The sequence below is a fragment of the Corvus cornix genome, chromosome 5, assembly GCF_000738735.6.
Source record: "Corvus cornix cornix isolate S_Up_H32 chromosome 5, ASM73873v5, whole genome shotgun sequence".
Classification (NCBI taxonomy): Eukaryota; Metazoa; Chordata; class Aves; order Passeriformes; family Corvidae; genus Corvus; species Corvus cornix.
This window is the reverse complement of record NC_046335.1, coordinates 41,716,248-41,787,571: the sequence shown is the minus strand read 5'-3', so window position 1 is coordinate 41,787,571 and position 71,324 is coordinate 41,716,248. Positions and strand designations below refer to the sequence as shown.

General features: G+C 39.8%; 2 protein-coding genes across 2 annotated transcripts in view; both read left to right on the top strand.

The window, feature by feature from the left end:
* Positions 1-11,510, top strand: part of API5 (apoptosis inhibitor 5) — a 17,177-nt gene extending 5,667 nt beyond the window's left edge. The window contains exons 4-14 of the mRNA XM_039552641.1: positions 57-122; positions 486-637; positions 1,964-2,170; positions 2,708-2,812; positions 3,498-3,587; positions 4,172-4,353; positions 5,525-5,618; positions 6,126-6,182; positions 7,230-7,306; positions 7,652-7,788; positions 9,366-11,510. Coding sequence (XP_039408575.1) covers positions 57-122; positions 486-637; positions 1,964-2,170; positions 2,708-2,812; positions 3,498-3,587; positions 4,172-4,353; positions 5,525-5,618; positions 6,126-6,182; positions 7,230-7,306; positions 7,652-7,788; positions 9,366-9,445 — 1,247 coding nt within the window. The 3' untranslated portion in view covers positions 9,446-11,510. The remainder of the gene's footprint in view (positions 1-56; positions 123-485; positions 638-1,963; positions 2,171-2,707; positions 2,813-3,497; positions 3,588-4,171; positions 4,354-5,524; positions 5,619-6,125; positions 6,183-7,229; positions 7,307-7,651; positions 7,789-9,365) is intronic.
* Positions 11,511-13,219: 1,709 nt separating this feature from the next.
* On the top strand, positions 13,220-69,816 carry TTC17 (tetratricopeptide repeat domain 17). Its single transcript, XM_039552462.1, has 25 exons — positions 13,220-13,437; positions 26,462-26,551; positions 27,871-28,040; positions 29,700-29,811; positions 30,917-31,048; positions 31,741-31,850; positions 32,144-32,288; positions 32,657-32,796; positions 33,023-33,183; positions 33,496-33,608; positions 34,555-34,695; positions 35,116-35,231; positions 36,351-36,525; positions 37,046-37,123; positions 39,266-39,490; positions 41,628-41,814; positions 58,513-58,683; positions 59,067-59,317; positions 59,843-60,008; positions 62,325-62,445; positions 62,766-62,925; positions 63,395-63,478; positions 64,975-65,094; positions 67,294-67,437; positions 68,756-69,816. Exons 1-25 carry the CDS (start codon positions 13,222-13,224, stop codon positions 68,885-68,887), a joined length of 3,660 nt encoding a protein of 1,219 aa, XP_039408396.1. The 5' UTR covers positions 13,220-13,221; the 3' UTR covers positions 68,888-69,816.
* The last annotated feature ends 1,508 nt before the right edge of the window (positions 69,817-71,324 follow it).

The following is a 71,324-nucleotide window of genomic DNA, read 5'->3' as shown; positions in this document are numbered from 1 at the left end:
TTCTCTTACCTTTGCATTTTGAGGGTATGTATATTAATTTTTTTTTCTCTCTCCAGATGATTCTGCAGAATTCAATTTGGTTAACAATGCCTTGCTCAGTATATTTAAGATGGATGCTAAAGGTAAAGGACACATTTTTCTGTACATGGCTTTCATTAATACTTCCCAGTCTGTAGTAGGATGAGTAAAGGACCCAATTTTGTGTCTTCTTAGTACAGTGCAAAAGTGAGACCCACACTAATTGTTTGGTTTTGCAAACAATACTGAGCTTAGTAATTGTGGATCTGAATTATACAGACTAATAAAAGAGTGTGGATTTTTATGTCAAGATACATGAAAATTGTATTTATTCTTAAAAGTTAGTACAGCAGTTATTTCAAAATGTGTCATGGAATCTTAAAAGAGGAAACTTCTTTCTTCTGCATAAAAGGTCCAGGTCATAACTTCGAAAATAATTTGTGTTACCCGATTTATTCTCCATTCAGGGACTTTGGGAGGTTTATTCAGTCAAATTCTTCAGGGAGAGGATATTGTGAGAGAGAGAGCCATTAAGTTCCTTTCTACAAAACTGAAAACCTTACCTGAGGAAGTGATGACAAAGGAGGTGGAAGAGTTCATATTGACTGAATCAAAGAAGGTTAGTGTCTGATTTCAGTTCAAACTCAAGTATTGTTAAACCATCTCTTATCATTGGTGTTGCTTTGGAGGGCTGTTTGAGCATTGTACAAACGCAATCTTGTACTAACCTCTTCTGATACACTCCAAAGTTTGCAGCATGTTTTGTGGTATTGCTAAAGTCATGGCTCTTCTAATTTTGTAGGAATGACTTTGATTAGAATTGGACCCAATCATTCACATTGGGAAGGGTCTTTGAGAGATTGATCAACTCAGTGAATCATGCTCAGCTGAATTCTGATCAGACTTCTTGGTGCTTTTTCCAGTTGGGTTTTGAAAACCTCTAAGGAAGAAGAGTTCCTATATACTCTGGGCAACCAGCTTCAACGTTTAATTGTCCTCAACAGAATTGGTTCTTCCTCTATCCAGTTGAAACCTCCCATTTTAGTTTTGTGTCGTTGTTTCATTCTGGCCATGTCCACCTCATCAAAGAACCTGGCTGCTATGCTTGGTGACTTGTTCTTAAGTGTTAGAAGATTAGTGTTAGTTTGCCACACCCACATACAGCTCTCTGCCTTTAGGCTGGAAAAGCCTGATTGCTTTAGGTTCTCCTCACAGGTGGTGTGCTGTAGACACAGATCAGCTTGTTGATTCGGCTTCCTAAAGCTTATCAACAACTTCTTCATACAGGAGAGCCCAACACTCGTGCAGTATTCCAGATTTGGTCAGATGAGGGTACAGCCAAGGACAGTCATCTGTCCCTTTGTTTCCCATAGTCTCTGCTCTTGTCACAGCCCGGAACACTGCTCATCACCCAAGGAATGCTGCTGTCACTTGTATTTAGCCTGCTGTCCCCAGAACCCTCAGTCTTCTCAGCAGAGCAGTTCCCCAGCCAGTCAGTCCCCTACATGTGCTGATGCAGGGAAATTAGTTTATCCCAGGTGCAGAACTTTGCATTTGTCTTTGTGGAATTTCATGAGATTTCCATGCATTCCCTAAACTGGGAAAGATGCAAAAAGTTTTTAAAAAAAAATAAGGAGTAGATATTTGTTTAACATTTATTTTGACTGAAGCATCTGATTTTTGTTAGATAGAAGTTTGTTCTTAAATTTAAAGTTACAAAAAACTGTTTCCCTTGTACAACTTGACGACAATTGCTTTAATTTGTAGGTACATTCAATTATACTGAATGTTTTCATGTGTTCCTTCAAACTTGTGTTTTTAAATAACTAAATTCTAAATTTAAGTGCTAAATATTTGCATACTTTACCTTTTCAAATCCAGTAGGATTGACTTGGAAGTTTTCAAACCAGCACCACAGAAATATGTTTTCTGTTTTTCTCTTAAGGTTCTGGAAGATGTGACAGGCGAGGAATTTGTTCTGTTCATGAAAATATTGTCTGGATTAAAAAGCTTACAGACAGTCAGTGGGAGGCAGCAACTGGTGGAGCTGGTAGCCGAACAGGCTGACCTGGAACAAACATTCAACCCATCAGATACGGACTGTGTGGACAGACTTCTGCAGTGCACTCGGCAGGCAGTGCCATTGTTCTCAGTACGTATTTATTTGCTTTGCTTGAGGAGTATTCAGGAAAGTTAATGGCTGGAGCTTGGCTTTGGTGTTCCCAGTGATTATGTTTGTACCACCACAAATCAGTACTTCTCCACCTTTAATCTCTAATGTATCCAAACGTTAGAAAAACATTCTTAAAGCCTCCAAATGTAAAGATAGCTTGTGGTTTTCTCTTTTCAAACTGAAGATGTTACAATGAATTATGACAAGATTCTCACATTATCTTGTATGAATTTGATTATTTCAAGTCTAGTGCCAGGCAATTGCAGCATTTAAAAGGCCTATTCTTGGGTTGCAAGCAATCTTTCAGCTGCTGTTGCAGACAGCCTCTGAATTTAGGCTACTTGCAAGAGAGTGTGTGTCTTAGGAGAAAGAGGGAAGTTTAATAAAGCTCTAAGGTACAGCTGTGAGGCAGGCATTTATAAGGGTGGCAGGGTGATGGGAGAAGGACATTTAGCTCTTTCAGACTCAAGAGTAACATGAATAATGTGTGACGGTTTGTTTGTGGTTTTTTTTCAGAAAAATGTTCATTCCACAAAATTTGTTACTTACTTCTGTGAGCATGTTCTGCCAAACCTCAGCTCTTTGACTACTCTAGTGGAGGGTCTTGATATCCAGTTAGAGGTAAGCCAAAGCTAAAGTATCTTTCAGATAGTGAAAAATAACTATCCTAGATAAACCCAGCTATTTTTAAAATTGCAAGCTCTTTCCTTAAGTAGTTTTCATTTCTTGGCTTGTAGGAAAAGTAGCTGCACTAAAAGAAGTGTTTCATCTGTTGAGGCATGACTGAGCATTGCCTTTTAAAGCATGTGTTGTCTGTCCCAAGCTTTTGAAGTAAGGTAGAATAAGTAGATCAATGTAATCATTTTTATATTACTCTCAATTTTTTTAAGCACATAGCATTTACTGAAATGATGGTTGCATAGTTTTTGCTAATTTAGCCTCCTAAGGGAGTGGCTTAATGGCTGTAATTTTGTTTACATTAATCAGTGCTGCAGTTTCAGTTAGATATCTGTGGCTCTCACTTGAAGGTGAGCAGTGCAGCAGATGTGGGAGATGAAGTTTTGTTTACTTGTTGACTAATGCTTGTTGGGATTAGACACACAAACCTGTGTTTCTCTTTACAGACAGGAAAAACAAATTAGGCATGTTCTTCCTTGTATTCCTTCCTGATGTTTGGGAGGTGTTTAGTTGTAATAGCTGTCCTCTACTGTGCCAGTCATAGTGATGTGATAATGGATTTTAGGTTGAATGTTAAGTTTGTGTACTTCCAGATAGCACACAAAAACCTGGCTGTCCTTATGTGTAGGTTTTGAAGCTTCTTGCTGAAATGAGTTCATTTTGTGGTGATATGGAAAAGCTTGAATCAAATTTGAAGAAGCTATTTGATAAATTACTGGTAAGACTAATTCAATTTTTATTCATGTAAAACACTAAGAAATTAAGTTTTCATCAAAACTAGTTATTTTTATATATTCATCTCTTTATCCTTTTTCTAAAATGGCTGTTTCAGAGATAGTCCTATCCACTGATAGAAGTTTGAACATAATTTTGCAATTTAAAGCCTTTGTAGATAGAGAGCTGTTACCTGAATGTTTTTAATCCAGTAAACTCATGTGTGTTTCTTCTTTTTAAATTTCATAATCATGAGAGACTCATGTTGATCTCATTAAATGCTGTACCTGCACTGACAGTTCTAAGCAAATTCAGCACTATTTCAGAAGCATTGGTGCAGTACACTGTTGCTTCCTGTGGTAGTACTGCCACCATAGGATTTCCTCTGAGTCAGAGGCCTCAAGTCACAGAAGGATAGGCAAACCACCTGCACCAGGACATTATTCAGTAGTTCATCACATTCATACAGAGATGGGGGATACTTTTCAAACTGTCAGCACAGATAAACCGTCCAGTTCAAACACTGCAAATGAGCAGTCAATCAACATAAATGTGTCTCATGCATTTGTTTTCCTTTCTGTTCTTCAGGAGTATATGCCCCTTCCTCCAGAGGAAGCAGAAAATGGGGAAAATGCTGGCAATGAAGAGCCCAAGTTGCAATTCAGTTATGTGGAGTGTTTACTGTATAGCTTCCATCAGCTGGGTCGCAAACTTCCAGACTTCCTCACAGCCAAGCTGAATGCAGAGAAATTGAAAGACTTTAAAATCAGGTAATGATTTAGAGGCAAGTGTTAATGTTCTGTTACAAAGTGTTAGTGGAGTTCCCCAGGGCTCAGTACTGGGGCCTGTCCTGTTTAACATCTTTATCAATGGTTTGAATGATGAGATTCGGCTGCATCCCCAGTAAGTTTGTGGGCAACGCCAAGTTATGTGGGAGTGTTGATCAGCTGAAGGGTATGAAGGCTCTGCAGAGGGGTTTGGACAGGCTGAATCCATGGGCTGAGCTCAACTGCATGAAATTTAATAAGGTGGAGTGCTGGGTCCTGCAGCTGGGTCACAGCAACCCGCAGCCTTGGAGCGGAGTGGCTTGAGAGCATATCAGCAGAAAGAGGCTTGGGGGTGCTGGTTGACTGCCAGCTGGGTATGAACCAGCAGTGTGCCCAGGTGGCCAAGAAGGCCAATGGCATCCAGGCCTGTATCAAGAATAATGTGGCCAGCAGGACCAGGACAGTGATTGTCCCCCTGTACTCAGCACTGGTGAGGCCTCACATCGAGTGCTGTGTCCGGTTTTGGGACCTTCACTTCAGAAGGGACACTGAGGTGCTGGAGTGTGTCCAGAGAAGGGCAGTGGAGCTGGGGAAGGAGTCTGTAGCCCAAGTCTGATGAGGAGTGGCTGAGGGAGTAGGGGGCATTTAGTCTGGTGAAAAGGAGGCTGAGGGGGGACCTCATTGCCCTCTACAACTGCCTGACTGAAGATTGTAGTGAGGTGGGGATCAGTCTCTTCTGCCATGTCTCAAGTGAAAGGACGAGGAAATGACCTTAAGTTGCACCAGGAAAGGGTCACATTAGATACTAGAAAAAAAACAATTTACTGAAAGAGTGGTTGGGCACTGGAATTAAGTTGCCCCAGGGAGGTAGTGGAATCACTGTCTCAGGAAGTATTCAACAGGCGTCTGGTGTGGCACTTGGGGGTGTGGTTTAGGTGTGACAGTTGGACTAGATGATCCTGAAGGTGTCTTCTAACCTTTATGATTCTCTGACTCTATGAAAGTGTGAATTATTGTCTGGATGCTAAAGAAGTACAAATCAGATTGATGGAAGGCTTATTTTGAGCATTTTTCCTAAAGGGGAAGAAACAGGATTACACCTTTCCTTTGCTTATGCTTTTATTTCTACAGGACTATGTAAATGTTACTAAGAGATTGCTTTTAAATGTTTTAGGCTACAGTATTTTGCTCGAGGGTTGCAGGTGTATATTCGACAGCTTCGTCTGGCACTTCAAGGGAAAACAGGAGAAGCTTTGAAAACAGAGGAGGTAAGAATTGTTTGGGAATCCTGATTTTTCTAATTGAGCTTACTGAAAGAACCATTGACACATTAATAGGCTGCAGTCAGTTTTAAGCATGCAAATAGATTAAGGGAATAATACTACTAACATTATTGCAAGGGCACATTACCTTATGCTACATTTTGCAAGTGAAGATGAGCTTCTAGTTTCGACTGTTAGCTGCTCTCTGCAGCCACACGTATTTGGTTTAATTGTGCTCTGTGCTTTGTTTTGAAGGGGAAATTGTCATGTGTTGAGCAAAAAAGAAAAAACCCAGTGGGGGCTACACTGGAATATTAAAAGCAACTAGTTAGTGTAAAACTGCAAGAACCTTAAAAGCAGCTGTGATGAAAACTCAGAACTGTACACTCCTTTCACTATCACTGTTATTATAGCAATTCACTAGGAAGGGCAGTCAGTTTAATGTTATGACTTCATGAAATGAGGTTAGCATAAAGCTACTAGATGCTCAGCAGTGTGTATTGTTTTTTACAGAACAAGATTAAAGTGGTTGCCTTGAAAATAACCAATAACATTAATGTTTTAATCAAGGTAAGTCCGCACATTATGAAGGAGTAAATTCCCACAGCAGAGTTAACCTCTGCCAAAGAAAGGAATAGATTTGAACCAAGTTGTATTGTGTTAGTTGGTGGCAGCCAGCCCAAGAGTTGGTGCTGCTTTACTGTTCCTGAAGAAAGGTGGACCTTGCTGATCCTGCAAGCAGCTCAGCTTTTGCTGCTACTGCTCTTGAGATAAGGTGTGGACACCCTTTCTTGCAGCACTGGTTGCCCCCAGGAAAAGACCACCTTGCTTCTTTAGGGGTCTCTGGATTTCCTTGTCATTTCCCTTTCCTGCAGTGTCAGTGAGGAATAAGGAATAGTTCAAAGAAGTGCAAAGAGATGTAAAGGAGGGAGGAGGCAAAGCAAGCTTCTATGCAGAACCTGTTTCTCCAAAAAGTGTAGAAGAGATGGGCTGCAAGAAAGAGACTTTCATCTGGAACCCATGAAACCATTCTGATTTCTTCTAGCCCCCTTTTCCTCTCTTTCTTCACTCTTACTTTCACTCACCACAATAAACCAAAAACTTGGCCCACCATATTGAGAAGCCTATCTTGTACCATCATAGGGATATCAGATGTCTTCCTGCAGGAGCCACTGTAGTTCATTGTAATAAGCTTGATGTGCACAGGGAAGGAGACAGCCTGTCCTTTCTCTGTAGATGCCCCATTCCTTGAAACATTCAAGGCTGGATTGGATGGGAGTCTGAGCAACATGATCTAGTGGAAGATGTCCCTGCTTATTGCAGGGTCATTGAAGTAGATGGTATTTAAACATCTCTTCCAAACCAAACTAGTCTATGATTCTGTATTTGGTCAGTGTAAGACTATTCTGCTAATATAAATTTTACTTGAATTTCCTAGTAAAGGCAGCTGGATAAGGCAGTAAGCTACTGCCTTCTCTCTCTGCCATGGGACTAAAGGATTTAAAATTACTGGAAAGCAGTGGTTATTCTGGAGTCTCCATAAGCAGCTAAAATTTTAAAACAGGAAATCAACAGGAATTTAACTGTAGAATAAACTGCCCAATTTTGCCTCCATAGGATCTCTTCCACATTCCTCCTTCTTACAAAAGTACAGTTACACTGTCCTGGAAACCAGTACAGAAGGCAGATGCAAGGTAAGAGTTCTTCTTGAAAAGAAAATAGCGGGGTTTATTTTGTAAACGGTAAAAACTAGCCTTCCAAGCTGTATCTGTACAATACAGACAGCACGTGAGCTAAAAGTTCCACATGAAAAATAACACCCATCCTGCGGCTGTAGAGAGATGATCTTAGTCTTGCTTTAGGGATATTAAAGACTGAATCAACTGGAGACTCGCTTACTTCTCTTTTGAGGTATTATTATTCAGGGCATCATCACTGGCTGCTGCTGGCTTCCAGTGGTTAATCTTTGTGGCTGAACTATTATTACTGTACTTGTCACCACAGGGGTGTAATGGTATGTTTTTGTTTTCTTCTGTCAGTCAAAAAAGAGCAAGTGAAGATACAACCTCAAGTTCACCCCCAAAGAAAGCTTCAGCAGGACCAAAAAGGGATGCCAGGCAAATATATAATCCTCCCAGTGGAAAATACAGCAGTAACCTGGGTAGTTTTTCTTACGGTAAGTTAGGCAGCTTGGAAAAACTTTGTCTAGTGACAGTTGTGTCTTGGGGTGGGGCAAATAAATACCGTGTTCTTGGAAGATCAAATTGTACTGTCATGAATTTTTTCTTGTGATGGTCTCTTCCTAGCTGTTAATCTATTGCAGTGTTTGAGTGTTACCAGACTATGACTTAATGTCATTTGCAAGTTAGTTTTAGTAGTGTTTTAATACCTAGAGTGAGTAATTGAACTATTGTGTTCTCTGTTATGACACACAGTGCACCAATTTCCCATTGGACAGGCCAGTTGCAGCAAGTGGCAGAGCTGGGTCATCTCCTGTCATACGACTGGACCTGTGCTGCATTCCTATTACAGCCACTGCTGATGTTGCAGACCTGATCCAGAAGTTCTGGGAATTGGCCAGGTTCACTGTGCATGTCCTCGTGCTCCCAGTCACACTGAATCTGCTTTTCTGCGTCATATTTTTGGGTGAAGCACAAGAGCAGTTGCAGACTGGATGAGTAGCAATGGCAGCAGCCCATTCCTGTCTTCCCTGTAGGCCCATTGGTCCTACCTCTGGCAAGTAGAGTCTGCTATGACAAATTGTCACCCACACCCACGGGTTGAAAAACTAATAGAAAGCATTGGCAGATATATAAAGCAAAGAGAAAACATCACCTGCAAATTTCTTATTCTAGACTTTGGGTGATGTACCTGTGTCGTTTAAGATAAGCTTGTAATCCTGCAGGTCTAAAGATTGGGAAGCTTTCAACCAGATGTTTTATTGCTTGCTACTGTTTCTTGTTAGTGAGATGCTTCAGCCTTGTCAGTCAACTTCTGATTTCTGCAGCCTTTAAAACAAGCATGCAGTTCTCTCTGTAGATTAGTATAACCTGTATTTTAAGACTGTACATGAAGAGAAATCATGAAAGGAGAATGAGGGTTTGGTACGTTTTCAAACAATCCAAGGAAAGTATATAAACTATCAGGATTTGTGTTGTTGGGGATTTGTTTGGTGTGACCAGATTTGTTCTTAACAAAGAGAAAGGAAAAACTTTCTACAGTATACAAATAGTTTGTGTGGTAGCTAAGATTTGTAATTGAATGGAGTGAAGGTATCAGCCCCAGAAAAAAGAGTAATATGCTGGTGATAACTTAAGGTTAAGGATAGAAAAGGACAAATAGAATGGCAAAGTTGTGATTTTCCATCAGTTTATAAAATCACTAGTAGCAAGTCAGACTGACACCTCAAGATTAATAGTGTTATTGAACAGAAGGAAGAGGAAGGCAGCCAGTTTTCAATTCTGTGATGATGGATTGGCCCAAATATAGTCCTGAATTACAGGTACAGTTATGTATCACAGTATTAGTATGCAGAAAGACTGCACTTAATTTAGACAGGCTCATTCTCCTGACCTCCTTTTACAATTAGTGGGGTCCATTTTCCATCAAAACATAACTCAGCAATCTCATGGTCCATAAGCAGGCATAGCCTCAGAGACTGAAGTTACCCTGCAATACTTTCAGATCCTGCTATTCAGTTTGGATCTGTATACAGCATAAAACCTGCCTGAAAAATTGCAATTCCTTTTTCAGAGCAAAGAGGCGGTTTCCGGGGTGGACGAGGAAGAGGCTGGGGAGGACGTGGCAATCGTAGCCGAGGAAGAATCTACTGAGAAGACTGCTAAATCTTCCATGCCCATGAAGGGCTAAAGTGAAAGTGCTACTCAGCAAGTTTGCTTGGAGCATTGTTTTCTTCAAGGACTGCCTTCCACTGAGACTGACTTAAATGTTCTTTATACCTTTGTATGTATGATCTACTTTTCTAACGGACTACAACTTGTCCATAGTGAAACTACAACTGTATTTTTGGATGCTTACAGTCAGCAGTTTTGGGTTCTTACTTATGAAGTGTCTTCAGGATTCAAAATTGGAAAAGAGCATAGATGTTTCATCAAAAGCTGCATCTTGACAGTTTGTATATTAACCTAAAAGTCAGCTACTGCATAACTGAAACTATATAATTGAGTTTATGTATTAAGTAATGGACAGGAAAGGCATGACAACAGAGATATGTGTTAGATAAGCTTAGCAGCTGAAGTAATCCTTTCCTCATCTGTAACCATATTTTGCAATATGTGGAGAAGAGTACCATTGTTAAATTTGCTTTGATTTACTTTCTTTAATTGAATTGAATGAAATACATGCTGGTTTTTTTAAAGTTTGCAACATGGCTGGAAATCTGTTTTGCTTGTAGCATGAAGCAATCTTCTTACTTAGAGATGTGGAGAATGTGGCGTTTTTTGGTTTGCACATCTTACTCTTCTCTGTGCATTGTAATACAAAAGTGATGTTTTGAAAATTAATTTTTAATGTTTAATATTAATATGTGCATATAGTTATGCCGTGAAATCTCAGTAAATGAATAGCATAAAAAACCAAAACAATAAATGATTAATTATTTCAGGAATGGGTAAAGACTGATGCAGTGATTTAGCTTCATAAGCTGGAGCTCAACCATAGGAGTTTCTGGCTCTTTTCTGTTTTTTGCAGATTTCTGGATTAGTTGGCACTTGAGGGTGGGTTGGTTGGTTGGTTTTCCTTGTTTTGTGATTTTTTTTGTGTGTGTGTTTTGGTTCTTTTTTTAACCAATAATTGCATTTAGAAGTATATAAATAAAGTTGTATTTTGGGTAACATTGAAAAATTCCAGCTATGTAGTTTGATTCAGGTGGAAAAGTCAACAATTCCATGCTATTTTTTTCCATAGCAACTTGAAATTTTTATTTACTGGTGTGCACCCAGAAAATACAATGTAAGAGCACAATGCTTTTTTTTATTCTCATCACTCAAAATTTTAACTTCTCAGGTCATTCAACATTGTAAAGGAATTAGCATATAATAAAAAGAAGTCAAGACAGGAAAAGAATTTTAATTAAGTGTTCCAGAGCATGTTGATGTAAAATACCTTAGGCTTTAGAAGAGTGAATGATACTTCTTATCCTCCTTTTTTTTTGTCCAGCAATAGCCACAGAAGGTGATGTCTCCCCATCCTAGTTCCATTTGTATTTGCTTGTGAATCTGACTCAGGTGTTTTCATTAACACTCTTTGATATTTATCACTACAATCAGAAGGCCAGAATACCAAAATTATGTCAACGTTAGAAACATTGTTGATGATGCTAAATTCAAAGTCTGGTTTTGCCTAACTCTGGAACAGTAGGTAGGAAACTTTGGACATTCCAGGACATGTGAGCTGACCTTGTATTTCTCACTACATGCCAGCTGCTATACTCTGATTTGGCGTTAAAACCATTGAACTTGGCTAAAAGCTTTGAAGGAGAAATTTGTGAGGTCAAAATAGGCACTAGATATGTAGTAAGCTTCTATTGGGAGGAAAAAGAAAGGAAAAAGAAGAGACATTTTGCACTTGCAGCTATAATTGGTATTTTGAGGGGATTTAATAATGTAATCCCAAAGCCTAAACATAGCTTGTATTTAGACTAGGAGCTAGGTACTAGCAGCTTATTTTCTCACTGAATTTTGAGTGAGTTTTCTTTGTGTGACTCCTGTATTTCAGAGGTGATGTGCAAAGTTCTTGTGGCCTCAGAAGTAGTTAGATTATTTTCCCCCAGTTTCCTAATTTTAACACAGTGAGTTCTTGTGGAAACACCTGTTTACCATCTTGTTGAATTGTAAATGTTCCCTTACAGCTTTGGAATAAATTCATTTTGTAATTTTGTTTGGCTCATTGTTTCACAGTTTCTCTGCAGCATTGTGTCACCTTAGTAAAAGAGGTTCTGTGGTACCTTTTTGTTGTAGTTGACTTACTCTTTAGATTGCTGTAGATACAGAAAGCTGTTTGCCACTAAGTAATGGGTCATAGTTAATGCAGTCTTATTATTTCAAGTTTAAGTAATTCAAGTGCAGTCATTTAAAATGCAGAATTTTGAGGGGGAATTTAAATATTCAGCAAAAGCTGCATGTTTCACATCTTACTTGGGACTTCAGTGAAAAGGAGTCAGTCATTGTCTTACTCAACCTCCTCGATGTTGACAGTGTGATACAGCTTGTTAGTACCTTATGAGAGGAAAGCTCGTGTGTTTACAAACAATTTGATGGGAGAAGGTGTGGGTGTTAAGGTCTTTGAAATGGGTCTTAATGTCTCTACTAACTCTGGGTAGCTGGTTTGTTGCAGAGCCCAGACAGCTTGGCTCCTGAAACACACGGGTCGGCCCAAGCCTGAACTTCTGAGCTTTGGGGTAAAATAGTAGATTCAAGGGGGGAATATGGGGGTAGGCGGTTCGGGAAGGCTGTACCTTCCTAGTACCTCAGCCAGTGGGGAAAGGAAGAGGGCAACATGCGGCCGGGAGTTTGGGATAAAAGGAGGCTGCGCCCTCCCAAACCTCCAAAGAGAAAAGCCCGCGGGTGGACTCTCCCTTTGTTCGAATAAAGCTGCAGGACTCCTCTGTCTCGGACATAAACCTCTGGCGTTTGTGGGTTTTCCTGACACTTACGTTAGAGCAAGAGCTACTTGGAAGGGCAGCCTGGGTTTTTTTGTGGAATCTGTAATATGCCTGATTTGAAAACTCTGTAAGTAAGTAAGGCACTATCATACTTGTGCGGGTATTTTCTCTAGGCTGATAGAAACCAAATCCCTTGAACCACTGACACATCATTTGTACACTTGTTTCTACTTAATGAGTTTGAGTTGCGGGCGAATGTTGCTGTTAAATAGGCTCTGGGAAGTCTGGTGTTCCGAAGAAGCAGGACTGCAGAAAGAGCGAACAGAACAAAATTTAAACGTGGCAGTTTTTAGATTTCTCTCGGGACTGGGGAAACAGGCTCTCGCTGCTGGGTTGGTATTTACTGTTAACTAGAACAGGAAAGAGAAAGTTCAGGTTTTGCTGTGTAACTGAAGAGCATTAGAAGGCAAAAGGCGCGATGTGTCCTTCGGAGCCCTCTTCGCCCAGCTCCTGGGAGGGCTGGCATTAACTGTATGCATGGCTGCAGGTACGGCTTGGTTTGCGCCGGGTGCAAAGTCATTCTCTCGAGCTGTCGTGGCAAATGTTCTAGTATGCCCTAGACAAAAATTACCTCTTATACCGAAGCGTTCAGCGTGTCGCCACACGGCGCTTGGTGGCATTTAACGCCGGTTTTGTGCTCGGGGCGGCGGCTCCGCCGTTACCGGCGGCCGCCACAGGTGCGGGAAGGCGCCGATGGCCGGATCCGGCTCCCCGCGCGGGGCAGTCTGTGCCGGTGCTGTAACGGTGCTCCAGGCCCGCACCCCTGCTGCTGTGCGGCCCCTCGGCCCGGGGCTGCTACGGGACTGAGAGCGCTCCAGCCGGGGCTCCCGGCACCGCCTCAGGCACCGACCCAGGCCCGCCCCCGCCCCGCCCCGCCGCCCGGAGCGGCCGTACCGGCCCGAGCGCGCGGCGCCGCCCGCTCCCAAAATGGCGGTGGCGGCCGTTCCGCTTCCGGGGGGTGCGAGCAGGCCGGGATTGGGGAAGATGGCGGCGGCTGGAGCGTCCGGGCGGGCCGGACTGGGGCGGGCATGGGTCTTGTCCGGCTGGGCTCTGGGCCTGTGCTCGCTGCTGGCCTCGGGGACGCGGCCCGCCGCTGCTACCACCCACTGGGTGGTCACCGAGGACGGGAAGATCCAGCAGCAGGTGAGCGGCCAGGGGGACTTGGGGCGCTGCCCACCCGGCTGCGGGGGCACGGAGAGCCCCTGTCCGCGCCGCCGCTCACCCGTAGCCCCGGTGTGCCCCGAGCTGTGCGGCGCGGGGCACGGGGCTCCTCGGCCCGGTGCGAAGCCCTGCCCATTCCCGCAGCCGGGCGGCGGTGCCGGTTGCTCCCGCGGCCCCGGCACACGGGGGTCTCCCGCGGCGAGCTGGCGTCGGTCGTGAGACGTGGCTTGAATCCGCTGGAGCCCCGGGGCGAGGCAACGGGGAGGGGCGGTCGGTGGGCCGGGGTAATCTGAGGATGGATTTCGGCTGGAACCGTTTTCGGAGCAGCGGCGGTTCCCTGCCTAGGGGCCCCCCCGGGGAACCTCCGGCACGAGGCCGGATCCCGTTTTGGTGGCGAAAGCAGCGGCACCGCGACCCCGGGCCGCTGCCGTGACCTCCCGCGCCGCCGGCCCCGGGCACCCCCGGGCTCCTCGCCGGGGGGACGAGTTGTCAGTGAGTTTGCGATTTTTCACATCCAGCCGCACCCGACCCGGCCGCTTTTCCTTCCTGCTGGAAGTAGGAAAGAGAAACGGTGGCGTGTGTGCTCGGTGCAGGATCACACGCACGCCCTGTGCGGCAGTAATCTCGTGGGTTTAGTCAAAATGTCTTACTTTGATAGTGGGCTGTGCCTCACGTTCACTAAGCCGCTTGAAAGAGTCGATCCATATTTCATGTTTAGGCTTTTTCTTAGTTGCTTGCCTTCCTCTTTGTTGTAAAGCACTAGAGCTTCACTAGCTAGTGAAGCTAGTGCAAGCAGCACTAGAAATTCACTTTAGTGTCAGATCTGATCGTTTCCCTCTGGAGTGGAAGAGTGGATCAGTGTAGCAAACAATGTGGCCTTCCCTCTGTACACAAGAGTGGAGACATGAATGTCCATCATCATCTTCCATTTGTGAGGATTTTTAGTTGGGTTTTCCTGTCAAAATGCATTGAGGTCCTTAGACAGGCGGAACAGACTTTTGTCTGCAGGAAACTCCTGCTGTCTTTATGGTTCTCGGGCACTTTGGCTGTCTGGGTGGATCCAGGCACTCTAACGCCCTCATTAATAATAAATTATTGAATGACAACACTTCCAGTGCTATCTCATCTCCTTTCCCTGCTTAACGTAATGGGGAAGTGGTGCAAGTATATGACAGTGGTCTGGAAGCATCTGTGTGTGTATACTGATTGTATATTTTAAAATTTGGGTGAGGTGTTGATTTTGATTATTGCATGGAAACCAGCTGTGACTTGGAAAAATCCAATTAGATAAGATGGCTTGAAAATCTTATTAGCTAAATTCATTACTGATTTTAAGGAATGGCATTTCATGATGTCAGCTAACTGATGGTGCAGGTAGAAGCTTCCACTGTACCATTGCTGTGCAGTAGGCTTTTCTATTACCGTTCCAAATGCTTTGTAAGCAGGGGCATTCCCATGTTCCCTCTGTCAAGTTCTCAAAGCCTGTAGGTGAGGTGATAAAACAGTATCTGTGGAATAACTTCTCTTATTTGCATGGTCTAAGTTAATTCACCCATTTCCAGCAAGGAAATTCCAGTTATAAATATGTTATTACTTGGAACTTGAGGAGCTAGATTCATCAGTACCTGGAACATAGTGCTGCGAATTGTCCAGTGAGTTTTTTGTAATTAGATGCATTTTGGTGTCTGTTACTGTCATCTCCCTGGCTCTCATGAAAATGATACTTAAATTTGTGGTTATTGCCATTGCCAACTCTGCATGGCACCTCTGAGTTTCATTTTTTCCATTTACTTGTGTTTTGGGGAATCAGGGGACAAGTTCTTTTGTGAACTTCAATGTTGTTTTAAGTGCCAGAATGTAGTAGTGGTTCAGTAGTTAACAGCAAAAGTAACAGACAATCTTCACCTGTCCAGCAACAGGCTGGAATTGTTGTTGTCCCGCTCTGCACTGCACTGGTGCAGTCACACCTTGAGTACTACGTGCAGTTTTGGGTGCCTCAGGACAAGGGCATGGAACTGTTAGACTGTGTGCCCTCCCAGAGGAGACCAGCCAAGAGGATGGAAGCTCTCAAGGGTAAGACTTACGAGAAGCAGCTGAGGTCACTCAGCTCATTCAGCTTAGTTCTGAGGCGACCTCATCCAAGCCTACAACTTCCTCAAGTGAAGCAGTGGCAGGGCAGGTGCTGATCTCCTCTCTCTGGTGACTAGTGAGAGGACATGAGGAAATGGAATGAAGCTGTGCCAGGGAAAGTTCAGACTGGACATTAGGAAAAGGTTCTTCACAGAGAGGGTGGTCAGTCACTGGAACAGGCTCCCCAGTGAAGTGATCACAGCACCAAACGTGTCAGAGTTCAAGCAGCACCTGGGCAGCACTTGGAGGATTTACGAGTGATTTATCAGTTCATTGGTAGAACCACAATATTTAAGCTCTCCTCCTCTTAAGACCGAGAACTTATTACCAGGACAAAAGCCTCAAACTTCCCTGCAGAGCATCCCTTTGCTTTAATTTTTCAGAATATTCTTCATTAAGTTGTTACATATCATGAGAACTCATGGGTCCATTCCAACTTGAGATACTCTGTGATTCATTGGCAATGGGAACCTCTGCATATTATGTGCTCCAGGGCCCTCACCACCTCAAATGGACTTTGCTGGCCCTCAAAGTGAGGACAGAAACCTGAAGCAGGTGCCTTCACATGGGTGCCTGGTGGAGGGGCATGATCAAGCCCCTTGCCGGGTTGGCTCCAGCCTTGCTGCTGCAGCCTAGGGTGCAGCTGGCTGCCTCAGCTGCAAGGGCACACTGCTGCCTCACCACCAACTTTCTCCCCACCAGAGCCCAAACACTATTTCTGGAAGTTGTTTTTCATTCAGTCCCTGCCTTTGCTGCTGCATGGGGCTCTTTCATCCTATGGGCTTGTGGTTGCTGTTGTTGACTTGACGAGATAGGTCCCTGTCTGCCCAATTCTCCATCACCTTGCCTTGCTGCAGCCCTGCAATGGCCACCCCACCCCACATTTGCAGAGGACACCAAGCTTGTGGTTCTTTTTTATCGCTGTCAGTACTAAGGAGCCATGTTAGTAACAATTGGTATTGATCCCTGAGGGATGTTGCTGGTGGTCAGCCATTGCTGGACCTTGCACTGCTTGTTGCAAAGCTTCCAGCACAGCAGTCTCTGACTGGAAGTGGCTGCTGGTGGCAAAGAGTGGTGATATTAATTAGCATTTGTATTATTTAATTTTGGAAATATTAGCATTCTTAACCTCTGAAACACGTCTTCAAAGATTACCAGCTTTTTAGAGAGGTACAGGCTTGGTCTTCACTTGGACTACCTCAGTTTATCTGAATGAAGCCTGTATAATTAAGATGTAGGCAAAACTTATTGACAGTAAGACCCAGACATTCCCACTGCTAAATGAGCCACTATCTGTGGATATGCAGATGAGCACTGGTGACAGCTGAGTTCTTGTAGCTTTGAGTTTGTTACTGTGAGCTTTGTTTTCCTTGTTACCAAAGTACACTGTGGATGAGGAGCTGACAGCAGGAGTCACAGGTCCTGACCTAAATACAAAATATAGTTGCTGGAGTGTGTTTGAGGGAAGAAAGGTGAGATTATTTTATGTTATTGACCTAAAATCTCTCTTAGCTGTTTCTCCTTACAGTGCAGCAAGGGTGTAAGTATTTAATAGGAGACTACATTCAAGTGAGGTTGACTTTTCTGTGACATAAGACCACAGGTATACCCTGGCTCGGACTTGAGTTCCTAGTGGTGCAACACCCTGGCAGCAGTGGCAAAATTAACACAGTCTGAACAATTTTCCGTGTATCAGCAAGATCTCATCTGGTAAACAGGAGTACTTGCCAAGTAGGCACTGTTGTTCAAGTTTCTAGTGAGCATTTCTAAATGACAAAACAAATTACTAGCAGGGCATATAATACTTCAAAGTCTCAGCCATCAAGAAAAAAGCCATCAAGCTGTATCTGTTGCTCTAGTAGCTGGTTTTCAGATCAAAGACATTGTTCTCTGGATCAGTTCATGTTCTTCTTTTAGTCTCAGTCTGCCTTTAAATGCGTGCTCTTGCAAGGCCAGGGACTGAGTAATTGTCTCTCTTTAATGAGATTATATCTGCTCAGTGCACATGTTTATAAGCCTTTTCATTTCACAATTCACAGTATAAAGTTCAGGCTAATATATAACTGATTTTAGACAGTGCTTGTCTGCCAGTGGGGAAGCTAGTTACTCTACAGAAATACTGGTGTACTTCTAGAGAAGAGAGAAACTTGGCATAAAGAGAGGACAGACAATTGTCAGATTAAGTGCAATGCAGGATACAGTCTCAGTAGTCATTCATGGCTTTAATGGTGGGGAGCAACTGCTACCATGGCTCAGAGACCTGACATACCAGAGCTGAGGTAGGGTGTTTCTAGAGATCCCGTGATGGAGGTGATTAAAGCTGAGCAAGCTGGTGGGGACTCAAAGGACTGCCTTTATGTGGACTGCTATAAACACTGAAAAAGTTAAGTCAGAGTAAGTAAGCCTAAAGAAGCACAAAAACTTTCCAAGCAGATGGTCCAAAGCAGGATTGGGAAACTGTTGTCAGGAGCAAAGAGCCTCTGGCAAGGAATCTGAGTTGGCAAAAAGTTACTTTGGTTTTAATGTGTTGTCATGTGTTTTGAAGTTCATGAAAGATGATCTGGAGAGTGGGAGAGCAATGCTGGCTAGCTTGTTTGGGACTAAGACAACCAGCTGCTCAATGAATGTGACATCTGAATTTCCTGCAGTGCTGAGGTGTGCTTAATTCTGGCTTAGTGCAGTCGAGAGGGGAGACAGTACCTGCCAGTTGTTCATTTGGTTGCAGATTTGAGGTGTGAGTGTACCTCAAGCAGCAGCAAGGCAAGTTGATTCATGGATGGCTTTAGAGTTAGTTAATGCATTACTCTGTCACCTGAGTGCACATTTTATGGTGACAGGTTGAGATGAGAGCAGTGGTCCATACGCTCAAGAATACAGGAAAGGCAGCCATCCAAACCCAAGGAAAGCTGAGATTCTAATGCAGCCAAATAAAAAACTATTTGCTGCTTGCAAAAGCATCTTCTGTGATACATTAAGCAATCACTCAGTCCTGTCTTGAAAATGGCAGGTGGATGTTTGCATTGCTCTTACTCTAAAGATTAGTTTGCTTGGTTGTATGAACCCTTTCTTGACTGAATTTCTTATCCTTCCAAGTCTATTGTGTGCTAAACAAAACAGAACAAAAAAAACCCCAAGGAAACAAAAAAAAACCACACAAAAAAAATTGTTCATTTTTACTGAAGTGTGTAAGGTGGTAGCATGCCTTCCCCAAAACAGTTGTCAGTGCCTCTTTATGAGGGTGTGCAAAGACGCCTGGATTGGTTGGTTTGAGTGTTCTGTAGTTCATTAGATGTTATCCAACCCTACGGTGATGAGCTGAAGCAGGGTGGTTCTAAGGCAGAGGTCAGCTTTTCCTCAAGAAAAGGAGAACTTACTCTGGTTTAGAACTTCTCTCTTGATCACCAGAGGACCATAGGCGTTCATGTGGTATGAAAAATCATAGTTTTAAAAAAAAAGTCTAAATTTTCTGCCTTTACATAAGTGTACAAGAAATTTTTGAATCTGAACGTTTTGTATAGTGAGTGCTGAGTTGCTTTAACATCCTCGTCACAGGTGGGGATTTAGAATTGCACTTCACCAGCACTGCCTGCTCCCAGGGGAGCACAGCCTGTGTATTTCTGTGTCTCTGTGAACATCATGACTGTATCCGAATTGATAAAAATCGACCTTGTGGTAGCCTGTATGTGGCATCAGAAATGCAAATGTTTCATTCAGTGGAGCAGTGGTGGAGAAGTAACTTCCACTGTTCTCAACTCAGCAGTCAGAGATTTGCATCTGAGGTGAAGGAGCTAAGAGGCAGATTCAAAGGGCTGCTGAGATGCAGCTGTGGGTGGCCATGCCCTCACACCTGCCACAGTCCAGCAGGTAATCTTATGCCAGGTTTTGACTGCTGACAGAAAAGTTTTAGTGCAAAGGTGTCTGGATTTAGCTGAGCATGGTAATACACGCTGAGGTGGTTCAGAATGTAAGTCCAGAATGCTCAGACCACGTGTAGGCATGTCCTGCTCATTCCTCAGTTCCTGGTGTTTTCATACAGCCTTTGTCTTCTGGACACAGTGTGTTCCCAGGTCCCATTTCTCTTAGGATCCTCACACTTCGATTTCCTGGCCTCTCATCCTGTTTCTGTCACCTTTCAAATAAGGGTTGGACAACCTGAAAAGATGATACAAATCAACTGTTCAAAACTGGTTATTCTGTGGTGAAAGCTATGCTTGGTGCCTGGAATGCCTTCCCTGCCTTCCCTTTGAGCTTCACAGCTGAAGGGTAGCCTTGGAAGTGGCTCAAGCACACCCTTGCATGAAGACCCCACCAAAGCCCAAAAGAGCAAAGTCAGCAAGGCTCTGAAACACGCTGTTATTTCATGCCTGTTTTTAAAATACACCACTGGATAAAGTAATTTCCCTCAAAGTTTAACAGAAAAAAAATAAGGGGTTTTCTGTTGTTCATTTGCTGAAGAAATTACTGCTCAGGGTTAATCTTTTTTAGATATCTTGTAAGTCTAGTTATTAGTCTTCCTGTCTGCATTTTCAATATTAGAACACTTGAAATTTTTAGGATTTGGCAATGAGCAGACATCAAGAACCAGTCTGCCTTTATGAAGAAAGTACTTGTTCATTACAGGTGTATATCTGAATGATCTCTCCATCTCTTGTTTTGATTCAACTGAGAGTATGGCTACTGAAGAATATAAACCTTACCTAGAATATACAGGTTGGAAATTTATACCCTTAAGTATGACCAGCAACACACTGGACACATGGTGTTCCAAGTAAAGTCTTGTTTTCCTTTGATGTATTTAGATCTGTTATCTACAATATTCATAACTCGTGTGATCTCTGTTGAGCATAGCTATTCAGTAATACTGCAACTTTGTTGGGTTTTATTTCTGAAGTGCTACAAGTGTTTAAAATTTGTTTTCACTGTAGCACAGCTAGTAGTAATAATAGCAAAATATCTAGTGCTGTTTGCTAACAGCAGGTTCTGCAGTAGTAAGCTTTTAAATGGCTCAATACTTAAAAAAACCTCATTTCAACATCATTTTTCTGCCTGAATTTTTCAGTGACATCGCTTGAAACAAGTATCTTCTGACGCTGCCTACTCATCATTTGGATGAGTCAAAGAATTTATTTTTCAGTTTTGTAGCTTGTCTTGCACTGAAACCTGTGCAGATTTTTTTGCAGCTTCCTCAGAAATGCCATGTAGTGTCATGTTGGAGTGTAAAGTATTTCAAAACAGCGAGAATATACAAAAAGACAAGCACCAGTTTTCAGATCCTTGGCTCCCCCTCAAGACTGCAAGAGGTTCCAGCCTGTTGGAGGGGGAATTGCCTTTATTTTGTACAGTGACAAAACATCCACTGCCTATAAAACAAATATGGAGAGCCCATTTTTCTGTATGCCGTCATTTGAGACAGCATGTTTTCCAGCTTCTTTCTCTAATAATCTGCCTTCTGCATGTAGTATAATGCTTCTAGGATGTGCAGAGGCACTAGCAGCTGCTCCAATTTTGATGTGCCTGTGCCTCAGTTAACAGTGGGGTGTCCCCAGTACTTTAAAGAAAGCCTTATTTAAAAATAGTTGACTGAGGCATTCATCAACCCTCATTTAAAAAATTTACTTCCTGGTGCAGTGTAACTGGATTGTTGGGAAAAATACACTGGAAGGTTTGGCAAAACTTCCAAGTCTGATTGCTGAGAGACTTTGATATATGCAGGTAACATAGGAGACTCTCAAACTTCAGGGTTTGATTCAACTCAATGTCTTTTTTAGTTACACAAATTCTCTGTGTTTCTTGCTGAATCAGGTTCTTGGTGTACTTTGTGACAGTGAATAAATTTGAACTGTGCTTTATAAAGAAACTTTCACCTTTGGGCAAAGTTGAACAGAGAACACTTATTTTAAAAGTGTTTTACTGGCAGGCTTTCTGCAGTGTAACTACAGTAGCTGTCAAATGTTCAAAGAAAGCTTTTCAGCACTACTCTTTTTTCCCTGTTTACTGTGTTGGAATTGAAGTCAAATTCTTGCATTTCAAGCGCTTCATCTTGAATGTCCCAGTTTCAGCACTTTGGAGGAAGAGTAAATGAATGTGGTGCTTTGCCATCAGCCAAACACTTTGAGTGTAAAAATGAGTAAGTTGGACAAAGCATCTGTTCTGGTGCAGGAGTCTCTACTTTCCGCACCATGAGGCTGTGTTTACTCTGTAGGTTGACCTCTGTTCTGTTTCATCCCAGAGGAGCCTTGTGGAAAGTTGCTTACATTTTGGAAAAGGTTATCTAAGTCAAAATATCTGTGTATATTTCACTCATCTGACTCCTAAATCAGGTGATGAGGCACAACAGACTTTGAGTGAAGGGGTGAAGGCAGCAAGTGTTTGTAAGACCACAAGCATAACATGAGACTGAGTGAAACCAGTATCCTCTGAAATCTGCCTAGAGTCTTGTTGTGGGAAGGAAGGGGCGTAATCCAGAGCAGTCTCTGGGTTTCCGTCATATATCTTTCATTTGGACTGTATTTCTGACTAAAGAATTATTTGACAGGGGAGTGAAGCTCTGAGGGCTTTTCCAAATCTTTGGGGTATTTTACCATCTCTTTGAATTTTAATAAGGAGCAGCTCACAAGAAAGTTCTGGTATATTTTAGGTTTTTATTCAGGGCATAATTTTCCTCATTTGGGGATGTGGCTGCACAGGAAAGCAGGAAGATGCTAGGTGGAACTTGAACACGAGCAGCACGAGGGAAGTGTGAGCATCCATGTGGCAAGCCCTGCAGGGCTTCAAGTGTGTCTTCCTGATTTCAGCACATCCTGCTTCCCACTTATCTTTACCACTGCTGCTGCTCATATCTGTGCAGTGCAGGTTATGCAGATGCAAACTTTTGTTTGCAGCTGAGTCACTGTATTCTTCATGAGGTGTCATTACTGCCCTCAGTGGCAAACACAGTACTGGTGCTCTTCACAACTGGGTACATCAGCCTTGTCTTTTTCCAGCTGTAGAAATGGCTGGCACTGTGAAGAAAATGTGTTTGATCTAGGGAGGGATGTTTTAAAAAGCTGGATAATGAACTGTAAGTCTTGACAGTATTGCTGACTGGATCTGAGATGAATACGTTTCAGTTCGAAAGCCATCTGTCTGTCACTACAGAAAAGGGGGTAATGAAGGGCTTACCAGGTGTCCACCAAAGCTGCTTTATCACTCCTCTCCTCAGCTGCTTGGGGAGAGAAATATAAGAGAAAGCTCAAGAGTTTGGGTAAGGACAGGAAGAGATCACTCACCAGTTACCACCACAGGCAGAACAGGCTCGACTTGAGGAAATTAGTTTATTTATTACAAATTAAATCAGAATAGGGTAGTGAGAAATACAAGTGAATCTTTAAAATACCTTCCTCCCAACCCATCCTTTTCTTCCTGGACGTAACTTTATTCCTGATTCCCTACGACCTCCCCCCAGGTGGTACAGGAGGATGGGGAATGGGGGCTGTGGTCAGTTCATCACACAGTGGTTTTACCACAGCTTCCTCCAAGGAAGAACTCCTTCCCTTGCTCCAGAGTCATGTCCCTTCTACAGGAGACAATCCTCCAAAAACTTCTCTAGTGTGGTTCCTTCCCATGGGTTGTTACAAACTGCTCCAGCTTGGAGTCCCTCGCACAAGATGCCATCCTTCAGGAACAGGCTGCTCCAGTGTGGGTCACCTGGAGAGCCACAGGTCCTGCAAAAATCCTGCTCCAGCGTGGGCTTTTGCAGGTTCACAACCTCCTTTGGGTATCCTCCTGCTCTGGTGTGAGTGAGGTCCTCCCTAGGCTGCACGTGGATCTCTGCTCTCTGATGGGCTGCAGGGGACAGCCTGCCTCATCGTGCTATTCACAGCAGGCTGCAGGGACATCTCTGCTCTGACACCTGGAGCTCCTTCTCCACTGACCTTGGTATCTACAGAGCTGTTTCTCTTGCATATTCTCAATTCTCTCTTTTCTGGCTCCAGTAACTTCTTTTCCCTTCTTAAGTGTGTTATTACTGCAGCACTACCACAGTCACTGATGAGCTCAGCCTTGACCAGCAGTGAGTCCATCTTGGATCTGGCTGGAATCGCCTCTGTTGGACGTAGGGGAAACTTCTCGCAGCTTGTCACAGAAGTCACCCCTTGCCATGCAAACCCAATACAACTACTAAAGTTCTGTGTAAGGAGCTTTGTATTTACACACTGGTAAGGTTAACATTCCACTAGGCTGAAGGATTCTGCTGTTATTAAAACGTACTTATTTGTTTGTGACAAGGTGAGGCAGATGTGGAAGTGAAAATCTGAAGACTAAAGAAAAATATCCTTAGCTGGGATGATTTCCTGGTGGATCAACATAACTGTGAATTAATGCAGTGATACTGCTGTTTGATTGCTGTTGCCACTTTGATTTCTGCTGCCAGATAATAGTTGATGGGACTGCATCATACTTAGTGCGTTGCCTTTCTGTCAACTCATGCACAATGGTTTGGTAACATACCACTCCAAATTCTCAAATACTAAATTCAGACCTAACTCTCATGTGACTGTCTTACCAAAAGTTAAAAACAGAAGCCAACCCTGAATATCATTCTGTTACTGAATGAATGATAAGCCAAGATCCTTCATCTTTCAGAATAAGGTTTTCTAATTGGTGATGCCTGCAAAATTTACTGCAAAAAATCGCTGCCCAGATGCTGTTTGCCACTGAAAGTGGAGCTGATGGTTGACTTTGCCCTCAGTGACTGTGTAGTATCATGCAAGCAGCCTTTAGATGTCAGATCAACAGTGCTATTTTGGAAGGGGTGATGAAGTGCTTAACCACAGTGAAACTTTCTCTTATTTACTTTGCAAATTCATCTCTCATTCATTTGCACATACCACAGTAGTTTCTCTAGCAAATGAGCCATAAACAACTGCTGCATTCTGTGCATATCTCTGGCTTTGTGTGCAACCAATTCAAAGTGAGGGGCCCATAGGAAGAAATAGGAAATACGACTATAAATAAAATGCTGTGCACTTTAATGCTACAACTAACAAAATCATTAGATTTTTTTTAAGTGGTATTTTTTTGTGCTTGTCTGCATTGTGGTGGATACTTGTTCATTCTTTATTTGCAACAGTTGAATCCATAAGCTCCCAATTCACAGTGTAAAAATGGACTAATGTCAGTAGCACCCATTAGTTTCTATTCGTCTGTCAATAAAAGAGAATTAATTTGCTAAGGGAGAAACTGTTTGGACTGTACAGGTAGCCACCCATCAAAATGTCTCCACACTAAAAGAAGCACTGCTGCTTTTGTTTTGGAAAGGAATACTTAGCCAAATTTAGCCAAAACCATGCTTAGGGTTTAGCAAAAGGAACAAGTGTTTATATCTCAGAGGACAAGGTCCTTACTCAGTCAAGAATCTTACAACAAATGTAGACTTAACAGTCAGTAGTCCAAAGAAGGTAGATTTGAGCTTGTTATCTGACTCACAGCCAAGAGAATATGGCCCAAGGCTTAATCTGTTGACAGGACACATCAGGGATGACCAGAAAATACACTGGAGATGCATTTCTCTGCAGTGAGACAGTGTCACAGAAATGTGTCCAAGCTGTCTGGAAAGGTGACAAAAAAGGAAGAGCTGGAGCTCAGGAGATTCCCCTGCACGTGTATATATGGCAGACTTTTCCATGAAATTGTACTATCACCAAGTTTGCACAGATGTCATGGGGGTGGACAGCCCATTTAGAGGTATCAGTGCTAACATACAGGTAAGTGCTCACATCTGCATGCAGCAGCTAGTTCTGTATCCTGAAAGCTTGAACGGAAGCTGAGCAGAGCCAGGAAAAACACCTTGATGTAGACCGTCCAACAGTCATGTTAAAAATGTGAGATCTTGCTGTCCTTGTCACCTTGTCTTTTCATCCTGTCATCACATAACTGTTTCTTTGTTTCTGTTCTCATGCTCATGGAATCCTTTATTAAATAATTTAGTTTACTAGTGGGAATTATGTTCTGTTCAGCTCCTAAGTTTGGGTTAGCTTCCAAGAGGTCCTGGTGGTCGCCTCAGCTGGTGTGCAGCCAGTGTACTGCTACCACACTGACGTGGGAGGAAACAGGGCTGCAAGCCTCCAAGTGAGCCTTTGCATCAGCTCAGCTGCTGCTACACCACCACCTCAACTGTAGGGACTTTCCCCCGCCCAGTGAGATAGCAGAATTTGGCATGAGAACAGGGCTGGGGTTTCAGCCATGGGGTGAAGTGCCATGGTTTACTGAGCCCAGCTAGGGGCTGCTATGTAAGTGCTCTGTGACTTGCCTCTAATGTCCTTCTTCATGGAGCTGTGAACTCCTGTGCATAGCTATGGAAGCTGTAACATGGGCTTCTGTAACAGTTTTCAGTCTCCACCTGCTTCCCTCTTGATTTTGTTCCTTTACTTATTAATCCTGAAGGCAGTAGATGTTAATGGTAGGCCAGTGTGTTAAATTAGTTGCAGAGAGGAGTTGGAGCTGAACTACTTTATGCCTTTTGAGGGACGTGGTGGACGAATTTTAAAGTTATAAAACAAAATAAGTTTTTGTGACTGCACTGTAAGGTATCTAATATTTCAGCAGTAGGTACTCTTAGTAATATTTGTTGTGGAAATTTACTTGCCTCTTATGCTTAGAACTTGTGTGCCTAATTAAATTAAAATAGGTTTAAAATTAAAGCATGGTTTGAATTGGATTCCCAAATGACAGTGTTGTTTGAAGTATGGATTTTCATAATGGATGTACTATGAATGTGGACTGGACAGAAAACCTCTGAACAGACAAACTGTAATTGAATGAACATAACTGCCTTCCTTTTAAGATCACTGTAATTAGGAGAATGTCTTACATGATGGACTGTTAAAATGTCTTGCAGGTGGATTCACCAATGAACTTGAGAAACCCACATGATTTGGTAATACTAATGAGACAAGAAACAACAGTTAACTACCTCAAAGAACTGGAGGTAAAGCATAACATTTAAGTTCTAACTAATTTCTGAAAATACAGATTTTTTTCCATAGACCTTATACTGTTAGTTTTAGGTGGGGAAAATAACTTATTATTGCTAAAGTTCCCCTTCAATGAAGGGATGAAAAATTTTATAGATCTCAAGAACTTTTTGCCTCAAGTCTGCCTAACTGGTCTCCAGTTGTATCATTCCCTGTTATTAGTCATAAATACTAACATTTTTACCTAAAGTCACTGGATTCTGTTGTACTGTGTTTCAGAAGAACACAGGAGATGTCACCTCTGTTTTTCTTCAAGCCCATTTATTGTTGAGAGGGGGTCTGAGACCTTTTGAAAAGGGCTTCAATGAACTTTGAACTGATAAACTGAAGTTTAAATATAATAGGGGTTAGGTAAGCAAACAGCTCACAGCCCTTCTGGCCATGCACTCCTTTCTAGTGCCAGCTTTGGTTTTATCCGATTAGGATAACTAACTAAGTGGAAAGCTAGATGAGCACCAGAGATAGCTTTAGGTGAATGGGAGAAAGGAAAATAAGCTGTACTGCCCCTTGTGTGACTATATTCAGCCAGTCTTTCTCAGAAGGGTACACTCTTTTTTTGTGGCAATGGACATTTTAGCTGTGGATTGAATAATACTTGCAAGCTTTTTTGGGGCATGGGTTGTGGGTGTGGAAGTTACTAATGTCCAACTTGTGGTATAGAAATGACTTTCAGCAGAAGTTAGCTATTGTAAGTTCTTGCACAAGTTGCTACTGGTGGATATATCTGTATTGTTTCATAGTAGCATGTAATCAAATGTGTATGGCTTTAATTAAAAATGCAGGTTTTCTTATTTCACATGTACTCATGTACTTTTCACATGTACTAAAGTTCAGTTGTACTTAGCACACTGAGTGGTTAAGATGATGATGATTCATTTGCAATGTCTCTTATTATTTCCACAAGGTCTTACAGTGGAAAAACAAGGGGCCAAATGTGAAAAATATGATGTACTTTTAGCAACCATTTCTTCTTTTCGTAAATGGCCTACCATGGATCTGGAATGTTACTAGCCCACTTCTTAGGCACAACAGTAGATATAAGGGCTCATTTGAGTTGTATTATCTCTAATGAAATTTTATATGCCATCCAAATCCAAAAATGTCCTACAGATGTTACAAAATATAGGAAAATATCCGCAAAATTTTATGAGAATTTTTTAGATTGTTTTCAAATGAACTTTGTTTTAAGGAAAAAGTTGGACTGTTGAATCCAGCAACTAGAGAGTTTGCTTTCATTGGTATATATGCTTCTGTTTCCTTTTTTTTCCTACAGAAACAGTTAGTTGCTCAAAAGATTCATATAGAGGAAAACGAGGACAGAGACACAGGGCTGGAACAAAGGCATAATAAAGAAGATCCAGACTGCATTAAAGCAAAGGTGCCCCTGGGGGACCTAGATCTGTATGATGGCACATACATCACCTTAGAGAGCAAAGATATCCGGTAAACAGATGCTTTATGTTCTAAGGTTTTGACTGAATTTAAAAAAATGAACAGTACCTCTAAATACAAGTAAAAGATTACTAGCACTGACTTTTTTTAGATGACAGTTGTTTTATTTTGTGTTACTGTGGAATTAAATTGAAACAACATCTGTCACTAGTTGTGAATGGGTACAACACACATGCTGTTTCCTCTGAACTGTCTATGCTAGCCCTGACCTGAAACTTTTCCTTTCTGTTCCCAGTTCTGTCACTGTTACTCTGTACTGATATGACCAGATATGTGAATTAAAGTGAAATATATCATGTAGAAGGGGTTGAATTTGCTTGAGTGTGCTTTCAGTGTTTTGAGCTAGATATTTATTTTAGTTGAAACTGTCTCGACTTAAATTTGAACGAAATTCCATTGATGACCAATCTGTTGAACTTTCTGGTCATATTTTGTCCCCTGTGTTTAGAAAGTGAAGGATGAGCAGACAGTGTACTTGACATTCAGCTTCATTGGTAATTCATCTTCAGGAATGACTGTTTCGTTTTAGCAATTTTATTTTTTTATCATAATCACATGAGTGCTTGAAGTGGGAAAAGATCAATTTTATCCTCATATACCTTCATTTGGACTTCTCATCACCCATATTTGGGATTGGTTTGTTTGTTTCAGTTGAAGAGTCTGCATGCATTGCCATTTGCCTGGCAGATAGACCATTAATCATAGTAGTGATACACTAGGTTGACACTGATACATTTTGGAAGCTATCCAAATGCTAAAGCAGACAAATTTATTTACTTTGTCGTATAGTCATGACATCCTGATACAACTCAAATCTGGGAAGACAGCAGAAATGGTCTAATGTGCCCAAACAGAGGACTTCTGTAATGATTAAATCAGAGTACTCTTTCTATCAGCTACCACACTGTCTCTTACGAACTTCAGCAGTATTTAAATCTGTAGTCTACTGTTGAGTTTTTGACGGGGTGCCCTTCCTTTTCGGACGAGGGTGAAAGAGCAGAGGAGGCTGCTGTCCTGCTAAGTTCTTTATTTCATGGTCTCTTAGCTTTCTGAAGTCAGAGTTCGAAGGGGTTACATGATAAGGCCAAGGCAGTAAAAGCAGCAGCAGCAGGCAAACAGCAAGTAGTAAACAGCTGCTTCTTCTTCTCTAAACTTACAGAAGTGTGGATTATATTTGTTAATTGACCAAGGAAATTAACACACGATTCTAGTTTTTCTTTTCTTAACCTGTCCTGGTCTAATTCTAACAGTCGTAAGCCTTACACAAGTGTTACATAGGTATTACATAGATTTGTATATAGTTTCTAGCAGCTCTTATTGTTTATGTGAATACTATCTAAAAAAATGTGAACAGTATAGTTCCATCTATGTTTTGTCTGAAGTAAAGAAATTCTGTGAAAAGGTAACACTGCTGCAGTAAGAACTGTGTTTAAGATTTTTTTGCTGCAGCTTTTCAACGTTTAAAGCACTTAGTATATATTTCACTAAAAGTTAAAAATCTATATTTTTGTTTCAATTTGGTGTGACTTCATGTATCTCAGCTTATCCAAAGGTTTTAATTCAACCCCTGTTCTTTGGCTTCCCTCTGGGCCTGGGTCCAGAGGAGCTTTCACTCCAACAGTCTACTATGTTATGTTATTATGTCCTCAGCCCTGAAGACTATATCGACACAAAGTCCCCGGTGCCTCCAGACCTGCAGCAGCCAGACTGTACGAAAGTTCTAGATCTTCCATACAGTATTCATGCTTTTCAGCACTTACGGGTAAGTGAGCAAATGCAAGTAAGTCTTTTTCCATAATAGGAAGAGGAATAGAAAACTCCTACTGGCAATTCTCACTCAAGGTTGAAAGGTACTGTAATCTTTCAAGAATGTTTCATACTATTTTAAAACTACAGTTGGGCCCTGATTAAATTACATGCATATACCTTTTCCATCAGGTGTACAGTTGCTCTTTTGTTGTGTTTTTGCCTTATTTTAGAGGGCATTTTTAGAAAAATAGAGTCTTTTGTTTTCATAACACGTTTCATTAGCAAATTGGTAGCTTTCATTGAAACTACTACTAGCTTGTGAATTGTCTTAGTTGAAATTTGGAGAGTGCTGAACAGGGTTGTTAAAATGCATGAAGATTCAAGATCAGAAAATCGTTTGCAGGTTTGTTGGTAGCTCCTAACATACCTGACTGTCTGTTTGGTATCTGAATGCCAGGCCCTAACCCAGAGGAGGAGGTAATTGTTCCCTACTAGTACAAAGTTCAGCTGCTTTAGAAAAGTTACAGTGGAAGAGTGGTAGGAAAATTGGTTTTGTCAACAGCATTATATGAGCAAATATTCTAATGTAGGTGCAGCTTAAGTGCTTACATCTTGATATTTATTTTATTGCAAGCCTTTTCATCAACAAATAAGGATTTTCTTACAGTCAAACACTAAGTGAAGTTTTTTTAGCTCAGTTCCTGGGTCTCGATGTATCTTTGAAAGAAATATGTTTGTGCTTGGGGAAGGAAGAAAAAGAAGAGGTGTTGGGATGCTTCCATTGTGTGCATGTAACCTGACAACCACAACTTAAGTGCTTCCATGGTCATTCATGAAATCAGTAGCGGCCAGATACACAGTGCTACCAAAGTGAATATTTCCCCTATAGAACTCCCAAGGAGAGGCTGCTTTTGGCTGCTCCTAATGTTTTCCTCTGTGTAATAATATATATTATTATCTGTCAGAGGTGAAATTGTTCTATCAATTCCCAGAGATCTTGAAAGGAAGATGAGATTGTAAAATAGCCAAGCCATACATTTTCCTGGGAGTCATGCTTTTGTTTATATTTCTCTACTTTTAAGTGCTAGCAAATAACCTGTATTCAATTTTTTTTTTAGGGTGTCCAAGAAAGGGTTAATCTTTCTGCACCCCTGTTACCTAAAGAAGATCCAATCTTCACATACTTATCACGGAGGCTGGGAAGAAGTATAGAGGAAATAGGTCACCGTATTTATGATGGGCTCATGAAGGTATGAAACTGTAATCTTGCTGGATGCACAAAAAAGAGTGCTGGAAAGGTCTCACAAGATTAGATACACCTCGTACAAGCAATCAGATGCAGTTTTTCACGTGTATTTTTGGTTTACAATTGAGTTTCAAAAGGCAAACTAAGACCATTTTCTGCGAGGCAAGTAGAGGTAGGAGAAGGCATCAGCAAAGCCAGTAAATAGATACTTGTTTTCATCTTTAAGGACTTACATAGTTAGGTTGTCTGGTAAGCCACATTCATTGCTTTGTCAAGGTAATAAGAGATTTTAAACAAAAAATACAGGTACTTTAAGAGCAGAGAAGAAACAACAGTACTGAAGAGTGTATGTTTTTGTTGAATGTCTTCCTGCAAAATCTGGGAACCCTCACTGGACTCCAGCTAAGCTGCTGATGCTTAAACTATTGTTACCTCTCATTTCATCCCATTTTGTATTTTTACCTGCCTGAAATGCAGAAATTCTGTTTCTTTAGTACATTAGTATGCTAGTTCAGTGTTCCTAACCATTGACAACTGTTGCCAAATGACAGCTTTCTGGTAGAAGAGGATGGCTTAGCGCAGCTGAGTACCAACTTTGGTGCTCAGTCTTTCATCCTATAGTAATTAAAGCCCTGATTAACCTTTTAGTTCATGTGTTAGTAGTTAGTACAGTTCATGTGTTTCTCTTTACTGCAGAACTCTTCTTCCTGGGTACTCTATAACATGGCTTCTTTTTACTGGCGAATAAAGAATGAGCCGTACCAAGTAGTAGAATGTGCTATGCGTGCCCTTCATTTTTCTTCAAGGTAAGAATTGCTAAGAAGGATTTCTTCTCAGATTGCTTTTCTAGTCATCCTAATTAGTAAACAGGTTTTGGTTTCTAAGATGGTATCCTAAGGAGTAATCCATGTTACTTGTTCTTGGTCTCTATGTGCTATGCTAGGCGTATAAATAGTTGAGACATTTTTCTAGCAAGTGATATATTTTAATGTGTGACTGACAAATTAATGTATCCTTGTGCATGATTCTTACACAATCTGACCTTCCTTTAATGTTAGTTTTTAATTTTTTTCCATTTTATTTTCTTTTATTCTTTTAGGCAAAATAAAGACATTGCACTGGTAAATTTGGCAAATATTTTGCACCGGGCTCACTTCTCTGCAGATGCAGCTATTGTGGTTCATGCAGCTCTGGATTACAGTGACTTCTTTACCAGCTATTACACTTTAGGAAATATATACGCAGTAAATACAATCTTTATTTTCCAAGACTTGAAGAAAATTAAATATTACTTAATCTTTTTGGGTTGGTTTGTAATGCTTTACTCTTACAGTGTGTCTTGTGCTCCACGTGTGTCTCACGTGTAATGCTTAAGATTCTGTCAAGATACTTTTATTGAAAAGTCTGTCTTTTAGCAAAGGAAACTAAAATAAATTCCAGGAAAATTCTTCTGCAGCCTTTCTTTAATAGATGTAGTGGCCTGAGTGTCAGAAATTACAGGCTGCTTGTTACCATAAGTTAAAATTTAGGGTAATGATTTCTTTAAAAACTGAGTATTTTTTAATAAATATTACTGCACAATGGCTAATTCTCTCTCTTGGTCATTCTTCAGATGCTTGGAGAGTACAACCACTCAGTCCTGTGTTATGATCATGCTCTACAGGCCAAACCAGGGTTTGAGCAAGCTGTAAAAAGGAAACATGCTGTCCTATGTCAGCAAAAACTTGAGCAAAAGTTGGAAGCCCAGCATAGGTAACTAAAGTATCCCAGTGGCAATGCATACAATCGAATTTCTGTAGTTCTGTTTCAGCAATTTTTTATATTTCAAGAATTGGTTTTAAATCTCTGTATTTCTCTGATTATGCAATAGAATTAGCATAAGAATACTCCAAGAAACATTTGAAAATGTGCAACAGTGTAGGAAAAGGTGATATTCTAGAAAGCATTCAAAGTAAGTATTTTCTGTTTAATTTTTAAGATCACTTCAGCGAACATTAAATGAATTAAAGGAATATCAGAAGCAGCATGACCATTACCTTAGGCAACAAGATGTTTTAGACAAGTACAAGCTCATCCAGGAGGAACAAATCTTGAGGAACATCATTCACGAGACACAGATGGCAAAAGAAGCTCAATTAGGTACAGCTTTTTAGTGTTCATGCTCATTAAAGCAATGAAATATTGCACGTATTTAGATAAGTGTCAGCATATAACTTCTTCATATATTAAGATGGCCCTGAGTGGCTCTTGTGTTTTGCTTACTAAAACAAGAGGTTGCAATATGTTCTTGAACAGGGAATTTTTTTTGAGTCTTTTGCAGTTTCCTCTGGGCTGATGAAGTAAATAAAAAGGGTTGACCAAATTGGGGGCGGAGAAGGTTGACTCTGTGCTGTCTTTGTCTCCTCAGAAACTACACTTCTCTAGTATAAAAAAATACTTTGTGCTTTGCAGGGAACCATCAGATTTGCAGACTGGGCAACCAGCAGCATAGCTTGCACTGTCAGTGGGATCAGCCTGTTCGTTATCACCGTGGAGACATTTTTGAAAATGTGGAATATGTTCAGGTTTGTCTATGAATTGATACCACTGCACTAAGTTACATCCCATTTGCTTTATTCACAAAATAGTTTCAATTTTTTCAGGGTTGACAAAAGGGCTACATTTTGGGTGTGGTAATTATAGTGAGAAAACTCTTAGTCTCTTTCTTTTCCAGAGTGTAAAGTATTTTAATGCTAGTTCGTTTTGCTATTAATACAAACTGAGACTGACTGTGAACTGTAGAAGTACAGGGGGTTTACTCTAAAAGTCTTTGTTTTACTTAGAAAAGAGAATTACTTGAATTCAAAAACTTCATTTTAGTCCAAAGCTTTGGTTTCCTATGACTGCGCCAAGAAAATCTGATACAAGAGTACTAAGAAGTTTTGGAAACAAGGTGTATACTAATACTGAAAATCCAGAATGACAGCTACCTAAGCAACACCTCTGCTGTGTTAGAACTGCAGGGCAGGATTATGGTTTCAGTTCTTTTGCAATGTTGAGTATGTTCTGAAGTTTCCCCTTAACTAGTTTAAGAAATAGGAATATTTATTTTTAATTTTGCTGTTGTCTTCTTGATTGTTTTTCCTATTAGAGTAATTATGAATTCAGATTATTGAGATAATTCTCAGTGAATCTTAGTAATTCTGACTTGATCTCGAGGTGTGCAATCTAGAGAAGTAGATTTTATTTGTCATCTGTTAGAAATGTTTGCTTGGTACCTTTTAGCATTTTTTTTCTTGATTTGCACTTGTGTTTTCACTGTTGACTTATTTGCAACATGAATATTACTCTTGCATGGTCTGAGTATATCAAGAGGCTTAAATTCCTGGGCTGTTTTTTTTTTCTGCTACCCACATTTCAGTTCATCAATGAGGCTTAACGTAAGAGAGGAGTGGGGGGAAATAACATGGAGAAATTCAACAAGGAATGTACCATCTCATTTATTAAATTTTGTCTTTCTGTTGTTTCTAGTTTGGTGAAGACTCTTCCACTTCTAGTATGACATCCATAAATTTGGATCTTCATTCAAACCAAAGTGTTCACAGCCAGTCCTTGCAGTCTTCCCCTGTGGCTCATTCTGTCGTTTCGGTGTGGAGTGTGGAATCCAGCAGAGTGAGTGAAGAGGATGAGCTTTGCCCTTTTAAAGAGGAGGGGTGAAAGTGAATCCTCTCCTTGTTTAGCATTTGGGCTACAGTTGTGATGTGTGGCAGCACTGGAGAATGTAGCATTCTGAATTTCCTCAGCATATAAGCATCTCTCTAGTTTCTCTGTATGGTTTCCCATCCTTTGAAACTACTACAGCACAGAGAGAATTGTTCTGTAAACATCTGCTGCAAGTAAAGCAGCACAGCTGAGTAAAGATAGAAATTTAAACTCTTGATGTTAAAAAAAAGATGGAAAAATAATAGTTTTAAAGATCTCTGGGTTTTTTTTTTCTACAGACTATCCCTTTAGTATCCTTTTTATTATCTTGTTCATTAGAATATTAAAAATGTTGTGAAAATAATAAAAAATAATTCCTTTCCCCCTTAGGAGAAACAGCATATTCTTTGGCCTCAGCGATCAGAGTGCATGAAATCTTTCCCCAAAATTCCCGACCCAGAAGAACTGCCAACTTATTTCTTGCCTCCAGAAAACAGGGGACTCAGGCAAGTATTGATTTTTAAAAGCTGTATTTGTAAATCTTCACACTAATGCCCTAATGAGTATTTTCTTTCTGGAGAGGATGGATGCAGTTAGTAGTCAACAGCAGAGAGGTGTTCAAACCTCTTTCTCTGGCTTTTTCACAGAAGGAAGGCATTTTCCTTGATTGTTGTCTTTGCTGTAACTGTAATAGTCAGATCCAATTTCATGGTGATTCTTCCCTGACTGTTAGCACAAGGTGAACACATAAAATGCAGGCAGAATGAGGTTTTAAGCACTAGTCTGAATGTCTTGTGGAGTATATTAACAAAAAAAATACCTTGAGAGAGAGAATGAGGTGAGTGTCTATTTAATAACTACAGTTAACTGTTGTACATTACATACATCCTCTTAGCTTTAGTTATGATGACAGAAAATGATGAAGACCAGAAAACACTAAAAAAGGATTAGGAGCAGAAAACTCCAGCTCGTTCTTTTGGGACAGAGATGGAAAATCAGCTTAGTCACGGAAGAGTCAGTAATATTTGTTATTATATAGGATAGAATAAGTGTGTCTGTACTGCAGTAGCTAACTTACATAGATCAATGCAATGTTATAATACCCTAGTCACTTAAATTATAATAGTGGTAGTAAAAAAGCTATTTTCTTCTACCTAGTTAGTATAATAGTAGTATTGAGCTTGTGTTAAAGGTTCCCATCCACGAACATCCTGCAGCTTCCTTTGGAAAAAAACAGTGTTCAGCTTAGAATGTTCTTTATACATAATTTGGCTACCTCTTGAGGTTTTTGAAATCAAGTTTTAGTGTAGAAAACATGAGCTTTTTTTTGTCACATATCTGTTTAGTCCTAAACTTCATAGAATCCTTACGAGCATAATATGAGAACCTTCTGTTTGTTATCTCCACTGCACTGTTCATTCTTCTTGTTGTTCTGTGCTTCAAAATGGAAAATAAAGACCTTATAAATTACTTTTCAAGGAAAGGGTGGTCTTTGAGTTCTTCATGTTTGCAGCTCATGTCTTGTAGCAGTCTGCAGTACGAGGCTTAGCAGATTCTTGTGTTTGTTTATACATGATGACATGCAGCACATGCTGTTAATTTGTCTTGGTTCTCCTTGTTGCTAGAATCCAGCCAATACTGAATATCCCAAGAGAGACTGTTGAGCATGGAGAAGCACAGGCACCAGATTGTTCTTCCATTACTGATGCTCGTAACAATGAATCTCTAAACATACTGGTCAAGGAACTGGACACTAATCTAGATTTGAAATTCAGGATGCCGGACTATCGAGCACGACAAGTAAGAGACGTTTTCTTGTTGGTTCTCTTCTGGTTTAAAATTCTCCTCTTTACTGCCTTAAAAATGTTACTCAGATCATGAAAGATTCTGATATTTAAAGGTAATCAGTACATCCAAAGAACGTGGGCAAGTTCTTTCTAATAGGAATGGAAAAAGGGTTAACTTGTCGGACTTCTTTCAGATGCTGACCAAAAGCACACAAAATGGGAAATTTAATTTACTCTTTGAAATCACATCTTTCTTTTATAACAGTCACTTGATATGATTCATCTTCTTGGGGTTTCCCAGAACTACTGCATTCTACCAAGCTGGTAACTTCAGGCTGCTATGAGTCCTTCATACTGCGTTCTGGAGACTGGTTGCTTTTAGTGTTATGTGTTCACATCCTGGTTTAGTACAGTATCTTTTCTTCCCTTTGCTAAAGAGAAGATTTAAGGAAGCAAGTGTTGAATGGCCCATGTAGATCTTGACTAAAATTTATTCTGTTGTTTGGGGGGAAAAAAATATCTTTGTGTTCCAGGTTTTGCATTCTCGTGTCAACAATGAAACTGTTACGCTGACGAAGATAGGCATGTTTCTAGATCGTGCCATGAAAAAGGTATGTCAGTCTGCCACGTGAGATGAATTCAGAATTCTTACTTGAGATTTGCTTTTATACTTCTAAAGTAGTCAGTGACATACTAGAAATGAGTTTATTCACTACCTGTTACTGAGATGAAACTGACTTAAAAATCCAGGTTTACAAGTAAAGCAGAAATACATAGAGAAGTATCTAATTTTGCTTAATGTGGACCAAGCAGCCCTGTAGTTGCTTGTTCTTTTTGGAAGGACACGGAGCAGCAATATATTAGCTAATTCTGGCAGCCATTTGCTTAACTGGGAGAAGTAGCTTGGAACTACTCCTCCATCTGCCGCCCCTTCCTGCATGCCTGCATTTTGCTCTTCCTCCTCCTTCCCACTACCCTGCTTTTCCCTCCACTCTTCCTCCAAGGAAACCAACCCTCTGTCAATCTCCTGTCAGGATAATTAGCACTCCAGGGCAAAGAATGTACCTCTGTATAAAACCCTCTGGAATGCCACCTCCATCTTGCGTGGGGCCTTTGAGAGTCAAATGACAGGAAGCATTGAGAGAGACGTTGACTCTTTCTGACATGTCAAGCTGATATTTCTCAATTTAACTTTCTTGTAGAAGTTGTGTCAAGGTATTATATGTAGATACTTTTTTAGTCTAAAATCAGTACCATTTACTATGTGCATCTGTCTTAACCAGAAGAAAAATTAGCAGTAGGAGTTGATTCCTATTATTATGTTGTTCAGAGCATGTCTAATGTCTTACTGTGCAGTGCATGAGTATTTTGGTTTTAACTGTAGTACTCTGTTGCTGTCATGCTAAAAGCCTGAACTTCTCTGTCTGCTGATGTAACAACAGTGTTGTGTCTTACCTGTTCTGCTAACGATAAACTACTTAGAGCAGGAATGTCACAGTTAGTATCTTTGTATTGGGAAAGACAAAATGCTAATAACTTGCTGAGGATTTAGGGAGGTCATTGAGACCTGCGTTTGGAGAGTAATTCAGTGAGGAGTTTGGAATGAATAACATGGAAGTAATGTTCTGTATGTGTTGCTAAACAGGGGTCGTTAATACTCTTGAAATCACAGATTATGTAAGATACTCCAAACAAAGAATATTATATTATGTTGGTATCTTCCAGTTTATCTAGAGCCATAGTTAGAACCCTTCTGTGTGAAGGGTTTTTTAAAACCTGAAACAAAAAAATCTTCTTACTGACTAACTCAACACAGTATTACTGTTTTGCTTCCTTAATCCTAGCTGCATGTTTCCTACTCAGGCATGCATTTGGGCTTCAGACATGTAGGTAGGACTGGATATCCATTTCAGGTGTTGCTTTTTTACTGTAAATGTTTTGTAGAATTCAGTAACACAGAATGATGAAAATACTTAAAACTAGAACATGTTTCGAAATAATTTCAAAGTGCATCTGAAAGTGGATGTTTTGCCTACCTCTGTCAACCTGTCAGTATTTTTATATTTTGCTATTTCTCCTCTAGGGTGAGTGCTTGTTTTTGCTGTTACAGGTTAAAGAGGAGGAAGGAACATTCAAGGTGTATTTGACACTTCCTCCATTCTTTCACCTGCCCTCACTTACTGCTTACTGTTTTACAATCTTTAAATGGTATCTAATGCCTGCCAGTTGTCAACTTTCATAAGACAAATAGGTAACTAAATCTAAGAAAAAACAACTCTGAAACCCTAAATTGACAGGGAAAGGTAATGTTGGACACAGGACCTGGAAGCACATCTAACTATAATTTAATAGCTGCCTGACTTTCAAATTCTAGCATTTTACATGGATATGTGTTTGTATAATTTTAAGACTCTGAAGTGGCTTACAAGTATTGCTTCCTGTAGTGAACTAACCATTATCGCTTGTATATTTTAAGGGATTTTGTGGTTGTGATACAAAGTATTCATGTGATTAGTGTGTGAGCAACAGCTGCTACTAAATTACAGTTCAACCTGTAAATCGGGTCCATTTGAGTAGAATGGAGCAGACTGAGTAATCTGCTAATAGTCACAGCGAAATCTAATTTGTATCTAGTTAACAAAGTAGTATGCAAGACTGAGTTCTGTTTGCTTCTTATTAAAAAGCAGGCATTTCTGTCTTCCTGAGACACCTCTTTGTAGGTGTTTTTATCCTTTTCCCTGACTCTCCTATAGCCAGAAGATCCTCTATGGCTTGTGCTTAATGAAGCTGGATTGTACTGGCGTGCAGTTGGAAATAGCACCTTTGCTATCACCTGTTTGCAAAAAGCATATAATTTGGCTCCACATGAGTATCAGGACATCCCTCTGGTCAATCTTGCTAACCTCTTGTTTCATTATGGTCTTCATTCGGATGCCAGCAGGCTCCTGCTGAAGGCTTTGGCCATCAATGCCTCTGAGGTAAGATGATGAGGTTTGTGTTTGCTCAGCAGTGAATGTTTTCCCTCATTATTTTCTAAATACATGTTACTTGTGCTTACTCCGCATGCAGTTCATCTTCCAGCTTGTGATTTGCAATGGATGTTAATTTTCATATGAACTCTTGAGTGCATTGGGGGTGATGCTGATTGTTGAGAGTATAAACATCTTGACAGACTTTTAGTCTCCCCAAACCTGTATTATTAGCAATGCCTCCAAGGAATTTAATCCTGGTGTTTGGCAACATTTTAACCTAAAACAGAGCTCTGTCAAGCTGTCAGCCTTGTATCTTGATTCTTAAAAACCCTTAAAGTAGCATATATATCACCAAGATTTTTGACTGTACAGACATCTTTCTGTGACGCTTGACTTTTTATCTGTACTGTTTTATTTGTCCCTAGTTTTTATCTCTATACATAGAGGAAAACATCTTCTAGTTGTTTGGTGGCTTTACTTCCATCCATAGATTCAAACCAGGTTTTGTATTTCTGAACAGCAACATTATAAACATGCTGTAGGTTGTCACCTATGTCAGATAGACAGTTTCTATATAAACTGTTTGAACTACTGGACTGGCCAGAACAGTTGTGAAGAGGAAGGGGGGAGGAATAGCATAGCAGGGAACACCTTTTCTTTAGCAGGTAATTTTGGTCGTACATTTGACATGCTTCAGTAAGAAGTTCAAGTGACTTTCCTGTGCTTCTGCCTCTCTAGTTAGATTAACAGAGTTTAAACCTACCAGGGCACCAGTCACCTAGCACATAAGAAAGCTAAAAACAGAATAAGCATGTTCAGTGTAGCATTCAGAAACAAATTTTCAAGTGTTGGAAAGGAATGTGGTCCATTTGGGTGGCAGGTAAGAGTGCAAAAAGCAGCTACAGAAAGAACTATGCTTGAGTGATATGCCTTAATAAGAGCACTTGAAAACACAGCCTTGGAGGGGAGGAACCTAGGAGTCCTTAGGACCATGCTGTGTGAGTAGGGCTTTTCTTCAAAAATATTAGCAAATCCTGCCTCGTTATAGTAATGCTTGCTCCTGTTTCTTTCAGGTGTACTCAGTCCTGTAATACCTATTGTACCAGAAAAACTAGCAGGAGACATTGTACTCGCATGGTGTTTCCTGGAGTATAATGGAAAGTAAATACAAATTAAAATTATTTACAGCTACTGGGAGAAAAAGATGTGCTCTATCAGCAAAAGCTGTTAAAAAGAAAAAAAATCCTGTTGCTCAGCTTGCACCATTTTCTGAATGCTGTTTAGTAATACAAGCTGAGTTGGAAAAATCTTCAGCTACTGATTAGTCTTCACATTTTTAGATAATCAATGTAAAAAACTGTTTCAGTGGGAAAAACGACTGCTAAATTACAATGCTGTAGTCATTATTCTAGCACTGTACTGTTAATTGCAGCAAATTACTTTGTCCAAGTGAAAGACTTTTCAGTCAACCAACAAATGTAATGCTTTACTATGTGTCTGTACTAAAGTGTTGAGTTCTACCCAGTGAAAAAGGTGTTTATAATCTTTACTTTTCAAAAAAAAATACATATTTTAGGGACACTAGCCAAAAGCAGTAGACAAAAATACTGTTTTACAAAGGCTTTAAAGGCATAAATGTGTGCCCCTAAGCTAGTGTGACACTGGTGTCTTCAGTAACCTAGTTTTGCTAAGGCAAATTTGGAGACTTTTGGCAAATGCATGCATCTGTCCTGCTAGAACACTAGTACTATTTTTACTTTTTTGCAGACTTTTAATGATTCTAAATTGTCTTCAAGCATTTCAGTTTAGTTCTTTGGTGTTCTCTGAAGTAAGCATTATGTTTCTGATGGTTATAAGTAAGTTTTTAATGCTTCATTTCAGTCAATGTGTATTTAACAGCTGGTTTTTTATTGTAGAAAGATGGAATTCCTAAACCCTATGGCAAAACAGCTTTCATTTAGCATCAATGCATCAAGCTGTTAGTTCTCCATTGTAAGACTAGGCAGTGCCTGTTTAAGAAGTTTTCTAAATTCTTTCCCGCCAAATTTGGGAGGGTGTGACTTGACAAGGGTTTTTCCTAGTTGGCTTTAATCTTAAACAGTGAGCATACTTACGCTGCAGTGTGTTACTTTTGTCTTTACAGCCCCTGACATTTTTGAGCCTAGGAAATGCCTACCTGGCTCAGAACAACATCAGTGGAGCGCTGCAGGCCTTCAGACAAGCACTGGATTTGACAACCAAGTGCTTGGAGTGTGAAAGCAGCCTGAAGATGATCCGGTGTTTGCAGTTTTATCCTTTTCTGTACAACATCACCTCTTCTGTGTGCAGTGGTAAGCAACTGCTGAAAGATGGACCACAAGTCAAATAATGTCTGTTTGCCTTGGGTGTTGCATCTTTTCTTTTTCCAAGTTTCCACCCTTTTGCCTTACAGTGCTTTCCACCTTTAAGGACCAAGGTTGAGACGCTGCTGTTAATGGAAAAGTTACAGTCCATTAAATAATTGCTCGAGGATGACTTCTTAAATATCTAGAGGGCTTCCACTAAGTGCAAATTACTTCCTGACTGTCAGTAATACCTTAACAGCAACACCAATACCTCTTACTCATAAACAAGGCATGCTGGATTCAGTTTTTATGGAAGTGCACATCTACTGCTAGGCTGCTCAGCAGCCCCTTTGTACATCCCTTCAGATCTTACAGTCAGATGGATTTGTTTTCTTAAAGCTGAGCAATTTGATGAAGAGCAGTTTAGTTTTAATTCATATCCTTTCAGTGTGTTCAGTACTTTGGTCATCATTTTCTAGAGTTCAGTCTTTAAGGAATAGACTGTCTTGTGTCAGCATTATATTATTTATGTGGGACCTGTGATCACTGCTCTTAACACTCAAAAAATCTGTAAGAATGACCTCGAATCCAATCTCTCCTCAGAAAATATTTTAAAATATTTTTAATAGAATGATTTCTTGTCATAAATGGCTACTTATATTTAAAAAAAAATAATAGCTTTTGGAGATGGAATACTTTTGGAGATTTTATTCAATCCCACTGAATATTTTCAGTACTTTGTCTGTACTTGAATATGGCTAATATGATACTTAAGAGCAGTCTTGAAGACAATTTATTAATATATTTTCTAATAGCTTCTCTCTCAAATTGTTACTAAGGTATCTTTCCACCTAATATTTTCTTTACTTTTGAGTGTAAACCTTACCAGAGAAATGCTTGTGATTTTTAGCATTGCTAGGACTTCCTCTGAGGGTTTGGGGTTTCTTTAAATTCCCTCTCCACTGAAAAGACATGGAGAAACCTCCTCTGATTTAGCATCTAGAACTGTGCTGTCTAAACATAGATGAGAGGCCATCCTATCTCCTGGTACAACATGGATGATGCCATAGTAGGTGAAATTCCAGGACTATTCCATTAGAATAATACTACTTTCTATGGCCCTGTACATTTTGCTCTGATTGAGAGCCCATCAGCTGTGCAGAGAAATAAATGAGTGCTGTTTGGCTAAGTGGGCTGTAGGGAGTGGTGCCACAGCCCAGCTGATGGGTGTCTTGCTGATGTCCATAATGTCAACTCCTATGCTGGTACCTCCCAATGAATCTCTTAACTTCAGATTGCCCTTCTTAGAAAAATCCTACTAGATACTGTAAGCAGTAATGGAACTTGCACATTTCATCACAAGAGACACTTACACTGTTCTAGAAAAATCAGTGTTTGTTTACTTTTAATTAAGATCTTTAAAAAGTCTGTAACTCACAAGGTTAAAGTTATTCCAGTCAAACCTTAGTCGTAGCTGCCTCATTTTGAAGTTAAGTAGAAAGCAATTTAAAAGTACATTCACAGAACAGAAATGGTAACAAGCAATGGTTGTATCTGAACTCCAAAGTTATCTTTGACATCTTTTGTTTTATACGCTTTTCTTCCTTAAACTTGTCATAATGTGGTTTGGTTGATTCTTGGCTTCTTTCTGCTTTGGTTCCTGAGGCAGGATGTTCATTTAGACGTCAGCTGTTACAGCATCTGCTGTTTAGGAAGTTTGTATTTCTTGAATGTGCAAAAGTGCTTATGAGAAAAGTTTTATCTTTCCTTTTTTTTCCAGCTTGGCCACAGGTTAGCAAAGTGAGCATGAATATGTTCATCTGGTACACTGGGGTTGGGTTTTGTTCATTAAGGAATCTGTGAAGCTGCTAAATAAAGAGGGAGCTGAATATGCCTTAGTTTGTTAATGTGCTCATTGAATTTCAGTATTCCATTATTTAAGTATTTTACTCTGTATTTATATTTTTTGCCTTTTACTGGGACTCTTCTTGTCTTAATGTTTATTTTTCATTTTTATTTATAATACCTTCTAGTTCATCTTTTGTTTTAGTGCAAGAAATCTGAAAATATGAACCTGACAAATACTGTAAATATTCTTTGTACATTCTTGTGCAGAGTGTAAAATAAACGAACTGGTTAATTCAGCCTTGATGATGATTTGCGGTTTAAGTCAAAACTCAGAATTGAAAAACAGAAAGGTAGCTTTACCTATATTATTTGCATAAGGTTTGGGGAAATACTTTTTTTCCTCCCACTATAAACTTCAACTGACTCAAGAGGAACCTTGACAGACTATATGAAGGTGAGGTGAAGTCTCCAAAACCAGAATGATTTCAAGAATGTGTACTCAGAAATAACGTTTCACACTTAAAAGTATCCTGAAATTTTGGGAATCTTCTGTTGACCCTTCAGTCCAAGGAAAACAGTTGAAAAGAGATTGTTATTATTCACTTGATGGCATGTCATAAAGTATTTGTATCCTTTGAGATCGATACCTTATGCTGAAAAATTTACCAAGAGCTTGGAATGTCAGATGTTTCTCTGGTTTAATACCTTGTTTTGATGAGCATTCCTTCAGTATTTCTGAAAGTAACAGCAGTAGGCTTCCTGTGCTTTGGGTTGTAGGCCCATGTGATAGCTGTGTTTTTGCTTCGCCTGTCAAAAGCCTCTGTTCATGAAAACTGAACTAAGTAGCGAGACATGGAATTCCTTGCTCTGCTGCTGTGAGCCATTGGCAGAATCCAGCAAATGGTCAGTGGGAATTATATGCTAGCATGAGATGGAATATGGGATCAAAAATCTGAATTCATGGCCTGATTTTTGATTACAGTATGTGCTTGGTGTTTATTTCAAATAAGTGAAATAGGCATTTTCTCAAGCATGTTGGGGTGTTTGCTGTTAGCACAGGACTTGGGAAGTATGGCACACTAATGCTGACTTGTTGGATGCTTGCTTACGTGCTCCTGTCTGTACTGCTGCCTGGTACTGTTTTTTAGTAACTTATTTCTGGTATAGATAATTTGTTTTAAACCTAAGTCACTTCATGCACATGAGAATGAGAATTAAAAATCTTAGACCAACGCTTTCCTATTTAACTTTTGCCTCTTGTATTCAAATTTATCTAAAAGTTTGTTTTCATTGTAAAAGAATTTCTAAATCTGCAGATGTTATTGGTGGGGTTTTTTTCATATGGAGGATGTGTGTGAAGTGTCCAAAGGTACTCCAACCCTATCACCTGTGGGCAAGTATTTGAGACAGCTGCAGGAGTTCAGTCAGTTGCATCTGATACAGATGCTCTACAGCAAGAGTCCACATAGTGCCTGATTCTCAAATACCTGACAGAACAGTTGGAAGACTTCATTCTTCCAGTGTTACCCTGTGGTGATCCTTCCAGAGGTGACTTGGCAGTGTTGAGGGTGTTGCTACATCATCTGTTAGGTTACTGGTGAGTCAGTTCCTGAAGCAGGTTAAGAAACTTTGTGTTGCTTGACAGATAACTTCAGCAGCCATGTCTGACACACAAATAACAGGACCAAGAGACATGTGTTAACAAGTGTAAAAAGCTTAATGTGAAAAACAGGGCCAGCTCTCAGAGGTCCAGAAATTAAGTAGTTAGGCTGCTTATTAAGCTAGTAGAGAAAGCCAGCATCATTTTTATCTGATACTGAATGGTACATTGCTGAGATTTGTCTTGCACACTTTATGGCTTAAAATATTGCAAGTAGCTTTTATCAGGTATTAAGGTCTGTAGAGGACTGTCCAACTATGGGATTGTTCCTGTGGCACTTCCCTGGCTGATGTAAACATTCAGATGTTGCCAAGTCTTATTAAAAAGGTTACAGAATATGAGAACCATATTTTTAGTGTAATGGTCAGCTGGCCACTGAAACATTCTGATTTGTTAATTGGTGTTGGATAAGACTTTACCTTCTATGTGTAAACAGAATTGTGTTGCCTGGGCAAACAGAAGTCATTTGTGCTCATAATATTTTTATCTGACTAAGCATCTACCTCTGACTCACTGCTCCATTTTGTTATGAGCTCATGCACTTCACATTCTTTTAGACAAGACCAAAATTCAAAATCTTATTAATAGACTGTTGCTATTCAAAACATGAAGCATGACTTGTTTCAAGCTTCGAGTCTCACTGTCTTTCATCCTTGGCAGGATAGTGCTTTTACAAAAGGCTTCGTGTTGCTCTGTGTAAAGTAAAGGGAGTGTGAGTTCATTAGGAATGTATGCGCATACCATCGGGAAACCTGAATCCTTGTAGGTAAAGGGAGTGTTTGTGAAAGCAGTTCATCCTTCTTCCTCAGTGCGAGTTCTGTAATACGGATCCGCTTTAGCCGTGGATTTAGTGCCCTCTTGTGGTACCAATACTCTGTGCCACATGAAATCAAAACTCCTGGTTTGTTCTATTTCCCCTTAAAATAAAACACGGGAAAGGTGTTTCATCTTATATGTGTATGGATTTTCCTTTATCCCCCAGCACTTAGGTTCTTACAAGTTAAAGTAAGTTAAAGTTAATAAGCTTAGACCTTTAAGCAAATTGACCTAAAGGGGAGAGGTTGACCTGAAAGGAGAATCTCTTCTTGAAACTCTAATAGTAAGCTTATGACAGATTAAATAACTTCCTTAAGTCAACATCCCAGTTTAAGCCTCTGACTCTAGTTTGACAGCTGCAATCACCTCAAGTTCCTATAGTGATTTGAGGTGCACAAACATTAAGCAAAAGCGTCACATAATTTTCTTTCCAATAGTGTGTTAAGATACAGGGATGTGAAATACTTTGCATTTTTAAATGCACCTTTCACTTAACTCAGTTACTCCCTACCAGTTATGACTGACTTGAAAGTCCCAGCAACAGGTTGCTGAGTTTTGGTTCCATTTCCTACAGCATGAGGTCCTTTTAGACATTTTCATCATAATAGTAGTTTCCTCCTTCTCAAGTTGCTGTATCTTGTTTGTCCAAGGAATGCTTATCACTTACAGTGTTAATGGTGTTACATTAACATTAATGGCGTAAACATCCCCTAAGATGTTTACTCTTGGAACAGAGGATATTGAGCTTAGTTCAAAATTTAATTGTGTTTTAGTTGAAGCAGAAGGCCAGAATCCGTACCACTTTTATGGGATTCTGAACTGAGCACTTCTGTATGATGGAAGTTCAGCTTTTTCTCATCTTGATTTGCATATTAGAGCGCAGAATTCATGAGTGCTCCTGAAGCTTATTGAGAATACCACATATATTAGTACTCTTATTTATCTGACAGTTTGTGACAAAGGGTGGGATCTGTGGCCATTTGTTTCTCTATTGCTTTTACTGTCTCTCTTGCCTTATGGTAGTGTTCATTTGTATGAACAGAAGAGTCAACACCAGTATGGTTTTTAAACAAGCAGAATTCTATGAAGCATGTGAACAGCTTGTCCAAGCTCTCAGAAACACATCGTGGCAATAATTTACCTTGGTCATTTAGCAGTAGCATAGAGAAAGTGGGTTCTGTGTGAAATAGTGGCAGTTCTAAAATCATTGTTATCCTTCGAAGTTAAATACTCAGTTGCATGTTGCTGCCCTGTACATGCACAGGAGTACACCCGTGTGCCTGTTGTTCACCTTGCCAGTTCCACCTGGAATCTGAAAATCAAGCTGGATTCTTTGTCCCTCTGGCAGCCAAGCATCTCTAGCAGTGAAGATCATACAGTGACAGTCCTGCAAGATCTGGTGGGTGCTGTGCAAGTGGACTCTAGGTCACCATATTTGGGCTCTGTGGTGCTAAAGGAGTAAGAGGAGTTTAAATTGTACTTTTGTAGAGTGAAAACATCTTGCAGAATGCAGGCAGGTGGGAGCTGCGGAGAATGAGGACTGCTTTTTGTCCTGGTAGAAGCCAACATCCCTGGGGAGTGGGGGTGGCAGGAAATGTCCAATGTGCTTCTGAGTGGAAGATCTTGGAGAAATCCGTGTGAGAATGTGCTCTGTGAGAATAATGTGACCCAATTATTTTGGGTTTGTGCTACTGTTTCTGCACGCTAGCCCAGTAAGGGAAGAAGCAGTTCCCACAGTCCACTTTTGTTGCAGTAATCTTAGAATATTAGTGATGTGATCTTGAAGATAGTTGGCCAGATGCAGGCTTCTTGATACTTTTCAGTCCTTGGAGCCTGATTTATAAATCATACCTTTCCCTGGAAAGTCTTCATCTAGTGTGCCTTGAGTGGCTGAAGGAAGTTGAAAGTGAATGACCTTGCCCTAATACCCCTGTGCCAAGCTCACTTTGAAACCTGTCTTTACTTTCCATGTATTTTTCTTGTCAAAACTATGTAAAAGATGTATAGATTGAGATTCTTAAATTGAAAAATGAAAGAATGTGGTGCTACATTAAACGTGGCATTTGTAGCTACACCAGTATCCAAAGGCTGCGCACCCACTGCTCGTGCACATTGCTTCCAAGCTGCTGCTTGCTGGAAAGCCATTAAGAATTTAAAGGTTTCTGTAAACAATGCGTGCTTCCTTAAGTATATCTCTAATGCTCAAATGTCATTCTCTTTTGCATGTGTTAAATATGCTAATGGGTGAGTTTGTTCTGCAGCTTCTTTCACCATGCAAAGTATGTCTTGCTATCTTACATACATGGCCTGCTTATTTCCTGCATGGCAGTGTACTGACAGCTTCTCCCAGCAGTCATGAGTCTCACTTTGCATCATGCTCTGTTAAGAATGTTACCTGCAATGTTTAGTGTTCGGATCCATTCTGTCTCTTCCCAAGATCAAAAGGCCATCGGCTAGCAGAGGGGGGAGAGGAGAAAATCATGGCCTCAGCTGCAGGAGTAACTGAAGAAATGAGAATTGCACTATGGAAGGGAATTTAGAACTGTAGGGGAATTCAATGAGAGTTCACTGATGCAAAACCATTCAATATGAAGAAATAGCAGTACAGTATTAAACTAAATAGAATGTGACATTTTCCATTTTTATCTGCCTTTACAGTGCAAAAGATTATTCTTCATACATTACTGGGATCCTTCCTTTACCTGAGCAATAGCTGCATGTTCATGTAGGAGGAGGAGAAATGTCAGGCATTGCTGGAAGGGAAAAGATTCTCTTTCCAACTAAATTTTTCAAAACTTGATACCTTCAGTTATCAGATGTATTAACATTTCTCTGCAATGTGTGTGGTGCTTTTTTGTGACAAGAATGTTGAGAAAATGAGAAGTTTATGACTGCCTGTGTCTTCCTCTCTGTTTGAGAGGCTGTCTTTGCCAGTGGCAGTTACTTACATGTATCTGCTAAAATTTCTTACTGAATCTTAATTGGGTGCACCTCCTAGAGCTGGACCTATTTTAAAAGTTCCAATAACTGCGTATGTTCATCAGCCTTCTTAGGAAGAAGAGTAATTCCCCAGCTACATCTGCAGGAGAGGTAGTTTTACAAACATATTTATAGTTGAGCTGTACACACTGAATTAATGACTTGGTTAAAGCATGTTTGGAAGAGAAAAGAACATATGGTCCCCACATATGGGAAAAGTGACAATATGTAGTTTAGTGTCATTAGCAGCTGGCCAAGACCTTGAAGGCTGTATTCACTTGGCTTAAATCTGAGAACTTGTAAAGTGATGATGTGTAGCCTCAGCCTGTAATGAGTCATGTGGAGGTTGTCTCAAAGCAGCGTGCAATGCCATGTGCTCAGATTGAAATGAGCACTGCATGCTGAGCCATGGAGTGCCAAGCACTTAACTACCCCTGATCTGTCTGCTTTATTGATTTATTTTTTCCTTTTAAGGTTGGTTGCCTGGTTCATGTGAGTTTGTGTTGTGCTCTGACTGTCCTCAAAGCTTTAAATCTATCATCTGTTCTGGCTACTAGAGACTGAAACTAGGACAGTTCAGCATTTCCCTAGAGGAAGAGATTGAAGCTTCTTGAATGTAGCCATTTTGGGGAGAAGGGACATTCTTCCAAAAATTTCTAGTCTTTCTGCAGTAGCTATTCTATGACTTCGTACTGTTCTGGCAGTGTGAAGAGAGTGTTTTCTTGTTGAATTCTAATCTAGGGTGGTTGGCAGTATTCTTGTCAAACAACCTTCTGCAGATATTCCTTACTTAAGAAAAGACTAATCTGCTTCTTGATCAACATTCCGTCAACACCAGGATTTTTTTTTTTTAATCCTATTTACAGCAGCAGTTCTGCTTTTTAATGGATTTGTGTAGGATGTGCCCTGTCAGGCAAACTGCCATGCACTTAAAAGCTCTCTTAGGTTAGTAAGGGACAGGCTTACCTGACCAGTTAACACACTGGTTTGCTGTTTGAGCTTGTCAGTACCTCTGCTTTGATGTCCAGTTAGGAGGAGCAGTTGCATGGATATCTATTCCAAACAAATATCTAAATTGTCGTGGATTGAGTCTGACTCATAATCTGCTCTTGCTGAGCAGTATAACCTAGTGAAGAGATATGCAGATAAACGTAAATACAGCTTACCAAAACATTTTCTCAAAATAAAAAACATGGAATCATGTGCCTGTGGTATATTGTTTAAATTGCAGTATATGGTGCAAACTTTACAGACAGAGTGGTAATCAAAAGACATATATAAGGCCTTTCCTTGGCTTTGGAGTTTCAACCCCTTGCGTTCAGAGAAGTGGGAAGCTAACAGTAACCCACAGTGGAGTAGTTGACTCCTGTAGAGTTTAACTATATGATGCCATTTCTCAGTAGTAGGTTACTGTTTTACTTAAAATCCTTTTTAGACTTGAGTTCGTAGATACTTAGGATCTGTTGGAATCTACAAAATATGTGATGTTTAGCATAATAGATTGGTGGAAAAGAGAAAAGATTAGAAAGAGGAAAAAAAAATGCAGGCCACTGTAGGCTTTGCTTATGCTAATGATACTTAAACTAAGAATTTTCTTTGGCTTAATTATAAACAGATTTCACAATTGTGTTGTGTACAGGAATCTAAATATTAGTTATTTAATATTCACAGCATGCCTTATATTGTGATCTACTGTGGGTGAGTGTTTATTGTTAAGAAATTCATAAGTAACTATTTTCTTATCTACAGTAAAAAAATATGGCCCAAGGAGCAGTCACTGAGGACAAGCCTTTGTCTTCAGAACTTTTTATGTGCTTATTTCTCTTGCTTTTTTTCCTCTCTTTCCCCAAAACAAACAAGAAGAAAAAATCATTACTCTTGAGACACAGACTGAAATTCAGACTGGAGGGCTACTTACCTTTCTGCTCCATATATAGAAAGAGGGTTCTATGAAAGAGACATTTTCTAGTCTTCTTTTATTCACTGACAGGATTATTGGGGGGTTACATTTAGATGTTTCTATGTTTTAGGCTCTATTCCTGGCATCATAGAGTAAGTTTCTGCTTCTAGATGTGCATTGTGAAAAAAGCTCTTATTTTAGTGGGTGGAGAGGAAGGAGGAGAGTGAAGGCTTTAGGTGGTCAATCTCTTCAGTTTTCTGCTCCCTGTTGCTGGGAGGAAGGTTGACATTTTCTACGCTGTTAAAGAGTAGCCTGCTGAATTCTTCAGAATGTTTTGCACACATGTCCCTTATTAAACTGCATTATTGTTCTATTTTAAATAGGTTTCTCTTCCCCTTTAATTTTTTTCCCATGTTTTATTTGTCACTTCTTTATATTTCATAAGGAGAATTTTTGTATCTGTTCTTCAGGGAGTGGTCTATTACGCGGTGGTGAAGTTTTTCTCTCAATATGATCAAGAAATCTGGTTATGTATTGTTGGCATTTGTATGTTTTGAAAGGTTTAATCAGAACTGCTGTGATGAGACAAATAGATAACCTTTAAATCTATAGCTAAGGCAATTTAGAGGCATCTTTTTGGCTACAAATCAGATTTTAAAACTTCCTATGAGTAAGAACAGTTTTACCATATAAACCTCTTAACTGGAAAACTGTTGTTGGAATAAATAATAAAAGAGAAAGAACTTTTGTATGCTTCATTTTGTCTGCTTCAGCCTAAATTTTGATGGCGTAAATTGTCATTCTGGTTTTTGCTATGCATCAAATGGAAGCTTTTTATTTAGTTCTTTTCTGACTATTCTATTTTGAGCATGCCTCTCTTCATCTTTGAAGAAGGGCCATTGGCTATCAAAGGGAGGAATTTATGAAAATCAACTTTTAAAATACTTCATTTTGCTTTTCATTATTTGTTTTCCATACTTCACTTTTTCAATCAGTAGTTTGTCCTGTCCTTTGAAAATGTTTATTTTTGTCCTGTAACTTCTGGCTTTTCAAAGGAGGATTTATATTAAAGGAAAAAGCTAAAAATTAGCAAATAGTGTTTGTGTGTGTAGGGAGAAAACACAGTAAAAGCTTAGTTTAAAATTTGGTCACTACACTACTCATTCTATTTCAATACTCTCACTGATACTTAACTTTATCAGAGAGGGAACTTACTGCAATCTGGTTTTTGTTATCCAGAACAGAAGTTATGATGATATGTGGGTAGTAGATATGTCTTTTTATTGGTTTATCCAGTGTGTTACAACTGTGGAAGGCACTGGAGGTCTGCTGATGTTACTGTTCTGGAGCTGAGTCGTGCATGGTTGCAATCAGCAGTGATACTGTTGGGTTCAGAGAGAGCAAGACTGACCACTGCTTGGGCTGGTTGCTTTTCAAGTCAGCAACAAGGCTGTGAACTGTTTTATGCTTCTGGAGATGTAGGTTGCCCACCTGCTTTGTATTCTTCCTGGGTCCTGTAGTGCACAGTCAATATGTGGTATTGTATTTCTCTTGAGCTAAATACAGACCTAGCAAACATTCACAGGTCAGTATTGTGCAGCCAGGTAATTCTAATTAAAACTTAGTCTTCTTCTCCTTTTACTTACCTGGTCTATCGCTTTGTTGATCATTTTTCACTAAAAATTAACTGAGAATTCTTTAGTTGTATTTTTTTTATGCTTGCGTGTTTGGAAAGCAACAAATTTGTTTGGTGTTGCTCCTGGAGTTCAGCGCAGTTGTACAGTTCAGCAGGTATGGCCTGTAACCTTTTTGATGGCAATCCTGTTCAGTCCTAAGTGTTGTGCAGTTTCTGCTTTCAGAGCTCAATCATGGGATTCATTTTGAAGTATAAATTTGTATTTTTTTCATGAAAACAGTAAGAAAAGGACTGCATTAACTGTAAGCAGAATATAGATAGAGCCATGTTAATTTATGATTAAGGTAAGCAGAGCAGCAATAGCTGCTAAAGATAGGTCTCTTCTCTCGTTACTGCTCATCCTATTGCTTTTAAAACTCACCTCAAAAGAAGTGGCTTGCGTTTTTTTCCCTTGGCAAATGCTTTGCAATCAAATATCTGTTCATATGTGATTGGAATAACATGGTTGCTGTTAACATCTCAGAAGATCTTTAGGAAATTGCCATGTTCATCTTGAAAGATCAAGGCAATTAGAGTATGCAGTGTGTTAATCACCAGTGTTAACGTTGCCATGAAAGTCAAAGTTCATGTTTTTATGTTGTCTAGAGGATGGTCTCCCAAACATCACTTCCCTGTGACACTTCCCTGGCTTGTTAATGTCAGATTGCAACCAAGTCACTGTGGTGCAGAAAGTAAGACTGTTCTTAAGGTGCTCATTTAGCCCAAATGTTGATGTCTGAGATCCCAGTAGTTTTAGATGCACAAAAGGTTCTGGTAGCTGAGTTCTCTCATTCCAAATTATTTTTGTAAATCCTGGTAAATTATATTGCCTGTGACACAAAGCACCGAACAAGACTGGTTCTATAAAAGTGATGGGTGATGGTGTGCTGGGTTTCAGTTTAATTTCTGTAATGAATATATTTTAGCCTAATTGGGAATATACGATGTCACTCAAGTAGTGAGCACACCTAAATTTTTCACATGACCTCTGAGCAGCATTGTTACCCATTCTCAAATGTAAAATGGTAATACAGCACCCACTCTGGCTTATGTGTCTCTGTATCTGTAAGCAGTGACTAGCAAAAGTAAAAAAAAGACTCTTTATTGATGCACTGCTGCTGAGATGTCTCTAGATGAGACTGTTCATCTGCTGCAGGGATTGAAACTTATTTCCATTGAGCTCAGTGATATGTCATTCCTACTGCAAAAAGAAAAAAAGCTGTCTTTACTGAATTTCACTGTGGGGAATACTAGTTTTAAGCATTCATAAAAAATAAGTATGGAGTTAATAACTCCTGTTAGCAGCTTGGTTTCAGTTTGTTCTTTGCTCTGACAACTCAGGTATTAGGCTGACTTACATCTGTATTAAGTACAGTTCTCTCTTGACATGATTTACCCATAAAGAGGCAAATCATTTAAATGACACATATTTCCAGATAACATGCATTTTGCCTAACCTAATGCAAGTCACTGACTACAGCAACAGTCTTTGAATCTTGTAATAATTCAGGAGATAATGCAGCTCTGTTTATTCCAGATTGTAGGGGGAAAAAAATCAGTACCTAAATTTAAAATGACTTGACTTTTAGTTCTGAGGCATTATACTGCCATTGTAATTTCTAAATATGTACTGAAAAAATTTTAAGGGAACTAGTCTGTATAACATTAGAAGTCAGGACCCAATAATTTTCATAAAACCAGGATGTTGGAACATAGATGGTGGAGTTAGGAATGCCATATTTTGCAGGCTCTGCACTGAAAAAGAACTAAATGTCAGTAAAAATTTTGTGCTGACCAAAGATTGGAGATAATTTTACTTTTTATTTCTAATGCTGTTGATGACACCAAGTCATGCATCTTTAGTTGGTATATAGGAATCAGTGAAAATATTTACTGAGGCCTCATTCTCTCTGCCAGATATACCACAAGAAACAAACAGCTACAGTGGCAGTTAATTTAGATTTTTAGAACAATCAATGCCCAATTTAATAGTGAGGTTTGATTACTTTGAAGACCTTACTCAAGGTGCAGTACTTCCATGTGATACACTGAGGGTGTTGTTTGTTCATCTTTCCTCTTTTTCATACTTCCTACATTTCTTTCCTTGTCTTAGGTAAGTGGCTTTCAATCTGAGCATCTGGGGTCACCTAAATTGGCAGAAATTTGCTCTCAGACAAAAAAAAAAAAAAAAAAAAAAAAAAAACCAAACACGTAGCCCCAGAAAAGTTCATGTCATAAGGAAGGTTCGTAGTTGTTTCCAAGTGTGACTTTTCTGAGAAATATGGCAACATTAAGTATGGTTCAGAGTAAGTATTTGTTATCCATTCATAGATGGAGCAAGTCTTCAGTTACTGCATCACTTCTCCCTCCTAAATATTTCTCCTTCCTTGTGACAGATGTCAACACTCTGGGTGCTTCCCTCTTTATGCTAAGTGGATTTCAGCTTAAGAGATTGGAATCACCCTGTTCTAAAGAACTTGAGACTAACTTTCTCTCTAAGGTTTTTCAGCCCTACCAATTGCAGTAGGTACCACAGCTTCAGTGGACATTTGAGAAGGATCCTGAAAATCATGAAGGTGGTTGATATTAAATGGGATGGCTAATTGAACAAATCTTTCCTATATTTAAAGTTTGGTTTGTGCTAATGCTGTATGAGTGTGTTCACATTGGCCAAAAAAATTACAAGTTATAATATGGGAATAGAGTCCTTTAATATGCAATATTGTGTTCTGCTTTTAATCTCCAAAGTCTCAATGCTTCAGTTTAGAGTTTGTATTTGCTTTTTTCTCCAGAGGATTTCCTTTTGTAAATTAGGAGCTACTCTGTGGTTTTTTCTGCCGATTTCTACATTAACCTGGCACAGACTATTTGTGTTATTTGCATCACTTTAAATAAAGACCTAGACATTTGTTTTGTGCCATCACTATGATTTTTGTTTCGCTGTCTGGAATTTGGTAACCAGGTGTCATAATACACAAGATAAGACAGACTCTGATCCACTTCCCTCTGAGCTTTCTTAGCTGTACAGAATCAATAGGAAAAGTGACAGCAGCTGCTCTCAGAAAATAAATGGGCAAGAAAGTGATCCTTCTCTAGTAAATTTTCAGGATGGAGTAAGCTGAAGTTACCAAGTAGCATGTAGAAGTTTTAGACTTCCAAGTTTTGTAGCTGTAATATCACTGTGCCAGGACTTTACACCCAAAATTCGTATGTGCAGATTTAGACAGCCAGAACATATGTGAAATATTAATAATAAATAGCTGAGCATTTGTAGGTCAGTGGTCACTTTTGTCCTTTGTACAACAAAGGTGCTGGAAGTATCACAGTGATATGACCAAAGTTCTGTAGACAGAGAATGTGCCTGGAGTTTGGGGCTGTGTTGTTCCCTTGCTGGTCTCACACTCTTCCCCACTGGACTTCCCTGGTGGGCTTCAGGCATCTGGCTGACAGAAGCTGTGAAGTTCTGACTTGCAGTGTTTCAGTACCACCCATCTCATGGTTCACTCACTAGAGATCTTCAGCTTCCATTAGTTTTTCAACTAGCATCGTAGTCTCCAGCAACATCAGACAACTGAAAGCAGCAATTTGAAAAAATTAGGTCACTCAGGTTTCTATATATAGCAGTTCTCAGATCCCAAGAAAGCCAGCACAGTCATCTAGTCTGTTTTTAGCTGTCAGTGTTTGTAAATTAATATTAACAGAGTTGGTGTTAAGTAGACTTTTAAGTGCCATCATTTTTTTTTTCTGTCTGCTTGCACTTTCCAGCTTTTAAAATTCTTTTTGGCATTTTGATTTCAATTAAAAATAGTTGTCTGGGTTTGAGCCCCTTTGCTTCTTTCTTCCTAATAATGATGAGTGGATCTTCAGCAAAGGGAATTGTGGTCATCACATTACTGAGAAGCACCTGACTTGCATTGAAATTAGGCTGGGTTGATGTCAGGTGGGGGTAGCTTAAGAGTTCTGTGTGCACCATTTCTCATAAACTAAACATGAAGATCTCCATATATTGAAGTGATTGTTTTATCTTCTTCTTCTTTTTCTTCTTCTTTTTCTTCTTTTTTTTTTTTTTAATGAAACCAATTAATTTTTTATTGGCAGAATGGGAGAGGTGGGCAGGGAATTGAAGAAAGAATCAATGACTGATAGAGTAGAAAAGGCTGAGTATAACTGTATGGTAGATGTTAGAAGAGTTTATGAAGTTAACTGCTTCTGTTTTATGTATTTACTCATTGTTTGTCTTCTTACATAGAGCAGAAGAGGTAGGACAATAAATAGTTTTCCCAAAGGGTTTATAAACAATTTAATTTGTTTGATTTTTGTCACTCTTACCCACAGAGAAAATACGGGTCTGTTTCTCCTCCAAGTATGGCACCTGAGTGTTCTCAGATGGAGAAGCAGAAAGCTAAAAGCTGTTGTTTTCACTTTGCAGAGAAGCAGTGGAACAGGTTACCCTTACATGAGAGTTAGAACCATCCTCTCATCCCACTGGCCTGATAAAGGAGTAAAACCTAAAATTATTCTTTTGTTGGGATCATTGTGTGAAGTAGAAAAGAGTCACTGATCTACTTTATTCACATTCTTGTTATTTTATGCTGCTGGTTGAAAAAAAAATTCTTCCCAGAAGCGTAGAGAAATACAATTTGCATTCAGGAAGGTGGAATGGGGATTGTACTTGAGAATCTCGCACTTAATTTTTCTTTTATTCAACTGTGCGCTTAATCCATTTGTATATGTGTACTATTTTCACTCACAAGTGATTATAATAAAGGAAGGAGGAGTTTGAGAGCAGTAGCTGAGTACATGGAATATGTTTTTCTCTGGGGTGACAGGCTTCCTGTGTGATGAGACAGGTGCACCCAGTCTGTGTCTCAGCCCTGTAGCTGCGCCTTGGGATTTGGGGCAGTTCCCAGCCTCTCACACGTGGAGAATCATGTCATTAGCTGTGCTCCCTAAACACCTGTGGCCCTGGGAAGTAATCTGTGTGAGAAAATCTGAGATCTGTAGTTAAAATGTACTTATTATCAAAAATATTGTTACAAAGATGCAGGTGGCCACCCTTTAAACTGTCTGACTGCTTATGTGGCACTGAAGGATGCTCAAAGGCTACTATTGCAAGTGTGCGCTTTTTTGTTTCTGCTCATTACTGACTCTACATTTAGATTTTTTTTTGGTGTTATTCCTAGCTCTTTGCATTCTGTGGAATGTGAACTTGTAACTTGAGCACAAAATTATAGAAGTTACATTTTCAGCTGTATAAATTTCTGATTTTTTGCACAGATTAATGCTCTTGGCTTTTGTCTGACTGTTTAATGAGCTATAGTCATACCAACGTGCTGTCTGTTGCTTGCACAGAAGGTCAGAGTCTGGTATTCCCAGTTCAGTCTGCCTTGGCCCTTTTCCTCTTGCAAGTAAGCATGGTGACCACGATGGTGTCTTAAATGAAAGTTCATATGGCAGGCAACTCCTTCATATGGTGCATTGTCACTAAAACATGTCTTGGGAGTGTTCATTGGAGTTGCTACCAGCACACAGTAATTTGTCATGTCCTGTGTAACCCTTCCCTTGGAAGGCAGCTGATTTTTCTTTCATTAGCAGTTCACATACATACCTAATAACATAGTTTCCTGTAACTGTTTTACATGATCTCCCTTGTCAATGGGCAGATCAGTTTTTTAATCGCTGAATGAAGTCTTTGATACCTTGTAGAATTATTCTTTTAATCCATATGTAGAAACTAGAAGATGGTAGCTTCCACAATACAGCTTCTGCACTTGTATCCAGGAGGAGCTTTCTCTCTTGGTATATCAGTAAATTTCTCTCTTTCAGGCCACTGTCATGAGAAAAATACAGATGGCAGTTATGGCAAGGAGAAATACTTTGATGACCACTATGAGTCAGCTACAGCAGTGACAGAAGGACACTCTGAGGGAGGTACAGAAGATCCAGAAGTCCTTACTCAGAGTTCAGCAAGGGATCCCTCCTTCCTGAGACTGGAAAGTAAGTCAGCCTTACAAAATCAGTTATGGAAAATTAAATAGTTTCTAGATTTTTCAGAAGAGCTTTCTGTTTTCCTCCGAGAAGCTGTTTCCCCCTCTGTGTCCCTAAAATAACAAGTAACCCATAGACTAGTTTGATTCTCTTCACCATTCTTCTCCAGGCATAATACGGATGCTTATTTGCAGTGGGGAAGTCTGCATTGACTAGCTCTCGCTTTTTGCAGTGTGCAGCAAGTAATCAGTGATACTTGGGTTGTGCAAGCAGAAAAGTCAGGTCACAGCAAAAACATTCTTTTTATACAAAACAATTTTACAAATTGTATAAAAGAATCTTTTAAAACAGGGAAAATAATTTTTGAAGATTTTTATGGTATTCCCTCTTAGACACAGTCACTGCAGAAAGCAACGGTTCAGAAGGAGTGGAGGGTTTAGAAGATGATCAGATGTCTGAAGAGATGCTGGCTTTGGTAGATGAGTTTGAAAATTCTTGGCCTCAGGAAGCTTTTGAAGGGGCACTGGAGGTAAAAGGTCGTCGAATGGACTTACAGGGAATCCGGGTCCTGAAGAAGGGATCTCAGGATGGACTGGCCAGCTCCTGTTTTGGGGACTGTGGTGATGATGATGAAGCTGAATGGGTAGGTTTGAATGAGTTTACTTAAGTCTTGAACTAACTGTTGTGGGGGAGGGAAAGATGAGAACAGTTCAGGGGGTTTAACACTGGAAGATACAGATCTGTGAACTTCCCTTATGGGCCTAAAAGATGTAGTTGTTGATTGCTGGTGTGAACTAAACAAGTAATTTCAATCCAGCACCAACTTCTTGCTCACAGTTAAAAATGAAAAAAGATTTTAACCGAAAGTTCTGGTTGGCATGAAAACACAGAAGTCTCTGTTGTCTTCATGTTACCAGTAAAATATATAATGAAAAATGCCTTTCAGTTCTCCAGCAGTTAAACTGATTTTCTCCTGCTTTGGAGATCAGAAGTTGTATACTTTGTTTGCATGGTGTGATGCAGGCTTTGAGAATGGGTTGAGATGGGGAGGAAAGGAGAGAGACAAAGGTCTCATCTGTAACATCTTTGGACTAAAACAAGTGGTGCATTGGAGCTGGTAACATGGTGGTTCTTACTGTTAACCTTGCTAATACTGTTCTTTTGGTAGATCACTTTTCAGGTCAAACGTTTAAAGAAACCGAAAGCTGAAAGCTTGGATCTCCAGGAGCCAGTTGGGAAAAATGTGGAAGAAGGGACTAATGCAGAAACTGAAAACTTTTACCAAACTGCCCTAGAGATCAGTGGACCAAAGATACCTTCTCCTGGACCAATAGGTAACCTGCTGCTTCTAGAGAAAGCAAATCATTTGCAGCTTTTGTATCATTATGGTTTATTTCCTTTGCAGCCTTTATAGTACACTGGTTTATTACTGAAAATAAGCATCACAAAGACTATGTAGTGAAATGTCCCCTCTAGATGAGTACATGCAAGAATAAGAAATCTCTTCCATCTGCACCTTCTTGATGAAGTGCAGCCTAACTTTATGTATTGAGTGAAGTTAATTTCCAAAACTTCTGGTGATGAGGTGGAGAAAGTGGAGGATGAAAGAGGTAGGTATTGTGAGTAGAAGTTGTAAAAGAGAGAGGGGACTTAAGTGATCTCTTTTGAGTAACTGAATGGGCAGAGAAGTTAGTTCATCAGGATGCAGAATAAGAGTTTGGGCTGACTTCTGGCTAAGCGTAAGACATACAACTCAAAGAGAAAGAGCTGAAAGTGAAAAATGTGAAAAAATGAAGTAAATAAAAATTAAGTGCTCTGCTATAATTGTTTATAAGAGAAAACTTAGAGACTGTCTTCCAGAACACTGGAGTTACAGAAGAGTAGAGTTTTGCACCAACACAGATGAGATTTTGAGAGGCAGATGGGAGTTGTTGCTAGTTGAGTAACAGGAATTGTAGAGCAGTCTGTTAAAATGGTGGCAAAGAATAAAACCCAAGCAAGTGGGCCCCATACTTTTTGTCTTACCTTTCAACATTGCTAAAATCTTAATATTGTGGGACTGATGTGTAAGCTAAGTTCTACAGTGCTTCTTAGTCCTTGATGATTTGATGACCTGGAAAGTGATTTCACATTTTGAAGGCTTTTACATTAAATCTTTAACAAGCTCCTTTTTTTAGCAACTGACAAATGTAGGTTATTGAATTAAATATTTAGACTGCAGGGGGGAAGGAATACATGAAAACAGACTATCAATTGTGAGCACATACCTGTCCTTTCCTTGGTGTTTCTCTTCTTTCCCTCTGAGTTACTTTTGTGGCTTTATTACATGCCATCCCTCAATTATAAAGTGATCTTCCCAGCATTCCTGTGAAGCAGGGTTGGCTGGCATCCTCTTTGCAAGAACTAAATCATCAAAATTTAAGTAACACATCAAAGGTCACATGGGGAGTTCTTGGTAGAATGGGGGAATGATGGTATCTGTCCTGCGTTTCACTCCTTCCCAGGCTATTGAACTGTCTCTGCAGCATTTCCATACCTCTTGATGTCCTTTGCCAGTAAGAACTTGCAATCAGATAGTTCACAGTGGTGGTGATGAGAACTGATCATTTCCCTCTGAAATTTCCCTTTGTATCTCGAAATTAATTTCCCTTTTATCACAATACTTTACAACACACATGGTATTGCAGACATCTTCGTTATTTGCAAAATTATGATGAAGTGGTTTACTATAACTTGGATGAGAAATAGGAATTACATCCAAATGGGCAAAATTTCATGTAACTAGAAATAAATACTGAAATGTTGTCTACATAGCTGGTTTGATGGACTGGCATGTTGTTAAACTTGGCTCTCCACTGTGCAAATCTGCTATAGTGAGTTTTTCTTACATTCCAAATAGTTTGGATGTTTCTGATACAAGAGGAAAATGTTTCCTAACATTTGACGCAGGCTATTTTCCTAGGACTTGATACAGTATCCACCAAATTGAGGGAAAGATTTCAGTAGGCTTTAGTTCAGATGTGAAGATCAGGTTCTTGTTTCTCTCAGTGAACCATTTGTTAACATAAAGCAAGTTATTTAAGCCTTGCTTTGCTTCTCTGCAGAATGGGAGAGCTGAAGTGTAATTGTTAAATAGTTTCAGGAGTGTTGCTATATTGAGTGTAAGAACACAGTAAAAGCCACTGACTGTCTCAGATAATACTCATTGAACAATACTGGCAGTATTTTTTGCCTGAAATTGTCAAAAGATAGACCAATCAACTTTAATTAGTTTTTAACTGTAGCTGTAGAACATTAATGATGACTCACAAACTTGGTTTAAGGACATTTAAGTAGAGACATTACCTGTAAACAAGAGTGGCAATTCTTCTTAATCTGTAGTTTTGGAAAAAGTGTAATGAAACAGGTTTTGAAACCTTATTTCCTGATCTGTCTTGCACACAATCTGGTTCTGTCTGTGCATCCTACCAGCCCCATTCAGTCCATTTAGGTTCAGGAATGTTGTTAAAGAAATGTGTCTGCAAGACAGTGACTTTTATAATGTAGGGGATGTATCTACTGGTATAAAGTATTTTAAGAATCATTGTACTGAAGTAGAATGTGTTTCCCCTTCCAGAAAGTTTCTTCTATTTTTGTTTTACTTTCTCAAGGAAAAAGGCGTGACTACCGTAGCCTTGGCTGGCCAAGTCCTGATGAATGCCTGAAGCTCCGCAGGGTAGAGCTGACAACTGTAGCCAGCACGTGGCTTGCTGTTTCTGCTAAAAACATTGAGTGAGTATTGTGGATATGAACCCTAAGTAAGTTAATTACACAAAGCAAGACGTGGTCTTCAGTGTGTGTAAACTGAAGATTTTATGTTATTACGAAAGAACTGCCAGGATTTCTAAGAAGCTTGAAAGCATGATGTGGGATTTCATCAATTAGACTTGCAAAGAAAAGCACAAGTGCAGATGAAAGATCCACTTCCTTTTGCTTCTTGAGCTGCTCAAATGAGATTCTGCCAGGTTCTGGGTAGTTTACTTTCACTAGAGAACTTTCTAATGACTATTGTGTTCTCTTAACTAATTTGACTTGTTTTATGATATTTGTAGCATTACAGAACACATTGATTTTGCCACACAGCTGCAGGAACCAGCCATGGAGCCCCTTTGTAACCCAAACCTCCCAGCCAGTATGCATACTTTGGACCACCTGCAAGGTGTCTCTAGTCGGGCCAGCTTGCATTACACTGGAGAAAGTCAACTGAAAGAGGTATGCTAGAGCTGAAGGCTGTCACACAAAAATGGTCATACCATGGCAGATTCAGGATGCATTTAGCTCAGTGCCTTGTCTCCAGAGGTGACTTTCAGTGAGTGAATGCCTGGATAAAACTGTAAGAACAGTGCAACATGAAATTTTACCAGAATGTTTTCCCAGCCACCTACAGTCTGGCCTGGGGGAAATCCTAAAACATCATTAGTGTCTGTATTTATAGCTCTTCATGGATGAATTAGTGAAAGTAAAGTCCAACTCAGCATACTTAAAATTTCTAGTGTTCTTAGTATTCAGTGCCATGGAGTTATAACACTGTGTTATAGTATCAACTCAAGATAGAGAGTGATGTTTAGGTTGAAGCAAGATGCAGCATCTGTAAAAGGCTGGGCAAAAACGCAGTCAACAAGGAAAGGGGCGTCTCTTACCAGGTTCCAGCATCTAAGCACTTTTACTTCCTCTTCCACAGGTCCTACAGAATCTTGGCAAAGACCACTACTCACCACAGTCACTAGAACAAGTTGGTACTCGAATAGCCAAAGCTTTGGAAAAGGTATGTGTAAAGGAGAAAATGAGAAGTCTGGGCTTACTGCTCATGACTGGCATAGTGGTCAATCTGGTCTCAAATCATTTGTCTGAAATCCTGCTCAAGGAATGTATTAGTACTTGGACTCGGGATTTGTGTCTCTTTAGCATCTGTAATGCCCTCACAGGTATTTTGTTGAGGTATATCCTGTGCTTATACCATCAAGTGTCTTCCGTATCTCTCTACTGAAACTTTAGCTTGTCAAATGTCCCAGTGTTTCCTGCCCTGTAGTGAGCAGCATTGCTAATTATTGATTTATTTAACTATTTCAGCAGTTCTCAGCCCTCTTCTTTCTTTTTATGCTACATTGACTTGGAGGTTATGGAAAGTTGAGTTAAGCCATGTCTCCCTTCTCCAGTGACATTCCTGGCATGCAGCAGTCAGACAGCTCAGAGGGGCTTCCTGTTATTTCAGCCTGCTGCTTCTGCCTGGTGTAGTGTTGGCCTGAAGTGTCAGATGTGTTCAGGCAGAGGTGTGGTACCATGTGCAAGCCTGCACTTCCTGTTCTCCCCAGAGAAATCCATGCTTCCTAGCTAAAGGCTACTAAGGACCTCAGCTGTGAGCCCTAGCATGAGAGGATTTAGGGACATAATTTTCACAGGATCCACAAAGCAGACAGGGATGCCAGGATTGCTGTTCTGTATTTACAACTAGTAGGGAAAACATCCCAAACTACCGTAGAAAAGAGGACTCTGTGAAAACCGTTTGGTGCCCCTAGCCCATTCAAGCAAAAGCTATCTGAGGAACTTACTGTGCTTTGAAATTAAAACCAGTATAGCTTTGCCCATCCCCTGAAAGCAAAGATACTACTCTTATCCTTACGTTACAAGACTTAATTTCTTTTCACTTTAGATATATACTAGCTTTTTCTCTTACATGCTAGTTTCCTCTGCAGACAGCAAGCTTTATCCAAATAAGCTGAATATTTAGTGCAGAGACCAGAAACAGAATTCTCAGTATTTTCCTTTATAACACAGGGCATGGGAGTCAGCCAGCTAGAGGCTGGGCTTTGTCAGGCTTCTGGACTGAGCTGCATCCCAGGGCATCCTTTCTCTTTCCAGTGACCACAGGGAGCCTACAAGTCCAATCAGCTAATTTAGATAATTTTTTTTCCTTCATGTTGGGTTATGTGTGTGAACATCTAGATGCTCAGCATCAGAGAGCTGGTTAGAAGCTATTGTGGCTGCTAAAACTGTTGTTACTGTTGAAAGCTATTTAACTGCTATTCCTTTCCTGAAGAAATGGTGTTGTATTTGGAATTTGCTTCATTTGGCAGTCTCATTTACCTGACTACTGCATATATGTTGTGAGAAACTTTTTGCTGCTTTGAAATAGTTTAATGCTCTTCTTAAAAGTGTTAACACCCTCTACCTCAGTATATCAAATAAATTGGAAGAGTGAAAGGTAGGATGATTATTCACTAGGGGTGTTTACATGAGTTTTTTGTGTTCTTCTTTTGCCAGAATCAGACTTCATGGGTCCTCTCTAGCATGGCAGCTCTTTACTGGAGGGTGAAAGGCCAAGGAAAGAAGGCAATTGATTGTTTACGGCAAGCATTGCACTATGCACCCCATCACATGAAGGTGTGTACACATGTGCCCACTACTCAGATGAAAGAATGTCTTGCTTGTCACAGCAGAGCTTTCACAGACTATTGTTAAGGCCAACACTGTGTATGAGGTGTCTGTAGTGTATTAGATATTAGCTAGATGAGGTGAAGCCTCAAGATTTTCACCACTTGTTTAGCGTGGACTGTCTCTTAAAAAAAAATGGTAACTGCAGAAAAGGTTCAGTGGAATTTCCTGCAGTTCAGTGGTTTTGACACCTCTCTGGGCATCCTGGGCTTGAACTTTGCGCTGTTAGTTAGGACTTGGAGTCTTCATCAGCCTTTGTCTGGCCAAGTCTTCTAACCTAAGATGTGGGAGTATATTTTCTGGTTATGCTTTTGAAGAGGGGAGTATGTCTTCTGGTTGTGCTTTTAGAGAGGGTGGGAGGGTGATTATCTAAAGGAGTTACTTAAATCTTAAGCATTTGGGCTGTGAATCTCAGTTGGACACTAGTCCTTGACTTCATGCAGCAGTTCTTTACTCAAAAAAGAAGGCAGTACTTTGGACACAGTCTTCTCTTTAGTGTTCCAGTTGGCTGAAGTGCTCAGTACCCTTCACCTTGCCAGGTGCTGTGCTGAGCATTGTAATGTCTGTTCTTAAACACCCAGCTCCCCCTTGCAAACTGATAAATGCAATATTGGCTCCTTACTCAACATAACAGATTTTTCTTTGGTACGTGAGCAACAAATTGTGCCGCATGGAAAAATGTAAACTCCATTGAAATCTTGGTCTTCAACCTTTCTCTGAAAATTGGGAGAGAAAGTAATTCACACTTCCAGGATATTATTAGGAGGATTTAACCATTAACCATAGAAAATGCTTCAAGTAAGAAATGCACATCCTCACTGCACATCCTTTGTATCTTTCCTATAATTCTCTTTCTTTGCATTATGTATTTAAAACAAGGTTGGAGCCAATCTCTTAACACATCAAGCTTTTGCTTATTTTCCTGTCTTTCTATGTAATCAGTTCCTCAGGAAAGGAGTCCTTAGCTGTGTGATTTGTAAGGGTTAGACAATGGATTGGAAAGTACAATTCGGCAAGATTATGGTGGAGTAGTGCTGTTTTCTAGAAGTATGATAAAATGCTACTTGAGCCTGGATGACTCTCCGAATTTGTGCCTTGTTTTTGTCCTCCGTATTGAAGCTGCCTCCAAAGAAAACTCTGGATCTTGTTTGTAAAGACAGAGCTGCAGCTTTTACTCAGAGTTAGCCCTGGATTAAAAGCTATTTAGTGTATTTCGGTTTATCCATCCTCTTTGCTTTTATGCACTTTGGCTACTTTCTCTTGACTTTTCTCATGCAAATAAAAGGTAATTAATTTTCCTGTGAACTTCTCTTATGATTCTGACTTCCATAATATCTGCTTTGCAAACATGAATAATTTGTCCAGCAAAGGTACTCTTTGACATGTGAAGGTCAAGGAATCGAGGATCACATACATCCAGAACTTTTTCTTGTCCTGTTGAAGGCACCTCAGCCTTGGTACTAAGCGGTGTTTTGTGCTTTGAAGATGTGAAGCCCAGCTCCCAGAGAGTCTGTTATGGCTGCCAGGACTCTACAGTTTTTTCAGTCAGACAACGTCACAGTTGGGAAATCCAGGAAATAAAAAACATACCATCAGTGTCTAGCTGAGAAAATTTTATTTATAGCTATTACTCAGTATCAGAATAAGATTTCTATGGCAGAGGCAGGACAAAAATGATGCATCTATTGCACTAATGGTTAGATCATGTTTTCACTTCCCTGCTGTCCCCTTTGTTCATATTCCCTTTCCTTTTATGCAAGAGCTGAAGGAGGGTATTCAAACAAAACAGCTTCTCTTGTCTCTGAAGAGTGCACCTCATCTTTGGGGAGAAAAATAGTGTAAGAGCTTCTAAAAACTAAATGTGCATACACTAAAGTGAGTTAATTTTCGAGTTGTTTTTCTATCCAAGAGTAATATTTATCACTACTGTGAGTGGATGTGGACATGAGGGTTTTTTGTTTGTAACTCAGGCCCAAATGCAGTTTTATGTTAAAATAGGTTTGGATCATTGCTCTCAACATCAAAAGAGAGGGAGGTGGGTAGGAACCAGATGAGTGCAGCTTGGTGGTGGAGTCTTCTGTTTGTCTTGCTGATCCTGAGACAATTTCAATGGACAGAAACTGTTTATTGCTTGTTCTTCTCCTCCAGGATGTACCACTAATAAGCCTAGCAAACATCTTCCACAACGCCAAACTCTGGAATGATGCCATCATTGTGGCTACCATGGCAGTGGAAATAGCACCGCACTTCGTGGTTAATCATTTCACACTGGCAAATGTCTATGTAGCAATGGTGAGTGTGCTGTCACCTGGTTATGGCTGTCTTTGGGACACTATTTATGTGTATGTAAAAGTCTTATTCTCACAAAGAATGTTGAAGGAGCAGCGTTCAAGAAACTGGGGTAGGATCATCAAGAAGGAATATCTTTAGAAAGACAAAACTTCCATTACTTATTTTACTCCTATTTCTCGTTTAGTACTTTAAGGCCAACATTTTTATAAGCTGGCTTAAGAATGCTGTGTGCAAAGCTTTGTTAAGACAGTAGCAAACAGTTGGTAGTTTGGGTTGTCCACCCATCTAAACACAGGATATTTTTATAATACTGGAAAATTAGTGATGAATTTGGTCTCTATCCTGAAGAGCAAAGCTTGGAATAGTAAGTAAAACCCAATTCGCAGTTATGGTGAACAAACACAAGGGAAGTTCAGTTTCAATAGCTGGATTATCAATGCCCAACATAATTTGTAGCTTGAACTCAAATTTCTTCATACTGTCTATATATACTATTAAAATACACCTTTTTTAAAAAATCAAGATTTACAACTCACCTTGATCTAGTTAGTCTTTATGATATGGCCAGAAATTAATATTGTCTCTACTGCATAACTAAAGTTACTGAGAAAAGGAACTTAAGAGAAAAAATAAGTGATGAAACTGACTGAAAACCCCAGAATGTTTCGGGTCATTTCTCCTCTCATTTTTCCTCTAATACACTATCAGATCTTGGCATGCTTTCCTAGTTAATAAAAAAGCAGGGTGGCATAGGTAATGAGATTTCAGCTATACAAAAATAGATGCTATTTCCACATGAATGCTTCTAACTATCAACCTGGAGTCCAGCTTATCAATTGAAATTGTATAGCTATTGTATGCTCTTTAAGTTTTGGGGGGGTTTTTGTTGAGTTTTTACATTGAATAATCCTTTAAAAATAATTTCAGGTTGTTTCTAAAAATGTTAGCTTTTCAGAAAAGTTGATGGTTTTTCATTGTCCATGATTTTAAAGCTTTGATCTACTCAAATTCTGACTGAAATATGTTTTTAAAAGTTACTTTCACAGCAAGAATACAAAGATGTACTATTAAGAAGAAAAGGCAAGAACATTGGTCAATAATTCTCAGCATTAATTTGACTCCTTTCCATGGATTATGCAGAATTGAGTCATTAGCCCAATTATTTGTGGAAGAAGGAAAAAAATCCTAAATCACAAGGATTGGTTCAGTTACTTTTGTGGATATCACACTGCACAACTTGTCGGGATGGGAAAGGCATAGAAAATGCGTTTACTGGTTTTAGAATCTGACTCTTTGCACTCTGGTTTCTTTTTCACAGGAGGAGTTTGAAAAGGCCATGAAATGGTATGAGTCAACACTAAAGCTTCAGCCGGAGTTTGCCCCAGCAAAGAATCGAATCCGCACCATTCAGTGTCATTTACTTCTGAAAAAAGAGCGACGGTCTCCTTAGAGATCAGCATCTTTCTCTTTTTTAAAAATGTCATTATTCTCTATTCTGCTCTTAAGTGTGCTAAGATAAATTGAGGAATTGAAATTTTTAACAAGACTGTTAAAAAGAGATGGGATTTGGATCAAGGGGTCTTTTATTATTTTTTTGTCAAATATAGGGGCATCTTTGGAAAATATATTTCACAGACCATAATTTTAAAACATCCGTGTAAATATTAAACCAAGAAACTTCCATGAGTCCATGACCACCTGTAACAGGACCTAGGCACTGTTAGTTTTTCCGTAATGCTCAGATTGGCATCAGCATCCAAAATAACTTGCTTTGTGTCTTATAACCTAAGCCACTGGAAATGCAAAGCACACACCCGTGCCAAATAGTAAGGAGAGATAATCAGCAATTCATCCATGTGAAACTCATGCTTTGTCCAGTCTTGTTCACTCCATACCACATTACCTGCTTTTTTGGAAGGAGAGGAACAGACTTTTAAATATTTCTTAAAAAACATGAGAAACATGAAGCATTTTTGGAATTGTTTGTTTCTGTTAGGGAATGAGGAGGGAACAGCAGGACCCTAAAGTCAAAGTAGTTTTTAATCTTGCAAAAAAAAAATAATTGGTAAAACTCCCAATAAGATGTTTTATATTTGTCTGTGTATGCATAGCCCTCTGCCTCCCTGAGTGGTTGATTTACTAATTCTTTGTTCACTGTATTTCTAGCCGTTTTGGAATAAAGTGCAAGTTTATGCTCACCCTGAGCCATACTTTCAGCTGCCAAGGAGGAGGAGGGACATGGTGTCAAGGTATCAACAGCAAAAAAGTCTGGTGGAAGATTTCCAAATCAATTCTGTCTTTGGTTGGTGGAGGACATGATTCTCCAGAATCAAAAAGGGCACATATTTGAAATAAAATAAATTGTTTATGAACAACTCACAGCTTCTCCTGTACTGTGTGTGTCATGCGCCACTTGCAAGAGTCCAGGTTAGTCTGGAGGAGCTACAGCCTTTCCTTGAGAGCAGACCAAGCTGGGAGCCAGGGCAGCCTTTAACACTCCTGATCAGCCAGTGATTTTGTGTGTACCCTTGGAAAATTCCTTTCACCTCTGTGTCTGACACTGTTTGTGGCAGAAGGAGATAAGGGGAAGTTAACTAACTCAGCTGTCATGTAACCCACTCTGCAGCTTCTGGTGTCAAGCGTGCTTCTTAGTGATTCTTTTTAAAGAAGTAACAATGCTTATGAACTTAACTAGGTGTTTTTTCTCACCCAGTGTTTTTCCTGTCTCATTGATGCAAATTAAGAGTAAGTATGGCAGTGGTAGAAACTATGATATCGGTGTAATTTTTATAATACTGGAACTTACTACTTCATAAAAGGATCCCTGAAACTTTTATATATGACTGAAGATGAGCACTTCTAATGCAAAGTTTACCTTTGTTTTTTTGCAAGTAATTTCCATTTATCTAGGAAGCCTGACAGAAGTATGAGCAAGTGCCACTGTTGGGTAGATTTTTATTAAAAATGGGTGAATGTGTTAAATTTTTGTCAAAAGAGTCAACAGCATGTCAAATTTTATTCTCTTCCCAAGGCTACTGGAAGGCTGAGTTGTTGGCTGGAGACAGGCGTAGCAGTATCTATATATAAACTCCAAGAGGAAGATCACTTGATGAGAGGTCTAATAGACCACCACTAGGATCATGGTCTGGGATAATGAATTACAGAGATTTCTGACATAGAGCTGGGAAGGGGAAAATAGTAAGGCAGGTGCAAGTAAATGGAACAATTTCCATTTGAGCTAGGAAAAAAGAGCAAAGGCTTTTCATTGAACTGAGTAATGTGTAGAGAGGGTGCTTTTATTCAGTTTTGTTAACTGGTCTACTTCACTTTTATAGTGGTTAATAAATAGTTGGGAGTTACTTAAATACATTTGGTAAATCTTCTATTTCATGTGCTAGTTTTAAAATGTAGTATGCAAAAACTTAGCTTGGTACAGAGGAGGATGTACCTTACAACTTGGTTTCCTAATGTATCTCGTGGTTAAATCAAGTGGTTGCCATGTGCTGAGCTCTTTTCTGCTGCATCTGTCTCACTGCTGATGGGAGATGCCAGGACTTAAGTGAAGAGTAAGGCTGGTCCTTAAGAACCTGGAGCACCAATATGTGAAGCACAGATGATCATCCATGGCTTTGACAAAAGATGAAATTAAATAGACCTTTTCTGGATCACCAAGGATTGTGCTCATATACTATATTGGTGGGCACTTGAAATTGGTCATTAATACTCATGCCAGCTTACATCTTGCTTACTGCAGTGTTTACTAATCTATTTCTTTAAGAAATACAGCAAGATGCACTGTACACAGACATCATGCAGAAGGTGGGAAGACTAAGTTTGTGTGTGGCCATACTGTAAATTGGCACCAAGGAGATAGCAGGACATTGCTG

Excerpts from the sequence above, each read along its gene's own strand:
- TTC17 (XM_039552462.1), top strand. The coding sequence starts at position 13,222 with ATGGCGGTGGCGGCCGTTCCGCTTCCGGGGGGTGCGAGCAGGCCGGGA. Across the intron at positions 60,009-62,324 it reads ACCTTCTCCTGGACCAATAG|GAAAAAGGCGTGACTACCGT; the intron begins GTAACCTGCTGC and ends TACTTTCTCAAG. Across the intron at positions 63,479-64,974 it reads TAGCCAAAGCTTTGGAAAAG|AATCAGACTTCATGGGTCCT; the intron begins GTATGTGTAAAG and ends TTCTTTTGCCAG.